The sequence below is a fragment of the Numida meleagris genome, chromosome 6 (assembly GCF_002078875.1).
Source record: "Numida meleagris isolate 19003 breed g44 Domestic line chromosome 6, NumMel1.0, whole genome shotgun sequence".
Taxonomy (NCBI): domain Eukaryota; kingdom Metazoa; phylum Chordata; class Aves; order Galliformes; family Numididae; genus Numida; species Numida meleagris.
In genome coordinates, this window is record NC_034414.1 from 50,627,993 (window position 1) to 50,700,081 (window position 72,089).

Consider the following 72,089-nt stretch of genomic DNA (forward strand, 5'->3'; position numbering starts at 1 on the left):
AACGTATTTTTGTTTGTAAACAATACAGCATTTTATTTCCAAGACATGTGATTGTCTCAGTATATGTTCTGTTTCTGATTGATTGCTTATTCAAATTGACAAGTAATCAAAAGTAAACAACAACAACAAAAATGTAGCAAAAAGGACTACTGTGGTCAGTTTTGCAAGTTAATGTGTGTGTTTACCTGGCAGACTTCAGTGGAGAAGACAGACCACTGCTTGCTATAAACGGTTCAGTTGTACAACTTAACTGCACCAGCACAGAGTTCTGGGTAAATTAATTAAAATCATTTCTGTAAACATGTTGTAGACATACTCTATCTAAAAGGGAATTAAAAAAGATAACAAGAGATTCCAAGCAAAAGTCTGGTCTGAAATAATTATTGAACAAATGGATCTCAGAAATCCAATCTCGCATCAACAGGCAAGTTTTGCTACTGTCTGCCTTGTCTCCTAAGACTCGTGATCAAGGAGACTATCTCACTATGCTCACCAGGGTTTCTAGGCAAAAAAATAGTACTACTTTTCTCATTTGTTTGTGTTTGTTGTTTTCTTTTTCTTTTTGCCATCACTAGTGACTTTTATTGACATCATTATCTTGGTGAGCAAACAAATATTTTCAGTATTGAAATACATAGAAAAAATATGTTGGTGCCTACATTGTCATGACATCGAACACTTTTGTACTGTAAGACAACCATATTTTACTTGAAGCCATTCCAAATCACTACTACACATCCTAAAAAATAGACTTACCCTCGAAACTAGTGGGTGCTAGCCTCAAAACAAGCAAAAGGAAACAAGTTTCCCATAATATGTAATTATGCAGTGGGACATGGTGTACCAGATGCTATGAATAGTAGCAGCTGAGATGAATTCAGAGAAAAAGTAGACAAGTTTATGGAGGATAAATCAAATGGGGCAAAGTCACCTCAATACCACATCATTATGCCTGGATCAGGAAGCCCCCTACCTGCAAATTGTTGACTGTGAGAATATTCCCAGGAAGCATCACTGCCTGCTGCCCTGTGCTCATATGCCTCTATAGACATGGACTTCAACGATTGTCAAAGACAGGATGAAGGGCTTCTGTAACTATTCCCACAGTTAACATTTAATATTGTGCGTTGTTCAGAGGCAGATTTCAGTGTTGCTGGTGTTCAGTATTTCCTTCAGTGAAAGCTCTAATGAATTGTTGACGGAAAGCAACCTTTTGAGATTTATTGTGGACAGTTGCTGCTAAAAAGAAGCCGTAAATTAGACAACAAGCTTTCCAGGACAGGAGTCAACATTTTGTTATGTGTTTGTATGGTTCCCACAAAGAGGTCTTCTGATGAGGACAACAGGTTTCCTGGAACAGCAGGTCCTGAACGTTTCCACTCACAGCCTCACTTGAAAGGGCACCGTGACCTCTTACTTTCTAAAATTTCTGGGATTGTGTCAAAATTCATAGTTTCTCCACCTTTTATATTTCTGTGATTATATCCCCCAGCAGGAATAACAAGCCCATGTTTGGGACTTAGTGTCCATGACTGCTACCATAATATAACAAAAACAAAACATCAAAAAAACCAGTGGTTTTTTTTAGCAAACAGAAATAGGCTTCAGAGAGAGAGACTGAACCATAATTCTTTCTAGCAAAATGTCTGCAATTGTAATTGAAAAGAAGCTGAAACAATAGACCAAGCAAAGAGAAGAGTTAACCAGAGTTTTTCTCATTCTTTAAAAGGAGAAGCAGTGTAGCCATAGATTCCTGCCAGCTTCTGTTGCCATTTAAAACGAACCAAAAACACAAATGCTTGGAAGAGGAAGGTATAATACGATGTAGCCAAGCTGCAACAACAGCACGCTTATCTGTGGTGCAATAATATGAACGAATGGGTATGATAAAATTAGTTTATAAGGGAAAAAATAGCAACTTGCCATTTTTCCCCCTTTAAAAGTGTCCAGTAAACAAAACAGAAAGATATTAAGTTATCCTATCCCTATTTTCTTTTGTACATCTGTTATCTTCCTGCAGCCAATTTTCACTGACAAGTTGATGTTTTGTTGAAGCAAATCCAGTAGCTGTACAGCTGTGCTGCTGTGCAGAACAGCAACCCATTACTCACCACCCTGAGAACCACGCAAAGCTTGGGAAGGATAACTCTCTCCGAATTTCAAGACTCTCCATGCTTTCTTTCCTCTTACAGTATTGCACAGAGAAAGGAGTAAAAAACAGTAGTGATTTTATAGCATATCATCTATTCCTGCTGTAAATTCCAAGTAGCTTATTTCATCAAGGAGTAGTTATTTTTCATTAAGCTTGCATTTCCTGCTAGGAAGCAGACTGCATATGGATGATCTCCATGCCATAGCTGACCTATTCCAAATTGACATTCTAACTTATCTCATTCCCACACACTCACTTTCAGAAAAAGTAAAGGTCAACCATTTTCAAGAGCAAAATGGTGCAATTTTAGACTTTTTTTAAACAGTACATTTAATCCAAGAATAGAAGGTGAACAACTCTTTTAATTTTGCCACTAATCATTGTCTATAAGCCAAGCAAATTTTTTTCTCATCATATGATAGTGTGTTTATCTTCACTATCCAAATCTTGAACTTTAACTTGTACCTATGCAATTAAATCTAAAACAACATCACTTCCTACCAACCCTTCATATGGGAGACAAACATCTTTGTAAATTTCAACTCTGTCATTTATAATTCTGCCCAGTAAATTTTTCTCTTACATGGCCAGCTTTTCTATGCTTATTTCACAACTGCCCTGGTCCAAGCAGCGTTCATTGGTGAAGAATAATGAGTTTAGTTCCAAAGCAGTCCCTGAAACAGTTTCATTGCTTACTATTAGTGCACCTCCATTCTTCTAGAGGCAGAAATGTTAAATGTCCTTCGAAATGCAAATATGAACAATTTATTGCTACTGGTCATGGATTCTAGGACTGTAGTATCAATAGTACTATTCATAATGTCTACTAGAAAAACGACAATTTTTAGTTGTAATAGTTTTTGCTTTCTTACTTCCTAATATTCTACAAGCATTGCTTTGGAAACTTCCCTCACATGAAGATTCAAGGCAATGGTGTGTAAGTGATTCTTGGGTTATCTAATGCTCTTGTATATTGAAGGGGCCCACAGATGCCTCTTTATGGTTATATTTTTGTTTCCTATGAGAGATGTTCCAGTTAGTCTGAAGTAACGCAGCATATTCTTAGCTTTTCAATCTAAAACCTAAGTGTTCAAAAATGTGAGTGTTCCTGTCTTTGGGTGTTGGCAAACTCTCTAGTATAGTTTTATAGCTTGCTCATGTTGAGTGTTCCTTTAGGAGGTGCTGTATAAACCAGCATTACTTTAGGTCTTTAGGGCAGTAAGAAGAACAAGGAACCAATAAAAAAAAAGATGCACAAAACAGGCCCGTGAAATCCCATCAGCAAATGTTTTCCTTACAGAACAAAATATTATGACTTCTAACTATTACAAAGTTATCAGTTCTGAAGAGAAATAAACAGTGAAACAAACAAGAGAAAATGTGCATTAATCAGAGTGAAAAGCATTTCCTCAGTGACATGCCACCCTGATACAACTTTTCTTTTATCTTCTCTCCCCTGAAGTTTTCCTCATTCTTCTTTACATGTTATTCAATGCCATAGTAATGAAAATAATTTCCAGTTTTCTCAGTTTTCTTTCTAGATTTCTCAGTTCACTCCCTTCATCCTCATGGATCATCTCCATGAAGTACTATTTTCACTTCTGCACCACCACTTCCTCTTCTCAACTCCCCCTCACTGCTCCTCTTCACCCTTCTTCCTTTTTACACTAATTTCTACTCCTTCATTATTTTTTCTTTTACTTCACATTTAGCTTCTCTTTTCAGAATACAAAAGACAATATGTCAGACCATTTCTCACCCTAAGAACAGATATCCCACTATGCATCAACTGTTTACACCATGTTTTGCTTTGATGCAGCTACCTTCCCAATTACTCATATCCCTGCTATGCATTTAGGTAAAAGGAGTCTGTCATGCTCAGCTAGTTAACCTCCTACTCAAAATCATTTGCCAAATAATTCCATGCACACTTTTCCACTCTAAACTAGGGATTTGCCAGCAGCTACCTCTCAATTTACCTTTCTCTCTTGCTAAAGATAAAGGCATAGGTTTCCCATATAAGATTCTATCCCACCATGTGTACTTCGACATCTTAACGGAAAGCAAATCTTCTCCTGGGGATGTCTCACCAAGGAATATTAGACATGTATTTTAAAGACAGCTATTATCTGCAAATCAAGCTCTGAACTATCAGAAATACTTAAATTGTTCCTTTTTTTAACACACTAAAAGGCACAGTTGTAGCAGCACAGACAGTTTGATTCAGGTTCTGCTACCACTCATCAGGGAATACAGAAAGGGAATGAGGGAAAGACCAACTATTATAGTTAGTTTCACAAGTGGATGTTAATTTGGAGTGAGTTTGATAAAAACTAAAATATAAATTTAAATAATATTATAAACAATAACCAAGCTGATGTACCTCATTATATTACATTGAAGTCCAAACTGAAGGCAAACCTTCCCAAGGGCCACCTAAAAATTTTAGTCAGAATGCCTTAATAAAATGAAGTAACCAAAGACCAATCAATTTGGAATTTCATACAAACTGCTGACAGATAACACAATGTAGATGTACTTAGGAAAAATAACTATGTATCTGTCTAGGTATCCACAGCATAACACCACATAAATAAATGTACAAGTTTGCTTACTTCAGGTCAAAATGATCTTATGTTATCTTTAAAGAAAGCGGTCATAGTGGGATTGCACCAGCAAAGAAACAGTAATGAAACTGGCATCAGAAAAGCTGGGAAAAGTCCTAGTTTCTCCTCAAAACATTCATTTAGTATCCAATATTCCAGACTCAAGAACTCTGATTAAAGAATGGTAGAATTTAATTAAATCTGCCTCAAGTCTGTATCTCTCTTCAATACAGACATTGAAATCTGCATATACACACTGCAAAACACTAGAGAAAGCAAAAAGCAGAGGAAACAAAACTTCCAGCTTCTCTTACCACTTAGATGACCCCAAGAAGATATTTTAAAGGCCATCCAACCTCTTCACCCCTTAGTTATCCACCTGCAAAATAAGAACATTTCTGTCTCAAAGGGAAGAAGTTGATCAACATTACATTAGTAGGAGCATTTATTAATTTACTTCACTTAGAAAATGGCCACCTATTTCAATACAAAGGAAAATTTCTAGTAATAATGCATCACTACAGTGAAGTACACTAAGTAGAGGAATATTATGAATGTCTGTAGGATCGGGAGTGAGGGATCCATGGATGCTTTACCAAAAAAAAGACTTTGAATCACTGTAAAACGGTTTTCACTTATATCTTCATCTCAATCGATAAAATATATTGCATAAAGAACTAAGATAAAGAGTATTTCCTATTTTGGTACAGGTTTTTAGCATTACTAGGATTGAACTTGTTTACATTAAAATATCTGACAGTGCTAAAAGAAAAGGTAAATACGGCCTCGTCAGACTACAGCTGTCTTCAAGCGATCTGTTGTGTTCTCGATAGACTTTTAACAACGAGAATTGCCTGTAATATAAGATACATGCAACCATATCTCCTTTTAATGCACAAAATCAACTACATGTAATATTACAAGAGTATTTTTACACTATTTAGATTTTAAAGCAATGTTAACAGGAGAGAAGAGATTGTGACTCTCTCCTACATAGTTTACCTTACAAAAGTAGAGTATGTAGTTCCTAGTGTGTGATACTCCATGTTTTTGAAATTACAGTCCTTAGAGATTTCTTTGGGATGGAATGAAAACCACTAACAAATTGCTAGTGGTAAAATATTGCATGAACATTGTTTCTTGCAAAATATTGGAAATAACTATTGTAGCATTACTCAACAGTTAGGCAACCTCTGTTTACTGTAAGTATTAGCTTCTTGAACAACATGTCCTGCATACGTAAATTCATTCCCTTTGGATCCAAATTCCCATATCCTAGTACTTGGATCATAAAAGTAAAACAAAAATATATGAACAGGACTTCTTGCTTGCTAGTCTAATGTCCATAGCTGGAAGAAATTGCTTACTTCATATGAGTAAAAAAGTCATGGCTAAACAGAGCCATGCTAATTTTTCAAATAGTTCCTCGCAAATACATTTCACTTACTACAGAAACATTTGCTTTTTCTTGCTGTGTGTAAAAGTGACAGTCAAATCTTGTAGTGACTCTTCAGAAAAGCAAGTGGAACATTCTCCCCCATACATTCCATTGTTTCATTTAGATCCATGAAACTGTATTTGAGAAGAAGAGGGCTAACATTACTACTCTCTCTCCATGCAAGAAAGTAGTAATATACTGGGAAAATAACTGGAAAAAAAAATTGCATCTCCACGAGCATTGAAAGCTGTGATAGCAGAACATAAACTCACTTATTTTCTCTCCTCCCCTTTGCAAGACTAGATCCAGCAAACTAAACATGGGCTCTTCTGAAAAGACAGAATCAAAAACAAGTTTTGTTCCTTGCTTTAGCACTTCTCTATAGCCATGTTTGGTAGACAGAGACAGTCTTGACTTGTAACCTTTGGTCCAATTTCCTCATTTTCCTCTCAGAGTTTCTTTGGTGGTGATTTTTTTTTTAATTATTGCTGTTTGTTTTTCTGTATAGATAGATTGGAACAAGTCTTCTGGATAGAAATCTTCCCAGCTCAAAGCCAGAGAACTGGTATCACTTCTCCTTTTTTGTTTCAGGTTCACTTACCCTCAACAAGTTTACCTATGACACCAAGTAGAGTGGTGCAGCCAAAACACTGCAGGGAGGGGATGCCATTCAGAGGGACCTGGACAGCCTTAGGAGGTTAGTTATCTCATGTAAACCTCATGAAGTTTAACAAAGTTAGGTACAAATTTCTACACCTAGGTCCTGTTAGAGTGGGTCTGGAAGGGGGCTGCAGTACCTCTTCAATGAAGATAGGCTGAGCGAGTTGAGGTTTTTCAGCCTGGAGAAGGGAAGGCTTAAGGGAGATCTAATATTGGTCTTCTAGGATTTAAAGGGGTTACAGAAAATACAGAGAGGGACACTTCTTCATAGATTGTAAAGATGGGAGAAGTGTAATAGTTTTCAACTAAAAGAAGGTAGATTTAGATTATTTATCAGGAAGAAAGTCTTTATTCAGAGAGTGGTGAGGCACTGGAACTGGTTGCCCAGAGAAGTTGTGGATGCTCCATCTCTGGCTGTGTTCAAGGCCAGGCTGGATGAGGCTTTGGGCAAGCTCATCTTGTGGAAGATATCCCTTAGATGGTTGGACGTGTTGGAACTAAGTGATCTTTAATATTCCTTCCAACACAAACCATTCTATGATTCTGTGATTTCTAATTAAACTTCCTTATTTTATTCCAGATATGCACTTCGACAAACAAACAAGAAGTGGGGATCTTTTATAGAGCTCCCTCCATTCATATTTTTTGTCTTTTAAACCATTGTTACAAGTACTTCATTACGTATCCTCTCTTAGAGGAGAGGATATTTAATTATTTCATTGTGGTTGACAACTAACATACAGAAAATTTAGATACTACATTAATCCCAGGAGCTTAACAAAACTGGAATGCAGGAAAGAGTACAGCCATCTTTACTGTAAACTGAGAGGAAAGAATGTCACAACATATTTAGCACACAGTATGCCAGCAGTAGTAAAGCAGAGATGGGAGTTAGCACCTGTTGGGAAAGGAACAAGCAAGCTAACACTGGGAGTTGGGGGAATTCCCCACTAAACTACACTGTATAGAAAGTAGGTCATGTTTACTCTTTTGAGAATGGAGAAAAACAAAATCCTGAATTACATATGAACCATTACATTTAATTTTCTTCATCTCTAGCAGCTCCCTGGAGTCTCACAGGCTGAAAAATCTGGATTTTACAACTCTGGCAATTATCTTTGTTAATACCATAAACTTCTCTGTATCCTTTTTCATTGTAGTTAAGGGTCCATCTTTCTATTTTACTCCCCTTCATGATTCTTCCTCTACCCCTTGCCCTTGACTTAGTATTTGCCTGTTAAAATTTACTCCAGCTAAAACTTGGCACACAAACATCTTACAAATAGGCTTTAGCTAGAATAGTACTTGAATACTTCTGCAATTTAATTAAACTCTCCTGCCAGGTGTTGCTAGCAGGAAAAATAGTCACCCTGACTTGGTGTTGAGTTTACTCCACAATTAAGCCTTGACTGATGAACTGAAAGACTCCACCTCCATCACTGTCAGTGGAGTTCACTCCCACATTCTATAATCCTCTATGAGCCTTGTGACAAAGTTCCACCAGTCGATGGGGCCCAGTGCAATATACATTTGTAGGGTACCTCACTGGAGCAGAAGTAGCTCCTCAGAAGAGTTCTCCATCCTTTATTGATGGTCATTGTGTCTTCTGTGTAGAGCCACCTTGGCGGTGTCTCTCACAGCTAAGAAAGTTGCACTTGCAGGGATAGTCCAGAGCAACAAAAAGTTAATCGCACCAAAGGGCCTTCAATATAGCCTTTGCCATCCAGGGACAGTGGCTTGCCACAAGGCTCACCTTCTGTTCTAGTTCTCTCAACCTAGAGTCATTCTACTTCAGAAATGTGGTGTTTTTTTTATGTTTCTACTTAGCATGTGGAGGATGACAGCAGAGGTTAATCTTACAAGATTCACAATAACAAAGAGAATACAATTTACAAAGAGACAAAACACAGGCAAGAAACAAAGGAAATCATCTGCATGGAGTGATGCCAGTTACCAGGAATGGTAGTGTATTTCCAGATAAAAACCTTGTGTAGGCAGTAAAACTCTGAAAGCAATAACTGAGCCACCATACGGCATTTATAATGGTGGATGACAGAAATCATTATTATAACATTTATGGAGGGAAACATATCAGGACACTACCATTGGAACAATTCCCTTAATGTTGGAGCTGATCATGAAAATATTCAATAAGCCCAGAAAGAACAGTAGAAACAAGTGTTCTGTTTCACTTTTACCTGAATAACTATTTGTATTTAATAGCAGAAAAAAATGTTCATATTGCAGCACAGCTCACATTATTGACAACTACATGTAATTTTAAAAAGGATTAAAAACAAGCTCATTTTTACATTTTTTGATGCAAGTCACAGCCTTAGAGACACGGCACTCACTGAAAGAGCAACTAAAGTGAGCAGTGAAAAGAACATAGTAATGGATTGTTACAGAACAAGTGCACAAACTCCAAACTAAGCGAAAAATATGGAGAATGCAGATGCCATGTACTGTAGATACGATGTAGATACGATGTATCTACAGTACGTGATAGTAGTTCATGTGCTATAGACAACAATTTGACAGAAAAATTAATGGCCAGCCTATAAGCTGCAGTAGCAGTAACAGAGTAAGCATAAAACAATGTATCTTTATATAACACTGGTATGCCAGGAAAAACACAACCAACCGCTCTTCCTGTTTCTGAGACTGCCTCAAAGACTTCTACTGAAGGGAAAGCAATCTGCAGAATGAATGAGCAGATGCAGGAATCTTTCCGCATATTTATTACAGAAAAAGGTAGACACCCAGCTGCCATATTGACTGCTATATTATTAAAACAGCAATCAATTCAAATCAAGCAAGATGGCAGAGCCAGAAGCATTTCAATGCCAGCCACGTTAATACAGTCGCAAGACCAGGTTCTAATGAGGTACAAAAAAAAACTGTTTGAAGACAAATAGGTCAGAATAAGTTATTTATAAGAAGCCCATAAAACAAGTCAATAACTCTTGGATTTGGTAGCAGATGACAAGGCAAGATCTTATTTCAAAGGGATTATAACCCGATCAAGTTCCACACCTGACAGAAGGAAATGCTTTGCAACTGAGAGCAGGTATTCCAGACATAATTAGGGAATCCTGAATGGAAATGATGCATTATGAGTTCTACAAAAGTTACAGTAATCTCTGCAGTGGAGGGAGAGTTTGGCACTCCATTCAATCCCAACTTCAGCAGGGAGCAGATCAGCACAGATCTACTCACTTTGATTTGCTGCAAGCTCCATGGTCCAACCATACCACTCTCCTCTTTCTGGGAGAAAGACCATCTGAAGGACACTGAGACAAGAAATCTGAATTGGAAATTGAAAGTGTTACACATCTAGAAGATCATGTATAGACTTAGTTTTTTTTTTTTAATTCTATCCCTTAAAATTAATGTTTTCAAATTTTATTATGTATCTACTGTAGTCAGAAAGATGGCACTCGAAGACATGCTCCTTATATAATCACATGTCCCCAAAAGAAGGAACTTTAAATACAGCAACGCATACTATATGTAAGACAGAAAGAAGAAACATAACTACTATTCTAAGGGTACAAGAATATAGGAAAAGACGAGTATATGAACCATTCTCTGCTTTCCCCACATAACCACCTGTGCCATAAGACCATCACATGAGCACAAACTCATAATTCACTTTAGGCTTAACTGCTGCTCAAATATCACTTAAGTAACACTTAATTCACTTATGATACTGGCTCACAAGTGATAAATGTTGTGTATTACAAGTAGGTCAGACAGTCCAGATCGTGAGTTATTAAAAAAAACAGTTCCACCCCAATAGCCTCAAAGGTTTGGCAGATTAGTAATACCTGCATAGGACATAGGATATATTCCTCTCAAGAATTTCTGCAGTTCCTCAACAGAGACTAAACCTCAGATCATCAAACAGGGTGTCTGTACCCTTCAGAGATAGATGGTTTTGCATCCTAGTGCATCTCTGGCTAACATGCCACTGGAAGGTAGGAGCTGTCCTCTCCTCAGGACAGCAAACATCAGCCATGGCAGAACACAGAAAGGTGAGGTGCAATACTTCTGCCCAGGTTCTTTGGTCAAAATGAAATTCCCTTTGCAGTGATATCCTGTATACTTCTGGTGATAGGTTTTCATTAGCTTCATGCGTTTAAAACAACCAACACATATTCATGGTTTAGAACTAGTAATAACAGTTCTGCCTTCTCACAGTCTGCTGAACTGTATAAAGGTCACAGCTCTGCTGATGCCTTTTTTGTTGTTGTTGTTTTGTTTTACACAGCTGACTACAGATAAAGCGACTCTTGACAGCCAAATACTGAGATCAGACTCTAAGGAACTGCAACATCAGATGCTGCCAAACGACATTTGATTCCTCTATTGTGAAATGCCAGGTTGGTTCTGGGGCATAGTGAGAAGCCAAATTGAGTTTAGAAAATTCTATACTGAGCTATTGTTTGGTATGAAATAAAAGATCTCTCCTGCTGCTGCTGCAAATCACAGAGCATCCAAAGACATCTAATACTATCTACACTTTCTAATACTTTTGCAAAATACTGCAAGAGAGCTACATGCATCTAGACCGTGTATGTGAAGGAATGGGGATCTCATTGTCAGGAGCATAAATTAAGAAGCAGAATCTCATAAGAAGATCCATTAGATACTTCTATCAAGAGTTTTCTGCTCTCTTCTCCTCCACACCAGTAGTCCCCGCTAAAGCAAGTGATAAAAATCATGTCTCCAGTATATTTTCTCTTGCACAGCTCTGATATTAGAAAAGCCATCAGACATTGTAAGTGGAAAGTCTTGTTATCATAAAAGAAATATTAGTTCAATGATCATTTTTATTTGCTTGAAAAAGCACATGGCAGAAGATACAATGACTTTTGCCTGTGGCTTCACACACTAAAATCAAAATCAAATTTATCAGCAGCAAAAAGGTATCAGTGAATACAGTTTGGGATTCAATGGAGCTCTAAGCTGCTCAGATTTTTTTCTGTACTTTTGACTTCAGTCTTCTGGCTTTCCCAGATTCAGTTTGATTAGCATCTCTATTGCTGGCTCACAGATAAAGCTGTGTTCCACAAATACAGAATCAAGCTAAATTGGCCACAGTATAATGAATACAGGAGAACACTGTTGTACTGAATAAATTCTTACCTGTATGAAGTGGAACTTCTATCCCTTTCATGAAAGGGGAACACTGTTAGAATCATAAATGGTGTATGACTGGAGGTAGATTGCCAGGAATGGCCAACAGTGTTTTGCTTCTGATATAGATAGATATTTCTGGTGGTGGTATATTGAGTACCCATCCCTTTGCCTCTTGACTCATTCCGATGAGAAATATTCTTTCAATACAAGCAAAATTTCCAAAAAATACAAAATAGCTACTCTATGTCCCGAGAACCCATAAGTCTGTCTGAAGCTGATATTTTCCTACCTTTTGCATTTGGTCCTGAGCAATACACCATTTTCATCAGGTCTGCATGCAATTTAAACAACCAAGTCTTTCCTCCTGACTCCCTGAGGATAATTTAAACATCTAAATGAAACTACTGCTCATTTCAGCTAGTGAAAGTTCTGGCCTAAAGTGCGAGGGATGACACTGCGACCAACTCATTACTGTCACAGGAATAGGGCATCTCCTTTGACCTCATAACTGTGTTTATTAGAAGCAAGTCTTCCTTGATTAGCAACATAAATTTCACATTTCAAGAGAGCTCATGATGCATAACATAAATGCTTTTAATTATCTTAGTTTCTCTCAGCTTTAACTTTGAAAAAGAGCACAGTTGCGTAAAAAGAAAAAATAATTTATTCCCAATCTCTGTCAGTTGACACTTCATCTGCTTACAGATACTACAGGAAGCAATCATGAACTTCATAAAGGGATGCAGAAAAGTATCCAGAATGCACAGTACCAGCATAATCTTACTAGAGGAGCTGTCTACTCTTTTACTTATGCAGTAAAATCACAAAGATAGCAAGCTTCTTGCATTGCAAAAAGCAGAATTAGGAAAATTGAAATGACAAGTGCATTTATTCAGACATATGCTGAATATTTGATCCTTTTTTTTCGTAACATACATTTATAAAGAGCCTCCCTTAATATTTGGGCAGGTGAAGCATTTAATTAGTTCAGAAGAAATTTCTAGTAGCATCCAAAATCATATTCCCAGGAAAGACCCTAAGAACAATGCAATATATGGCAGTAATCCCCCAGAGTAGTTTCACAGCCTCCAGGGATTTGTGGCTGAGTAGTTCCTGAATAAGAAGCAGCATCCCTCTCTTTAATAGACTTGGATGTTTCCTTCTTTTCATACATGGATTTTTTATACCTGAGCATTTTAACAATCACATAATCTCATGGCAAAGATCTTCACAGCATAACAATGCAATGTGAGGCAAAAATACTATCTTTTACCTATTTTGAAATCATCACTTTGCTTGACTACTCTGAATAACTCTTTTTTTTTTTTTTTTTTTTTTTGTATTGCCAGCAAACTAAGATATCCTGAAATTTTCTCATTCTCAATTCTAGATCTCTTATTAATAGTAGTAAATACAGGCCCCAGGACAATTCCCATGGAGACTCTCCTTCCTCAGTCAAAACTGACTATTACAGACTTCTACTTTTTGCCTTTTCACTAACATTTACATATGTGTTGATCCTTGGGAGCAGTGAACTTGTTTCTGATAAATTCTTTGCAATACCAGGCAAAGCATCCTTAGGAACATCAATAATCTCATATAGGAGAAAGGTCACTCACCTAACTGGTGATAAGGGCATCTGGCTACAGAACATTCCTTCTCAGTAAGTGGTCTTCATCCAGGAGAGCCCTGGTCGGAGGCTAGCCCTTAAATGAGCCCAGGGAGGGATTGAGCAAGGGTCCGCCCCTTCTGGTCACGTGGGAAGCACAGGTGAATCTCTTGCACCTGGGCTCCCTAGGCCAGCCACCCCCTTCACCAGGTGCTCAATCACCAGTTCAGGCCATGACATAACAGTTCCCTTACAACATGTGAAGTCTTTTTCTTTTATCTTAGCTTTTTTAAAGGCTTTCAGTAACCTACAAACCAAGTAGGCTATATCAACCACAATTTCATTATGCACAAAGCTTTCTATCTTTTCTAAAGAATCCATGATCATTCTCTATCAGCATACAGTATTCATCCCTGTGTACTCTGAATATTCCAGATTGTTTCTATGGATTTCACACTAAACAGTAGATCATCTCTTGAAACTGTCTAGAATCCTTGGGTGAACACAATATACTGATGTTCATTATTAGCAATTTATTCTGTAAGCACTTCTACTAAAATCAGCTCTGTGGAATTTAAGTGTATCCTAGAAATAACAAACTTTGTATTCCTGAGTCTTTATGTGATCAAAAGGTTATGATCATTTTTAGGTAGCCAATAGCAAGAGCAAAACCTAAGAGAAATAAATGGGATCTGGTAAGCTAGGTTTTTCCTATCCTTAATGATCATTTGGAGTCCAATAGGACACTGACTTCTTCAAGCTTTATTTACTGCACTCAAAAGCTAAGTTAATTTTAACTTAGCATGAAATGTAATTGTATGACTAATCTCTTCAGGAATATATAAACTTGAAACATTAGCCACTGACATCATCCCTCATCCTAAATCCCTCATTCATATCAAGCCGTTTCCTCCCCCAAATTTGAGATTAACTCCAAGTATCGTCCTACTTAACCTGTGGGCCTTGAACTAATTCTTAAAGCTAAAAAGCATTAAAGGCAGCAACAGTATCATCACTAATAACCTTTCTAAATCTCCACCACTACCAAATTAGGTGAACAAACTCTGTAAGAAACCAGAGTGAATGCATTTGTCCTTAATTATAATAACCTTTTTGCTATCCCTGAAACCATTCCAGAAACAGTGACAATTTAGGCTCAACAAGCCTTTTCCTCTTAACTCTACTCCTGTTTTTAACCAGAAACTGAAATGTAACCCAGTAAAGAAAATGAAGTAAAAGTTACTGAGAGTCATTAACAACCAATCTTTCTGATCTCTGTTGGTCCTAAACAATCAAAAAGTGACATTAGCTGATGAAGCCTTTCTTTTAAAGGCTATAATGTCACCCTAAACCTAAAACCTAAGCCTAAAAATGTTTAAATCAAAGTCACCAATTTGTGTAATAAATCTGAACATAAGGGATTTGTTCCTGCTTACGGAATCTTTAATCCTAATTCTCCTAGTCTAGGGGAATGCAAGAATAAAAAGGCTTTCTACCTTCCTTTCTGAAAACCTGATTTTGAAAATCTAGCTGTAAAATTAACATGTGCTGTAGACAGAGGATTAATCTGTTCTGGAATACCTAATATGAAGCATATGCTTCAGCCTACACCATACTACTTCTATCTCGGAAGACCCCACAGAAAACTATTAGATGTGTTTTTTTTCCAGTTCTCCACCCTTATCCCAAACCATCCTTAAATGGAAAAATGCGTCCAGGAATAATGAAAATAAAATATTTGCTTATGACTTCACCAGTCATCTCTCAAACCCTTCTAAATCCAGCAGTAAATCAAACTTGTTACAGCTCTCCTTTCCAGACCTTATCTTTCACCAATCCCTAAAGGAAAATTAAAGATATTCATCCCCAGTTATATCAGTATTCTTATTCCTGCCAGTCACAAGGATTTGACACTAAAAGAATTTCTCAAGCCTTTTTTTTCCAGATTCCAAATCTAACCACAAGGTTACCTATCCCCAACAGCTCCAGCAGAAAACTATTTATACATTCTCTTTTCCATTCCCAGTGGCCAGGCAAGTATCTCACTTTAAGACGATCTCTTCTGAATAGAGTTCAAGAACTGACAAACTGCAGTGGCCACTAAATTTTTTTTCCAAAAGATTAAATATAAGTTAAAGAACATTATTAAGGCACTAGATCAAGAAAATCTGTTTTTATAAGTACGTTGGACTATGTTATGATGAATCTTTTAAACACGGAAACACTGTTTAGCTCTAAACAAACCATAAATAAAGATAAGGTTTACCCTGTGAAACACACTGTCTAAAAGTCAGTCTTGGAGAAAACAGGATGCTGTAGAAGGCTTAAAGTAGGACACTGGCAACATGATGTCACTGCAGGTCTGTATGACCCACTTGATTAAATAAATGTTGGGAATAAAGGATATTTGACAGATATTGCTCAGTATTAATGTACCTTACAAAGACACAGTTTAAATGAGATTCCTTTATATCAAATTCAGAGGTTAGTTTGCACTTAGTAGGCAATCCATAGATGGAAATGAGAGATAGATGTGAGAACCTCCATGTATCAGCTGTGCCTTTACTTAATAAATAGAAAAAAGGTACATACATACGTATAGCAACAAATCTGTGGTTCCAGCACATGAACCAAATCCATCTATGTTGACACATCACTCTGTCTTACACATCCCACCGTGATGACAGAAACAACTGTGAAAGTGGCTGTAAAATACTGGTCAGTCTTTTACTTCAGTTGTATCTCCACTGCTAACATTTGCCAACTCAGAAACATCTATTTTAAGAAGTGTTTTAAACACTAAAAAAATTGCACTACACATTATCAGTTGACAAAACTGAAAGCAGAATGTAGAAATTTCTTCTTGGATGGCTACCATGTTGCCATCTAACAATTACTTCAAGCTACCTCAGATGAAAAGTTTAAAAAGTGGATGAATTTCAGAGAAATATATATTTAACATGTTATCTTTGCAACGGCTTCTATCTCTGCATGGATATTGCATCACTCACACAATCACTTACAGTATTACAAGAACATAAGGACAGATTCAATTGGAAAGATAAAAATTCACCCAAAACTGGCACTGAAATATTAAATAGACCCTGCAAGAATAGCTTCCATGTTCTTGTGAGAAGGGAAAGCAACTTATCACTGAATTTATCCCCTAGGTAAGTGAATACAACTTTACATTTCAAAAGTGAGCTCTGTGACTTTCTTTCACAGGATAAAATATTAAAGCCATCTATATTGTTGCTAAGAGAAATGGTATGTTTGGCAAGGATATGCAAGTGATAGCTAGATATTCTTGAAAATAAAGTAGATTTGGCATCCAGGTTGGTGGGTTTTTTTTTTCATTTTCTACAGAATCTTTAGTAATAATTACCAATAAAACGCAAAGAATTATATAGCACAAACTGAGTATGCACACACCAAAGGGCTTCTCCACCTTTAAAATCTTCCTATCAAGCTCAATCATCAGAGATAGAAATATACATTTAAATCTCAATTTTTAAAACCTTTACATAAATGTAAAATTAATATCTTCTATTTTGTATGAGTTTAAATACAGCTTTCCTCCTGCAATAGGGAACACTGATTCAGAGTCTCAACTCTTCACAGCTCACTGCACCAGTGTGCCTTCTCTGCTAGTCATTCAGCTTGCTAATAACATACACTGGAATAAATGAGCTGGGATTTAGGTCTTATCAGACTCAGCTGGTGGGAGGACATGACTAGAAACCAATTCCACAGGTTACAGAGTCCTATAAAAACCTTATAAAAAATGAAGAGTCTGTTTTTCATGCAGTGTTTAGAAGGGAAGCATGATGTTATTGAACTACTTTGTGTGCTGTTAAACTGTACTATAGAAATATGCAATGAATTAGTAGAAATGAAACTGTTACTTAAAAACTGTGATAACAGCATCGTTCTAAACCATTCCTTACCTAGAAGCACATGGCTATTCCCATCACTTTTCCTTGTTTCCTACGTGGTTTATGACTGTGGGACTAGACTGTGGTTGTGTACTGTACTCCGAAGATCAAGAACAGTCCTTTAACCAGGTTTTTAACATTGACATTTCAGACAGCCCTTTGCATTCTTTAAGCATTACATGCATTTTTTAAAGAATTAATTAATTAATTAATAAGGCAAGGAAAAAAAAGTTTTGATGTTGTTCTGTAAACACTGCTTTCAGAACAAAACAGCTACAATAATTTTTAATAGAAAGAGTTGAGTATTACTTGGGATTTTCATGGTTTCAGGTGCCAAAGTTCCTTAAGAACTTGTGCATTAGTTGTAGACATGACCTCAGCTAACCCAAAGAAAGCCACAGGCACGTCTCCTTTCCCTATTGGCAGCTACTTTAATTGGCAGGTTCACAATGAGCACTTTTGTTTGCATCCTAAACATGCAGAGCACAATTAAAATGTTTGATACTTTCATCCTGAAAGTGCAGCAATTAATATTTTTTTTTTAATAGGCCAAGTCATTACACATTAAATAGCATCAAACACTTAAGGAACTTGTTTTACAAGGACTCAAAAGGTTGCCCACTTAAAATTATATGGATTTAGCTTTATGGTTTAAAAATAGACATTTTGTTTATTTTCCATTCTATTGCTCTACTATTTGGTTCTCTTTTCTTGCAATCATTGTCTCTGAGTATTTTACTACCCCCTACTGTATGGAGAGAAAATTGTGCAATACTTTGCTATGAACTCTATGGTGCTAGCACCCCCTGAGAGCTCCCAGTCAGCTGGAACAACAAGATGGATTCATTGCTACTGGAGTTATGGGATCTGCTTTGAGTTGTCACATGAAGTTCCTAGTGACTTTGATGTGAACAACAGAGAGAACGTTTTCTTGAAAACCCCAAGGTAGTAGATCATACTGGAGTAGCAAAGTTAGTGGGTTTGTAGTGCATATCAATGTGTTTCCAAAGCAACTAAAAGTGCTTTGTGAAGCAATGAGTCAGATCCTGGTTCTGCAGTAACCACACACAGGGATTTCAGGAACTATCTATCTGTCCAAGAGAAGCATAGTGCTATATAGGTCTCTGGCACTAAATGTATTGGGAAGACACTGAATCAGATTGAACACCTCTAATGCCATATGAGCAACATTTGGTGTACTACTGTGTACCAGCACAACCCACATAATATTTACTCACTTGGGCTGCTATGTAATGTGATGAAACTCCCCATTCTGCTGAACCTCACTGCCTCTCTTAGTAAAGAGTGTAACTTTAAATTGCTTACACGCTTGCACAAGATAATGCACATTCCACTTGCAGTTTGTAGGCCAGTAAAAGGGCACAATCAAGCACTGCTCACCCACCATGAGAAGCCAGATCTGGTCATTTCTCTCCCACCTTCTTCACAAAGTGATTCGCCAGTAAATCTTGTTTTTCCATCCTGTAAGAAAAGGGAGTTAAGTTTGTGCCTGGTGACATTTCCTCTCCCACTGCAGTTCACATTAGGTTAACCTGAACTATTTCAGACTGGGCTTTCCCTGATGTCGAGGGTGGTTGGTAGCTAATTTCTCACCAGCCCTACTGAGTAGCAAGGTGGTCTTCTTCCTGGACTCCCCAGCTATTTGTCCTAGCCATGCTGCATGGGAGGTAGTCCTGGCTTCTTGAGCTTTTCCAGATTCACTGAGTTTCTTCCACAAGGTTTTTGTTGTTTCTTTTTTTTTAAATTCATGTCTTCTTGAAAATATCACATACCTATCTTTCTTTCTGATTTGGAATGCAAAACATAGTAATTAGAAATTGCAAGATTTCTATGAAAGAGGAAATGCATTTCCCACACAGCTATTTTCCATTGACTGGAGGGACAGTTTGTACAGCTTTGCTTGAGAATAATATTTTAGGCATATTTTTCCCACATCAAACTACAGCACCTTTGCCAATTCTTTTTTTTAAGTCAGTACAGGTTAGACTGTGACCTATTGTCCAGATATAATGATTATAATTTTATATGTGTCTTGCCCTGCAGTAGAACGTGTTCTAAATGGGAACTCATGGAATCTCAAACCAATTCCTTGGTCCACTGGGGAAATGACCTGCTACAAAGCCTTTTCTAGCATCAGCTAGAATCACTTACAATCACTTGTTCCTTTTGGGATCTGATAAATATTCATAAATGTCTAAAGGGAGGTGGGAAGCAAATGGATGAGGCCAGGCTCTTCTCGGTGGTGTGTGGTGACAGGACAAGGAAAAATGGCCTAAAACTTGAACATGAGATGTTCTGTACTAACATGCAGAAGAACTTAAGGTAAGGGGGACAGAGCACTGGAGCAGGTTGCTCAGAGAGGCTATGCAGCCTCCTTCTATGGAGACATTCAAGTCCTGTCTGAATGCCTACCTGTGCGACCTTTTGCAGGGTACCTTCTTTAGCAGGGGATTGGACTTGATGATCTCTTGAAGTCCCTTCCAACCCCTGTGATTTTATGTGATTCTATGTGATTCTGTGTGATTCTGGGTGAGCACAGACATTAGTCCATACATCATTTCTATTCCTTCAGCACAGCACTTTCATCTCTGAGCAAGACAACACTCTACCACGTATATTCAGAATGAGCCATTTGTAAGGACAAAACAGTGCAAGCACATGATTTCAATCACTGCAACAAAAAAAACTCAGCAGGCAAAGCAGAGTCCAAATTCCATTTTAGTACCCAAAACAGAAACGATAATCCCTGTATCTTGGGTCTTCTGATGATATGTTAGCGCTCGTTACTAGCAAATGATAAAGGTACAAGAGGTAAATGTAAATGTAGATGTCTATGTAAAATATAGTATGAAAAAGATGGATTAGCCAGAATGTTTCATACAGCCAAATCTGTAAATCTAGTTATATCCAGCACAATTTCTCTAAATTTCTATTTAACAATTCTTATAAGAATTTATGTATTTGCCCATATCTTACCGTGATGTCAAATACATTATTTGACAAATTCTTTTTCAGTTTTAATTTTGTTTTCAGACTCTTCAGTTAGCTCTAATAATAAAACCACCTTATTCTGTCTTCATTTAATTCACTTCCTATTTCAGGAAAAAAAAGTCAAGACTAAACATCTACCAAATGCTATTCCTCTCCAACTGAATATGACGGATGGTCTGAGGAGCACATAAAAATTAAACAAAAAGTGCATTGTTCCCTTCCAGATTTCTCAGCTGGTGTAAATCAGCACAGCTTTGCTGATGCCAAGTTACAGAGATGTACATCAATTGAGAATCTAGCTCTTCATCTTTAGGAGAGAGATATTTTCCCTACAGTTTAGGTTCTTTGCCTTTTCAGACTCAAAAAAACTCCAGCCCACTTTTCTGCAATGCTCTCCACATCCCCATAAATAATCTCCACTTTGCTTCAGTTCATTACTTCTCCTAACCTGTGAAGAGATACCGTAAAAAGAGCTTGGGACAGATGTGACTGGTAAATTACTGTGTCCCAGACTCTGCCTGCAATCCAGGTGTCTTAATTATCCAGTGTTTGAATTTCTGTTTAGGGAAATAAGTCCCTAGCAAAGAGGAATATGGATAGGCTTTGCTCGTCCCTGCTTGTCAGTTGATCAGATCCCATAATGCTGAATGTACAATGTAAAGAAACATAGTAATAAAACTAATTAATTTTAATTTAATTTAAAATGCAGTTTTGAGGGGACCACCATTTTCCATTGGGCTTGATCATTCTGGTGCCCATTCATTTCGTGCCTAAATAACCAGAGACCACCTATGGCAGGGACCAGGGACCAGGTACCCTCCTTCTAACCACCTGGGAAACTACAAGTGTGAGAAGGAAGGAGCCTTCACAGTGTTAAACCCTAGAATTCCCAGACTCCTAGATCCTCTTGCTGATACTAGCCAGCTTCACACAAAGGTAGAAATGTACCTGCAGCCCAGACTCAGGAACACATCTGGATCACTAGTCCACTTCTTGACTTCTCCAAAGGAGCTGGGAAGGAGCCAGCTCTTATCATTCATTTCTCAAATGCTCTCTTCAGAAATTTTCCCCTTACTTGCTGTAGCATCACTGGTTGTTTGTCTTCCTTCATCCTGCCCTGCCTCCCTCCCCATGACTCTTTTCTGTCATTCCTCTCTCCTGGTTTCAAACACAGCCCCTCCCAATCCAGACTAATGAAAGCTTTGTTTTCATTATATAAGCCCAGTATATAATCAAATACATTTATAAAATAACAAAACCATGGAACTGACAAGACATGTGTCTACCATCACCCCATATCCAAACACTGAGGTTTGAGCTTGGCTCAGGCATCCCTGAAAATGCCAAACGTGGATTTCCACAAAAACAGAGAAATGGATCCATAGCTGCTGTAAACAGAATAAAGGTGCATTGTTTAAAGTTGCCTACCAAATGCACACAGTAAATCGTAGATGTCTTGAGAAGAAAGCTGCAGACTTCAGTCTGATGAACACTTAAGTACATGTTTAACATTAAGCAAAGGACAGTCTCACCTTCAAGCAGGACATTCACAAGCTTGAAGTATCACCCCAGGTATCTGAAGGACTGAAGTCTCAGTCTTAAAGGCTATTTCTGTTCTGAAAACTGGTTCACATTTAAACCACAGATGTCTCTATAATAATTCAAATTTGGCACGTTCAGACTTCTTTTTTCCTGCCTTAATTTTTTTAAGTGCAACATTAAAAACACATTATGCTCTCCTGCAACTGATTTCAGTTGAACTGTTGAGGTCTAGCAATGCAGATGAAAACAGAGTAGAACCTAAGGCTAGATAACAGGAGAAAAACATATTTAAAATTCAGTATTTCTCGTGGAGTTTCAAAATGGAGGGTCAGTATTACATAGCAAGCACTTAACTCTGCTCAGGACACCTGGCCACACACAAAACTAACGCCAAGCTATCTCTGTCCTAAATGCCTGACAGAGCTGGATGGTAAAATACACTGACAGGCTCCAAGGAAGCCTCCTTCTTAGATGTTTTCACACCACAGTGATGCAGCGTGTAGCTTGGGCATCAGCACAGAAGTCACATTCCCACCTCCAGAGGTGACTGCAGATGCTGAGCACTGACTTCGTACAGCTGCATTGCTCACAGTGAGTGAGTTGCATGGCTGCAAGAGCACGTTTTCATCAGAGCAGAGAACTGAACTGTTGACATATAAAGAGGAGAAAAGGCAAAACAAAACATGATGATGGCGGTAAAATGAATAGAAAAACAGGGAATCAAATGGAGGAGAGGAGAAGTTCAAAACATCAGCTTTCTCTGTCTTCCTCATTAGCACAATTTTTTTTGCTTTATGGGTGTGTTGTTGAGTTTGCTTGTTTTTGAGTTTGTTATCTTGTGGGGTTTTTTTTTTAATATTCTTTCATCTAATTTTATTTCCAGAATAGTTTTCTATATGGAAATAAAACACTTCTGCAATGTTTCTTCCTGAAAATGCTAACTTGGTTTTTATAGAAGGAAGGGGACAGCAAGAAGCATAACTATTATTTCACAATAAGCAAAACTCTCCTGCTGGGTCTCTGCTCATGATAATATATTATGGGAAAAAAAGAACTACAAACATATTACTAGCAGTATAATAAATAGCATGTGCAAAATGTACAGTATAGTAAATACACTACAGGGACCACTTAGTGATTCTCTTCCACTCCACAACCATCATCAACCATCTTCTGTGGTTTGGCACATCAAATATTTGCTATGTGCTTTACCATTTTAACAGCACTGCAAATCCTTGGCTGGACACCAAACAAATGCTGTACATTATTTTGTCAATTGTTGCCTTGTATATTCAACATCTGACCTTACCTCCCCCTACAGTTCAATGTGTAGAAATGCCAATAAAATACACGATGTTTATTTCCAGTGGCTTTTATTATTAAATAGGTCTGTCACACTGACAAACCAAAAGATTTCTCACTTGGAGGAAGTCTCAGAGGAAATCTAAACCATTTGGAGACAAGGACTTTGGAACTATTTTTGAGAATCATTTCTGTTAAAGAGCTGTTTTGCAAGTTGTGTTAGCACATTCATCTCTATTATCTAAAGAATAGTATAGTATTTTCTGCACTTCTGTGGAAGAGCAGAAATACATATTACCCCCATGCACTCCTTAAATATATCACAGAGTAAAAACACACCAACTGTAAATCAGTAAACATGACACTAACACAAATACGTAATCCAGATGGAGCCATCTATGCAGATAAGGGTTGGAGAGAGGAGGAGAACAAAATGGGGATACTTATCCTTGTCAGAGGCTTGACTGGACCTGAAAATTTCAGAAGCTGAATTTCAGAGTAGCTTTCAATACTGAAAGTGGATCAGTCCTGAGAAGATGTGAAGCAGCCCTGGCTCTGATCAGTAACAGATTAGAAAATGTACTGGAGGGAGAATAGAGATCCATCCACCTGTCCAATTTCTTATTAGCAGATGTGATATTTTCTTACCAGCTCTAAAAGACTTGCACGGCATGGATTCAAACTGGAATCCACAGCTAGAAGATTCCTCAATGGTACAAACAAATCAGCCCATAAATGTTTTTAAGTAAATTTCCTAAGATAAATAATAAGGTGAATAAATGAATTCACAGAAACTCAAGGGGTTGATATAAAGAGATATGTTTGAAATGAAAAAATACAGCCCATGTTTTATTCTGAAAAACAATATCAGGAAATCAAAACACACACAGCATACATAATCATTATACAAGAACACTTATTATTGCTATTATATGCCAGTCATAATGTAACTAAAAAAAAACTTGTCAGGTCTCATAGATTTGAGTTCCTATGGAAACCACTTTTATTAAGTACTGTTTTTTTTAAAAAAAAACTGTTGTTTAGAATATTGCAGTTCCTTCTAGGTCACTGTTTTTGCTGAGATACATTAGCTAGTAATAACAGCTCTCAGTTCAGCACAGACGTTTGGGTTTTTTGCTGTCTTTCATGAAAGAGAGCATTTCTAAGCATTACATCAGCAAAGCTTTTACCTCATCATTCTGAAAATATATCAGTGAAGAGTACATACTCTGTGGCATCTAGCTGTCTCTATCTACATTCAATTCCAGTCTTTCAGCAAAAAGTGCAGTTACAGCTAGTGCATTTCTGGAGCATTTAAATTATCACCGTCCTATGTGATATAACCTCTTTTCTAAAGGTCAGCTGAAATTTCAAGTCTCTCCTTCCTTTCCTTTCAGACTGTATTTAGAGCTGCACAGCTAACTGTACATTTGTCGGAATAACTCCTTGTAGAAATGTGGTCAATTCTATTTACAGAAGTGGTACCCAAGCACTGACCCCAAGTTCTGCTTTCAGTTGTTTAACTCAAGGAAAGCAGCCATTCTATTACTCTTCTGTTAGCAGACTGATTACAAATGGACTCTTGCCGATGCTAAACTGATCCAGTTTGAGGATAGATGTCAAGTCCAGGCAGTTTTTTGAGGCGACTGTTTTCTCCTGTGCCAGCAGCTAGCTTTCATCTCCAAAAAATATGTGAATGTCTAGAGTGCAGTTTTGCAATGATAAGTTATAAATTCAGAAGCAAATATTACCTGTTACTGCAATGTGAGACTCAAACAGCAAAAAAGTTCAAAAAATAACTTTTAAGAAGTAAAACCTGAAAATCATCCCAAATCACGTTAGCACTGAACATTAATGATTATCCATAACTGATGAACATTGTTTGCTGTTTCACTGACAATGAAATATATCTTAAGCATGTTACAGAAATTTCCACATTCTTTTGAAAAAGACTTCTCATTTTAGTGCTTCAATATGTCAATAACTATTCAGCATTACTGTCAACAGGAAAGTAATCCTCAACCACTTACTAGCTGCTCTACAGTTCTTTCACAGGCAAATTTACAAAAAGGCTTTTGGCTCCCTAAGAGTCTGCAATCTTAGTTAGGAAGCAGCAAATATAACCAACAACAGGAAAGTGCAAAAAGGAAGACAGAAAACTTTGAAGACCCTAGATTTTGAGGTCCAGAAAGACATCTGACTTTACAATACAGGCCACAGAGTTCCATCCAGGTACTTTTGCACTGAGCCATATCATTTCTGTTTAAATAAAATATATCTTCCATAAAGGCATTTAGTCTTATTTAGAAAAGTCAAGAGAGAGAGAATTCACTTCTCTCCTGGGTAGTTTGTTCCAGTGGTTTAAGCCAACATTTCCAGAGCCTACAGAATGAAGAGATGCTTTCTGCACTTATATAATTCAAACCCTCATCTATGCAGACATAATTCCATTAAAGTCAACAGACCTAAGTCATCAGTGAATTAAGTCAAAAATTTTGAGTTCCATTGACTGACTTTACAGAATATCACCGAACATTTTTTCAAGCCAAGAACCCCCAAGATATTTACTTGTTTGACAGGGAAGAGATGCATACCAGTTTCTCATTCGACATTGATTCCAGAAGACTGAAAAAGTTTGGGTTTGCAGTGAGCATGATAAGTGCTGCTCTTCAAAAATGACCCAAAAATACATAGCTATACCTTACTGGCCAAAAAAATTAAATCTCACAGTGGGTCCAGTTCAGCTTGGAAATATAATCAAACACTTGTTAAAGAACTAGATGATCTAGCTGTGGAGGTTAGCATGGAACAGAGAACACACTGCATGGTTGTTTCTCAGTGCAAGATCGTCCTTTTCTCCTGCTTTGCAAATCTCTTTCCATCTACTCACTTATCTAGGTGAGCTAATTTGGATTTATCTTTCTTCAGTATATTCCTACCAGCACTGTCTTCATTCATTACATTTTGAATATGGATGTCACAGTCTTTTCAGATGCTTCCAATAAAACCATTGCAGTAAAAGGACATATGAGGTGGGTTCTTCATAATTACAGTCAGCAGTAAGCAGTAGGCAACAACTCAGAGCTAGTGCTATTGCAAGCACCTCCTACAACAAAAAGTGCTATGGTGGCATCCATCTCCTGCTTGTCTTACACAGCTGGCTTTCTGAACATAAATGGAAATTACACTGCTTCCTTGTAGTGTAAGCTCAGAGAAACTACCACTCCTATTAGCAAAAAGTTTTAGTTCAGCTGAGAAGGGGAAGAGTTAAAGATTTGTTGGTACTTTCAGGATGTAAGAACAGGAGCTCAGAAAACCAAAGCCTCAGGAGCAAGAACAGGTAGAAAGAAGAAGAGAACTATGAGGGAAATTCATCTAAAAACTCATGTAACTGATTACATCATCTTTGTCTCAGTCAGATCACCCTGTAAAGCACCCTACTTCAGGCTACAAATTTTTTCCAGCCCTTTGCAGTCTTTCTAAAGCATGGTACAACACTGCTAGAAGGTATACAATGGCTGTGTTCACAGAGAAAATTAATAGGATGACCAAAATTGCAAACACAGGCTCTACCCTGTCTGCTATGGAAGTAGGGATTATTAAGCATTTCTTCTTCTACCGCATAAAATGATTCTGCTGGGAATAGGCACAGGGAGAGCAACATTTAACAGCTTAACTGACCTGAGACTCTACAGAGTTCTTCTCACTGAGAATTCACAAAATCTCTTGCACAAACTCAATTACACTTCCCCATGCTTCTCAGGGGTAAACCTTAAAAACTTTTGTATTAGGACTGGTCTTTGCCTAAACACCAGCATTAAGATGAATATGAGAAACATCTCAACATTGAATGAAAAAGCAGTGCTTGAAACTCTAGAAATTTCCTTGCCATTTTGCCTTTAGACACAAGATGGCAGCAAGAAATTCATTTCAAGCATTTGTTTCCTTTAACTCAAGTGTTAGTAAATGTTAACGATGTGGTCTTGGTTATTGTGACTGTTTGATGGAAGTCTCCACAGACACTCATACCCTCACACTGTTCTCCATTAACCTGTGACCCTGAACTCTGCTGTTAACTTTGGTCATAATGACCAAGCACTTATTACATGGGGTGTACAGTCACACACAAAATACACTTATGTGAAATGCAGAGGTCGAAGGAATCCCAAGCACAGTCTCTATTCTAGTGGCCATAAGTCAGGACAGAAATCTTTCATCAAGTCTTACTTTATTATATAGCCCTTTTTTCTTCCTTAGTGTGATTTTGGACAAGGGGAAATAGCTTTAAACTAAAAGAGGGTAGATTTAGGTTAGATGTTAGGAAGAAATTTTTTACTCATAGTGTGGAGAGGTGCTGGAATAGATTGCCCAGAGAGGTAGTGGATGTGCCATCTCCGGAGATGTTCAAGGCCAGGCTGAATGGGGACCTGTGCAGCCTGATCTAGTGGGTGGCAACCCTGCCTATGGCAGTGGGGTTGGAACTAGATGATCTTCAGGGTACCCTCCAACCTAAGCTATTCTGTGATTTTTTTTTTCCTTCTTATATTTTTAGCCTTTAGGATCCACAGACATTAACAGCCCCAGAAAAATTATTTCTTGTCTTCATTTCCCCCACCCATAATGTCCTAGTAGTTGTCTGGTCCAAAGTACCAAGCTTAGAGCTGCTCAAGGAATACTTCTTCAATTCTTTGCCAGAAGGAGTTTCTTTCCTTTAAATTCAAGTCAAAATTGGTTTTCAAAATTACAATGAAACATTACCTAATTTTACTCTATTGGTAAGTGAGCACTTGAAAAATTCAGACCGTTAGTCTACTTCTCTATAGTTCATTGGTATTTGTGGTATATTCACAATTTCTGCTGGTAAAAGAATCTGTTCCAGGGTCCTTTAATACCAAAGGATACTGGTCTGAAATTAAAGAACCAAGCTTGCCACAAGACAGACTGTGCATAGTCACAAAATAAATACAGGAAGGGAAAATACACTTCCTGAGTCCCTTGGACAGTATTCACCCACACTCCCAACCTCTGAGTAGAGGCATGACCAACCAGACTGGAGTTCTTTGTGTATGAAAGTGATGTGTGACTACAGGCAGCGTCAAGAGTTAACTGCGTTCAGAAAGCAGACCAAACCAGCTGGAGGACCTAGAGCAAAACATCCAAGATGGTAAGCTTCTGGAGCAACACACTTCATGTTCAAAGTAAGACAATGCTAGTGATCTCGCCTCACCTAATGTTGAAGTAACAGAAATACAGCACATCGAGCAAAAAAATCGAAGGAACTGTAATAAAAGTATCAGTATATACATCTGTTTCTAGCCATCTGCTTCCTACATGGATTAAACTTCCTCATAAAGATCCAAGATATTAATTCTACAGCCCTTAAAGCGATGGTAAAGTTATTATGTATTTCCACTGTCTTCTAAAATCATTCCCTTCAAACTGCTGGTTGATTTTTTTAAGTGTCTTGTTAAAACTAGACTGTTCAAGTCAGTCCAAAAGTACTCATTTAATGCTTTAAGATCTCAAAGTAAATATTCTGCTTCATAGTAACCAAACATCTCAGTTGACATTACAAGGACACACAGCTATTATAACATCTTGGTTGGGGCACATGCGATATACAAGCATACCAAAAATTTGGCTTCATATCTAAAGATTGATAGTGCTTTTCCCCTCAGAAATATACATCTGTCTTCCAGAAAACACATCACACAAGATTCATGAATATTATCCTTGTTAAAAACTTTCATTTTCTCTGTTCAAGAGGAAGAATTTCCAGCAAGTAATTAATCTGCAATACAATTCAAGGACAGAATTATTTACTTACAATCTTGGAATGCTGGAGATTGAAAACACATTTTCATCAGGATACTAACGGTGAGGTCTGAAGTCTTCAGGTGAAATTCTTAATATAGCCACCAAAACCAGTTTTATGTTTTTACCCTTATTAAGGTTAAAATTGTCACTGGGCTTTATTATGTCTGTTTCACTCTAAAGAAACCTACGATGACCTCAAGGTTTAACTTTTTTTTGAAAGCAGTCCTAATATTCCCAGTAATACTAAGAGAAGGTGAAGTATGAAATTGTTTGGATGCAGATCTATTCTTTTTTCTTCATGAATATTATTTCCAGTATAGCATTTTAGCAATCATGCACTTACTCTCTTCTATTCACTAAATTCGGGAGAATTTCCTATTGGGCCTATGTCTGAATAGCTGAAGACAAAGTTGCATTTTTATCTTTTACAGATAGCAATTCCTATTTTTAGATCATTTATTTTTATCTGCTATATACAGCATTCACTTAGAAAAGCTAACACCACAGGAGCAAAAATCCCTCATGGCAATCTCATTACTGCAAACAAAATCCCAGGGCCAGGAATTCACACCCCTTTTGTCTTCCTGGCAGGACATGCAGATGTTGTCATGACCTTAAACCTTCATACCTTCTTCTGGTAAACTACAGGAAAAGAAGATGTCATTTCTATTTGTTATCATGTGAGACAAATCCTAGCAGTTACAATAAATTGCTGCCTAGTTCTGGGGACAGCAAAATGTTTGACCGTGTTAAGCTACAGACCATAAGAGGAGAAGACTGGACCTGCTACAGGGATACTTCACCAGGAATAACTCTCAGACAGTTAACTTCCCACTAATGCAGCACAAAACAATGGGACTGAGGACAAGAGCCAGTGTCAAGAGTTTCAGCCAGCATTGCACCTACTCAGAGAACGGAAAGCTTTGTCAGACTTTTCCACATGCCCAAACAGCTCGCATTTGGTACAAAGCCCTCCTGCACTGAGGTGAGTAGATTTGAATTGGAATGGGGTTAAGCCATAAATCAGACAACTTATACACTCAGCCAAAAAAATGTAAACTTGATATTCTCTTTCCCTTCACACATATTTTTAAACCAGTTCACCTCGACTGGTTGAGTCACCGTCCCTGGAGGTGTTCAAGAAACATTTAGATATAGCGTTGAGAGACATGGTTTTGTGGGGTTATTGGTGGTAGGTGGATGGTTGGACTGGATGATCTTGTAGGTCTTTTCCAACCTAGCTAATTCTATGATTCTATGATTCTATGACTATGCTCAGGTATTGTTTATACATGCTTTCCTTGAACTTTCAGCCAATCATATGGTACAAATACACATAATTGAGCTTCTAAATTGATACATAACTGTTCACAGTAAGCATATTTTAAAATCGTATGATGAAACACAGTACCAGGTGCTCAAAAGTTTATCCAATTTGGTAGCAGAAACTGTGTATACTGTGTACCAGAAATTTACTAATTAGTTAAACATCACCACTCTAGTTTCAAATGTCTCTTACCAAGTCAATATTCCCAGCGAAATTAACAAAATCAATCAAATTTAGACTAATTTTCTAATTATAAAAGTTAGTTAATTCAGAATAATGAATAATTCAAAGTGACTGCTTTGTTCTTATAACATACTGAAGAGGGAATCCACATTTATCAAATAAATTATTCATTGCAAAGTTCATTCTGTTCTGCCAGTACATACCACGCAAACAATTCCTCTAAATTCTTCACAAGAATTATGTCTTGAGAAGAAACCTCATCTGATCTTAACTTCCAGTTTCAGCAAAATCACTTAGTCAAACACAAGACCTCAATATAGGACATCAGAACAATGACACATCTAAAAGAAAATTAATGCAAACTGAAGAAACGACTTAACCCAACAATACATCTGAAGTTAAAAACAAATAAGGCAGCTTAAAAAAAAAATGATATGACACTATAGAAATAATAGGTTGTTCTGCACATAAAGGGGTATTATAAATTGTTGAAGAAAGATGTATTTATTGCAGAGCATAAATATTATAGGCAGAACATTTTTGAAAACTGATTTGAGATTTTGCAAGAATTTTTAAGAGTCTCTAGTTTTGACTGTAGCCTGAGACTGATTTACATTAAAAACTATAATGAAAAGAATCTTAAAATATTAACTTTTTCAATTATTTTGTTCTATTTAAGTACATCTATTAGATTCATCAGCACAGATTACCTGTAACAGAGATGATATAACACTATTTTTCTGGAAAACAGCAATTTCAACCAACTCTATTCAATAAATAATGAATATGGAAACGAATTAGTTTTCAAACCATAAGAATTCAGTAAAAAAAATGTGATATTTTAAACAGGAGTGGGTTCTTATTTGATGCCTACAACTCACAACTCTTGTGAGGTGTAAATGTTTTTCATTCTATTTTGTCTAGACCTTTCTGTAGTCAAGGAATTTAAAGACTCTTCAAAACCAAATAAAAACTGATCTACAAGCACAAAAGTAAAGCAAAAAGACCAACCAGATACTGATTTCAGAAAATGCAAGAATTTCCTACCAGAATTCTTGACAATGAGATAATAGTTGAAGAAACTATAATCATTATGGAATAATTCACACATCAATTTATGTTTTCCTTCAACCTCCATCACTTTGAGTTCTGTGATTATTAAAGAACATAAAATTTCATTTAAAATAAAAGAATAATTAAATATCTAGCATTTGCAGTTGGAAAACAATCTTAGCAATGTTAAGAAAGTATTTTAAAGAATTTGAAACTAGAAAACAAGTTAAACAAAAAAAAACCAAAATTATTAAGAAAAACATTTGTATCGAGACTAACTTTATTGATGATTTTTAATGTCTACTAAACAAGTTTCTTTCAATTGACTGGACAACTATCATATCATATCATAATTATAAAATAATTATAAAATATTTTATAAAATAAAATTATAACATTTGTTGAAAGCCACTGTTTAATAAAAAGTAGAACAAATATTAGTCAGTTGCTTTGTTTTCAAAACAGTGTGAAAGTTCTTCTAATTAACTCTTCTTATCAGAAGACATGATATAGAACAAAAATACCCAATAGATAGCATTGTCTATTGTCTAAGCACATTTGCAATAAGTTATTAATGCAACAATAATGTAAGTATTTTTAATGTCTCAGAAAAGCTTCATTAAAATACATCTGTACATGATTGTATTTATATTAGGCTCTTGTATTTATATCCAGGCTCTTCTTGGTGGTGTGTAGTGATAGGACAAGGAGGAATGGTCTAAAACTTGAACACAGGAAGTTCCATACTAACATGCAGAAGAACTTATTTAGAGTAGGGGTACAAAGCACTGGAACAGGTTGCCAAGAGAGGTTGTAGAGTCTCCTTCTTTGGAGATATTCAAGACCCATCCGGATGCTTACCTGTGCAGCCTGCTGTAGGGAGCCTGCTTTAGCAGGGGGTTTGAACTCAATGATGTCTTGAGGTCCCTTCCAACCCCTGCAATTCTGTGATTCTGTGATTAACAGTCCTGTCCTGTTATTCAAACATCTATGTAAGAATGCTTTATTCTACAACAGTCACACAAGAATTATTATCCTTACATACAAAACTGTAAAATATTCTAGCGCTACTGAAATCAACTGTTCATCTGGTAGCTTAAATGAAACCAGAATGAGACTTACAGAAATTAGTAACAGATCGCTCTGTATTAAACACATCTTAATACCATTCATTTCATTTTTTGTGTAATTTTCTAAAATCTGAAAGATTGCTAAGAAAAAGATACAATATCAGATCAATTTTATCTGCAATGACTTAATAGAGTAAATAAATAGAAAATGAATGAATGAATGAATGAATGAAAGAATGAATGAATGAATGAATAAATGCTGACATATTTCAAGTCAGTTTATAATAGAAAAATAAATTTGGAGGCTCTTCTGATAAACATGTAAGTTAAAAATTTTTACTCTACAGGCACCATTTAAAAAATAAGTAGTTTAAGTGCTAGGCTTGAAGGAACAGAAAGCAAACAGTGAAAAATATCAGATGAAGGAAACACAACTGAAAAAATACTGTAAACCAGCCAAAATTATATACTCCTAATTGATTGAGCATAGGAGAGATACTGTGACAGACAGGCATGTAGTTCTAGAAGCAAGAGATTTTATTTTGTACAAAGTGTTCCTTCAGCTTTTCACTGAGTAGAGAACAAACATCAGCCAGGAGCCTGAAATGGCTCCTTCACCAGATAAGGAAACATGTTATAGCTGAACTGGACTAACTACCAATTGAAGAACTTGACCCAGGAAGCTGAATATGCTTGGAAACCAGATGAGTAAGATGAAAAGAACAATTAAAAATTATTTTAGAATACCTATGCTCAAGGTGAGGGGAAGAAAGAAAGAAAGAAAGAATAGAATAAATCAATAATAAACAAGGATAAAGTTGGTGAAAGAAGCACAAAAATTACTGATGTTACTGATATTCTCTCAAAAACAATTTGTTCACAAGGGAAATTGGTGGAAACTATTGTTAAAAGATCAGTACATAATGAAAATAGTGACTCCCAATGGCTCATTTTTAAACTGGAATAATATGTGTGAGAAGGTCTCAACAAAGTCGAAGACACTAAGACAGGAACACTCCTGAGCTCCTGGGCAGAGGATGTAAGTGGAATAGACTGCCAGCAATTTGCAAGAGAAAATTCAAAATAAGGGTGATACATCTCGGGGGCGGACAAACTAATTCAGATTTGATTTCATAAACTGCAAAGTTGTGTGTTAGAAGAAAGACAAATATACAACATCAAAAGGCAAAAACTGGAAAAAAAAAAGAAATGGGTATGCTGGATCCCAGACCAAATATGAGTCAACTGCCAACAAAAGTTTCAAAACAGAAGAATATAATTCTGTGTTTTTTAAAAAGAAAGCTTTACATAAAACACGGAAGGAAATTATTCCACTCTCCTAATGACTGGTAAAGCTTTAGCTACATCTATTTTTGTCTCAGTTTTAAGAAAGATGTGGTAAACTGGAAATAGTTCTGAGGAGTACAAAGAACAATTGGAAATTTATAAAATATTATCTATTAGGAAAAACTGAAAATTGAAGACAGGATGATAAACATTAGCTAATGTTTACTTTACAAATTTTGAAATCATCACTTATGCTGTTTCCATCAGAGATGGCAAGAAGTAATCATCTTCATGTGTGACACAAGACTTGGATAAGTTTTTAGGAAATATCTTCTGAGCACTTACAACAAAGCTTATATAGGGAGACAGGCAGCTCAGACAACATACTTAAGGTGTGCGCAAAAAGGATGGTAGAGGATGTAACCACATCATTACTGCTATGAAGCAAAACTTCTTCAGTCAAAAATGAGGTAACTTGAATGCAGTGGGGATAGGAAGAGGGAGATGCTGATTCTCCAGTAAATAGCACATTAAATCTGTAACCCTGCAGCTGCAGGAGAAATATCTATTTACCTCCATCTTGGTGTTCTGGCCAAGCAGATTCATTTGGATGTGTAAATAGTCTGGCTATAATGAGGTGTTTTTCTGAGTAGCTGATTTTAAAGTTTCTTCATGTGAGGAAATTTTCTTGGTTTGCAGATAAAAATGAAATATATTTTCAAAAGACTCTCTAAATCCATGGGGGCAGAATAATATTTTGACAGAGGCAGTGTCAATGTTTCTCTATTTCATTCTCAGCCAAAGTCACTCACCAAGATGAGTGGGACGTGGTGGGGGAAGGCTGGACCTTTGGATTTATACACGGTTTGACTACGTTTCTTCATAGTTTGAGAAGGTTACTTGGGAACTGTTTGGTTAGTTAGTTTTCTCAGTGCTCTTATAAATGGGGAAAGTTTTTTGTTTTTTGTTTTTTTCTTCAAGAGATAGTGCTTGACAACCAGTTTGTGCTCACCTCTCTTTAATCTCCTATACTCTGGGCCACAGCCACTGCTCAAGTGTATTATAATAAGTAGACTGCCGTGCAGGATGCTCTCTGGGTTGCAACAGATGACTGCTCCAGTCCTGGATCTAGACAAAAGTGGTGAAGGTGTCATCCAATCTACCATTCCAGTCTAAGTAATATGATCATGAGATGACTCACTCTCAGAAGAGCTATTAATAAGGTTGATTTTCATGTTCTCACTCCATTCTTAAGACTGCAGAAAATGGTAGTGGTCATCTGCTCCTCAGTCTGAAACATGAGGTGCCCCAGAGTGGCAGGTGGTAGTTTACCTTCTGACGCATTACCAGTGAGGTCAGTGAGGCCAAACTGCTGTACTTTAAATACCTTATTCAAAAACCTAGCTGACACAAAACTCTCCTTGTCTCTATTTGTCCCAATACATTACAGGGGATGAGAGGGTGTCAGATGTCTCACCAGATGCTGCCAGATGTCAGGTACCTTGCCAGAGTTTGTCCTCCAGCTGTTGGGTTGCCACAGCTCTTTCTTTAACCTGTTCTCAACACAATGCAACTCCATCCCACCCCTCCCTCAGAGCAGCTTCTCCAGTCCCAGCGAAAGCTGAAGCTGGAAGTAACAGACAGTAAAACTTAGGGCATCAGAGTGCAACACAAGCACAGTAGCAACGGGCAAAACAGACCGACAATTTCTGAAAGTATTTCACCTAAGAGCAGGAAATGACTACAAAAAGAGCACTGAAACTCTGCATCAGCAAAAGGCTCAGAGATAAAATAAACACTGTAAACATAATACAGCCTTTCATAGTAAGAGAAAGACTGAGGGAGGAGGAACAGTACAGCCTTTGCTGTTTTGACTGGCATCACTGCTTGTCGCACTCTGACAGGTTGCCAGGTTAAGGTTTTGTTTTGAATCAGTCATTTCCCTTTGAACAGAGGCAACTGTTATCATTGTTACCCTGTTACACTGAATATAAAACAAAATTTCCACCAGCAGCTTTCTTACCATATGTTTATTCTAGGAGGCAGCAGGCATCTAGAATTTGGTAACAGTCATAGTGAGGAAACATTTGCAGGACTTGTCTCATCAAAATAATTACTTTGATCACAGTAATATCATACAAAAGATGATACTGAATTCACAACTGTTGCCCATGAAATCTAGCATAAGAAATCTAATATATTGTTTTGTGTGGTTTTGGTTTTGTTTCTTTAAATTGATAGCTTATTATTACAAGAAATATCCCCTATAAAGCATACACCTGAGGGATTAGTCCTAAAACTTTGTTAAGCATGTTTTATCTGCAGAAGTATGTAGTAGATATTCTTGAAACGTCTTCTACTTTGTCTCCACAATAAAGCTATCCACTTCCTGGTGAAAGTAGTTTTACATAGAAAAAAAAAATGACATCAGGGGCTTAAAACAGGGTCTCTGAAAGGTTTCCTATCAGCACAGACTTAGTTATGAAGACATTTTTGAATGTTTCTAATCTATGATTTCCTAATTATTTATGGAAAACATTTTATAATCAGGCAATATATTTCCTATTTACTTACAATGCATTTGGTTCTTCCTAATTCTTTATGCCTGAACAAGTAGATATCAATGAAATCTCTTTTTAGAAGAATAAATTTACAGTCAAATTAGATTATCACTGCAGTCCTTATTAGTTTTATAAAGTACTCCAGTCAGAAGGGAGTTCTCCCTCTTGAATTCCAGGAGTGGACGGCCAAGTACCACTGAGCACTCATTCCTAATAAAAGTGACTTAAATACTTAGTAAAATAACTAGAAATTATTAGTGATGGCTGGCAATATAGTCCTCCAGTAGTCTTCTGGACTTAAAAAGACTGATACAATGTTACAAGCTTCAGGTGATAGCTTGCAGATAACAGCTTGTATTTTTGAAACAAACTAGAGGAGATAGATTCTTACACCCTTTGAAGGGAAATTGTTGCTAAATCTCATAGGTTCCTTAGAAATCCCAGAAATTATTAAAAACTAAGAGAGAAGGAAACATGGATCATTTTGACCTTATAAGTAAACTACTCTCAGTAACACAGCTGTCTGATGTTGCATGAATTTTATGAAAGAGAATGAGCCATCTTTAATCCTAGAATTTAGCTAACCTTCACAGTCATCTCATTTTATGCAAAATAATCTTCTTATATAAAAGTACTACAGTTTGTTTACTATTCTGCAGGTAGTTAGATAATCACCTTCATCTTGGTTAGTTGCATTTAATTATTTGACCACTATGAGGAACAGTTTACATGTGTAAGATTTATATCATGCTAAGAAAATTTTTACAAGATTAAGACACCAGAATGTGAAGAATTCAGAGAGAAGGTAAAGAGGGCAAAGATAGGAGAACTGAGTTTTTCATGACATATTAATGTACAGTATCATTTCAAAAATAAATATACAAAAAGGTTCAATTCATTGTTATGGCAATGCATCTGCCCCAGTAGAATTCACCTGTTCTCGTTTTAACAAGTGGACTTTTCTCCTTGTCAAGTGATTTCTCTGGGCGTGGAAGTTGCTGCCTTCAGTGTTTCAGCTGTTATTAAGAAAAATGATTTTGAAAACAGATTAAAAAAATGAAAAGAATGTATCAGAAAGGTGACAGTCTCCAGTTTTCATGGAACACAGGACATGTTTTGTCACTATTCACCTCTCATCCCTTCCACATATTTGTTTTCAAGCTCCCAAGGTACATTAAGCAAAGCACCAGGGAAACACATAAGAATTTTTAATATTTAACATTTTAAATTAATAGATGTTAAGATATGAACAGAAAAACACACAAGTGTAATATACAAAAGTTATCTTCGAAGTTTTTGAGTTGTTTTCTTTCATTGACTTGTGCTGATGACTAACAAGCTTTTCATTACATCACATGATGTGTAATTAAAATGTCTGACGTTTACAGATTCTGAACAAATGATGTGGTAGAGCGTTATTGGAAAATATGTATAAAGACCTTTGGATTGAAGTATTTGCATCTTCTCACTTAATAATATCCAGTTAAAAAAAAAAAATTGACAGCTTCCTTGTTAAAAACATGATGTAGGACATCCTGCCTCAAGAACTTCTCAAATGTAAAATAGATAATATGTAAAGAAGACACACTTTGCTCTCTCAACAAAATGTTTCCATCTTTTGGTTGAAACAAGGAAGCCGTACCATTTTAGCTAAATGTCCCAATAATCTAGGGAAGGAACTGGAAAAAAACTCTGCCAAATGAAACTGCAGTTCTTTTGGCCAATGCCATGTCAGCAAAGTCATTTTCGTCAACTAAGTGGGCTATTGGAACAATAACAAAAAATATGTAGTATTGTTAAAGGTGCCCACGAATATGTAAGACAAAAATTGCCAAAGGCAGAAACTCTTTCCAAGCAGACAAAAGAATAAGCATGAATTATACACCTGTACTTGCCAAAATGCCACACGTTAATGTCCAAGGGCCAGTGGGTGGGAAGAAAAAAAAATTACAAAAACAGAGGAAAATGCCCAGTTCCCACTCTTTTGTTTTGTTTTTCAGAAAAGTTCAAGAGGAATTTCATGTTCTCCAGTGTTCTAGAGATCCAAAGTTTGAAACATACAAGAAATGAAAATCTGTGTAAATGTCATTAGTGATAACAGTTTTCAGCTCATGTTTGCACTGGAACTTTGAGCATAAAAAAATCTAATCACTGTGTTAAATGGTATTAGTTGTGCTTGCATATGGTTGTGCAAGTTTTTGTATGATCAAACTAATCATTAAAGAAAGGGATCAAAGTGATTGTGAAGTTCCAGAATCTTCCACAGCAGAATTACCCTAAGAATTGATGAGCTACTGGATGCAGTGCTGACACTAGCTGAGAAGCAATATCTGGTGAAGCCAGCAACTCTTCTTGCAGCAACTTATTTATTTGGAGGGCTGAGATCCAAATACTCCAGATAGCTGGGATCGTAGAAGTATCTGGAGACTCCTCTGGATTTAGGAGATGAAAATAAATGCGACTTCAATCTTTTTATTTCAGATCAGCTCCTCCTTTGACAAGGAATCTATACCTTCCAAAACCCCTTAAATGAAATGGAATGTTGTTAAATAAGTCAGAATATAGAAATAACTTAATGTAGTGATACAATAAGACATGGCAGACTATCAGCCACGATTGGAATGTAGATATTGAAATACTATTCTAACTGCTAGAAATAAAATTAAGGCTACTGCCACAGTAGCAAGTAGCCACTTCTGCAAGTAAAAATTTGCAATAATATGGATACAACAAATATTTGAAGGTCAAAATTAATTTGAAGTGTTGTAAACTGATTTAGGGCCAGAAGTTCGATAGTGTCTCATGTGGATCAAATTTGAACCTGGATGAAGACCTCATTAATATGTTGTTGGAAAGAAAATGGCCATCAGAAAGTGTATCATTATGTAGACGTATTAATTTCCCAGACAAGGACTGGAAAAAACATGCTACCAAATATGGTAGGACCCATTTATTGCTGAAAGTGATAGTCAACATATTTGTTCACCAAGTGTACTGTGACTAATAAATCCCATTATTAAAAAAAGGTTCTGGTCAGCTGGAAATGACAGAACAAGCAGAAGACCTGGACATAGAACTTAATCACAAGATTACGATGAGTCACCAGTACAATGATAAAATGTAATGTGATACTAAACCCAGCAAAAGCAAAATACTTCCAGTAGAAATAGGGACATATTAAAATAATTATGCAAGGTAACAATAAGTTGCAGCCAGCACTCTGTCTTAAACTGTGTGCAAAGACAAACTCAGAACAAAACACATATAAAGAAGGACTAGTTACTATTCTGGGGAACTGAGAGTCTACTCTGGGAGGAGAGACAAGACTTAGAGCAAAACCAAAATGTGGTTGCTGTCTATGAATTTTGCTAACTCAAGTTAAGAACTGAAAGGACCGTGCAAGGAGGCAAAAAGTCACCTGAATTAATTTAGGGAAGAAAAAAGTACCAATTTCCTTACAATCAGTTGAGTAAAGTTTTGGAACAGCTTACTGAAAGAAGGAATGTTGCACTCTAATAATATTCATGAGATCTACACTGTAGCAAATGTGGCAAAAATATGTAGCACCAAGTATTATTGAATAGAACTGGTTTTTCAAAACGCAAATTACATTTTTTCAATTCATCTTTCCTCCTCTCATCCTCAGTTTTAAGTATCAACATATGGTAAAACAAAAGGGTCATGTTTAGAAAGCAGAAATAAAAACAAGTGTTTTATTTCATATATACAGTTTAAGCTGTGTTTAAGAAGTAATAGAAAACTACAAAATGTGTTTTTTTCTCCTCTGTCTCAAAACCAAGTCCAGTGCTCTATATAACTCTATGCATGGATAAAGTTTTCTTGTGGATTGCAAGTAGGACATTTAGAGGGCACATATAACTTTTCCTAAAAAATCAGGCTTTGGGCAGCGAGGCTGCTTCTTTAATGCAATAAGTATAAAGATGTTCAGAAGGTAAGACACAAAAAAGAAAAAAAAAAAGGACTCAGCTGTTTTTTTCTCCATCTTAATAGATCATACTGCCATGGACAGCGTTACTTTTGGTCTATCTGCCTGCACTGGGATTCTCAGAAATCATTTTCTACTTTTTCCCTCTGACACCTCAGACAATGTGGAGGACTGTATAAAACCAAACCTACCAAAATCAAAGTACCTAACCTATCTGACTAGACACTGAGTTTGCTTTCATGATTACAGAAAGTCTGCTGTGATTCAAGTGCTAATATTTTGAGTGATGTGCTTGTATTGCAACAAGTGATTAGAAGCATTTTTAAGCTGGAATCATGGGTAGATTGCCTGCAGTACAACCGTCCATCTGGAAATTTCAGATTTTGTTTATCTGTTTTCACAGGAATTTTGACACATCAAATACTTGGGGTTGCAGAAAATGGCAATATGCATTTCGGCTACTCACTGTCTAGGTAAACACTTGTCAAATGAGGAATAGTGAAATCAAAACAAGCTTGTGTGTGTGTCACTCCATAAGTTATAGATTTTCTGGCTGCCAGACCAGATTATAGTTACAATTCCAGTACTCATCAATAAAAAAGGCAGCACTCAGAAGACTGCTAGTCCTATAGCATAAGGAGTTGCATTTTGGATTGCATTACAAATATGTAACAATAATAATCTTTCTACCACATCCAAAAATAGAAGGAGCAACTGCTGAAGCTTCTTCATGAGTACTCATCAAATAAAGTCTGGCAGTAGACTAGCCTCACCATGGAATGTATCAAGGAAGAGTTGGAGCAAATACATATTTTGTTATGAAAGGTTAGTAGAATTGAACTTGTCCTAGCTGGAGGAGGGTGGTAAGAGGAAAGCCTTTCAGCATCTGTACACAGTAAGTTTGGGTTAGGAATCAGGACTCAAGTAGAGAAAAGGGGGAGTTCTCATGAAATATCCACCTAAACAGTTGGAAATCCCTTGTGACCCAGCTGTTCCCAGCATCTTAAATTTACACAAGACATACTAGAGAAGCAAAGAGGAATATAAAATCAACCAAAAGCCAGAACAGTAGGAAAAGATTTGGATCACAACCTTCCTGAACCTGGAAAGGCTTTGTACACTCGACTTCCAAGCTTCAACCTATCCACAACTTTAGATGTGCTTGTAAATATAAATAAGATCTCCACAAGTAAAATATATATATATATATAACCATTAACTCTTGAAGTGTTATCCCAGCAGCTGGGTAAAACATTTGCACTGAAGTTCACATCCATTGAAATGGGCTCTGCATTTCAGGCTACACTGGTTTATGAACCTGAGCCCATTCAAACTAACTCTCTGATGTGGCTGTTCACAAACAAAACAAAACAAAACAAAACAAAACAAAACACCACATTCTGAAATCTCTGTCCTCAGTCAAGCTCTCTTACTCCATATATGCTTCATATTCCTCTTTTTCTGCCTTCGCTAAACCTCTCAAGCACTTCACACAGTAAGTTTGCAGAGGACACCAAACTGGGCGGGATTATCAATCTGCTTGAAGGTAGAAAGGTTCTGCAGAGGGATCTCAGGCTGGATTGATGAGTCACGTCCCACTATGTGGCATTCAACGAGGCTAAATGCCAGTTGCTACACTGGCGTCATAAAAATCCCATGCAGCAACACAGGCTTGAGGAAGAGTGACTGAAATATTGCCCATCAGAAAAGGACTCATGGGTGCTGATCAACAGCAGGCTGAGGATGAGCCAGCAGTATGCCCAGGTGGCCAAGAAGGCCAGTGTCTCCTGACCTGCATCAGAGATAGTGGGGCCAGCAGGACTGGAGAAGTGACTGTCCCTCTGTACTTGGTACCACTGAGGGTGCATCTCAAGTACTGCATTCAGATTTGAGCCCCTCAATAGTTGTTGGAACATGTTTGTTTGGAGAAGAGCAACAGAGCTGGTGAAGGGACCAGAAAACAAGACTTATGAGGAGCAGCTGAGGAAACGGGGGATGTTTAGTCTGGAGAAAAGGAGGCAGAGGCTGAGGGGAGGCTTCATTTCAACATCTTCAACTACCTGAATGGAGGTTGTAGTGAGGAGAGCGCTGGACTCTTTTCTCAGCTGAAAAGTGATGGGACAAGCAGAAACAGCCTCAGGTTTTGCCAGGGGAGGTTTAGATTGGATATCAGGAAGAATTTATTCATGGAAAGGCTGGTTAGGCATTGGAACAGGCTTCATAGGGAAGTGGTGGATTTGCCAACCCTGGAGATATTTAGGAGACATATGGATGTAGTGCTCTGGGACATGGTTTAGTGGTGGACTTGGAAGTGTTAGGTGATAGTTGGACTTAACGATCTTAAGGATCTTTTCCAATCTCAATTAATCTATGATTATGCAATTCTAATGTAAATGGAGACATGGAGTGTAGAGGAGACAGAGGAAAAGGTAACACCAGTGCAGATCTGATTCTTCCCTTCCTTAAAGTCAAGTCTAAAGTTTTGTGTACTCTATGGAAACTAAAGATTTTCAATTAAAACTAGTCCAATCAGAGGCCTGTACTAACCATGGATAAGCAAGGAAGAGTCTTCACGTGTATTTATCCATATTAACTTTTTCAGATGCATAAAATGCATACATCGCATATATCTGGAAACTTTGCTAAACAAATCACACCATGATAAGCAGTTATCAGGAAATGACAAGCACAATTAGAGGAATTAGCTGCAAATCAACTCTAAAAGAAAACACTCCAGTTTTTTTTCTGGAGAATGCAGCTGGGGTGATGGCAGAGAAGAAGGTGAGAGAATTGAGAATGTTTAAATGTTTTTGAATATTTTTTCAACTTTTTTTCCTGTAGAAAAGAATGATTTTCTTTTAAAATGTATCTAAACTTAACAACCCAGTGTTAAAGAGAAGATTAAAGAATTGTACGAAATTAAGTATTTTGATGGATAACATGCCTTATAAGAACTAGTATTTTATTTCCATTACACTTGGGATTTTCATTACAGTAAGATAAACCACTTTGATTTAACTTGAAATATTGCTTTAAACTGTTAGTCCAGCAAGTAAAGTGAAAAATTACTTATTCAGGCCTAGTAGCAAATTTTTAACTGGAAAAAAAGAAATCCTTGAACTTTCTACAGAGTACAAATAAAGTCTTATTTGTTCATTTAAATTCACATAAAAATTCCATACATGAACAAGTTTGAGTTGATGTGTGGAAGAAAATAACAGACACTGCTTTCTGACCTTCTCCTTACCAATATCTATATTTTCTTCCTTCAAAGATATATTCTGCTTCACATGTCACATATCATGGTGCACGTGATTATCAGGCTGCCTATAAATCCTACAAACCTATGTATCACCTTAGAACCTTACCTGAAACCTACCTTATTCTATCACAATCACATCACACAGGAATGAAACTTTTAGTCAAGTAATCAATTTGATGTTATGTTTTATTACTGAAAGATATGACAAACTATGCTGTGCATTCTACCACATGTAAATGTGTCAAAAAGACATCAAACTTTGTCTTCAAGCACACCAGGCATCCCGAATTAGTGCTCAATGCTTATCAACTGTATAATGAGGCTGAAATATTAAAGCTGTAGACCACAAAACAGAAAGATGACTTTTGCTTTCTCCTTCAAGATATTTAACAGCTGTGTTTACTCGGGGATTTTTTTAACACATAGTAAAAAAGGCATACTGATTTTATATAACAGGAGTAAGAACACTTTTATATTCTTCTGAAGCCATTTGCTTTTTCTTAGCTACTGTCAGGAAAATGCTTAGAACTGCTGAAAGACCTTATTTCTTACAGTAATTGGAAAACCAAGTTTCCAGGTAAAACCTATAAAAACATTTATAAGCACAATGGCACCCAGATATCACAGCATCTGAAATGCCTCTTGCAGCACAGGAGTCCATCATTTTTCACAGGCCAGTCATCTTACTGCACATGAAGAGCTGCCCTTTCAAGGTGCTCTGGCTGCTCCAGGCAGCCAGGGTCTTGACATAACAAATCCTCTGAGAAATTCCCCAGTGCAGGGAAATACTGTCAAATTGCAGAGATCCTTTTGTGGCTAATGATCCATCTGACTTCATGGCTAAGGGATAGAATACCTCATGTGCTGCAAGAGTCTACTGGTGCTCAGCCAAGTAGAAATTAGGCATTTTTCATCTTGTTTTACATTACACTAACACTCATCAATACAAATTTTCATCCTCTCCTTAGTTTTGGGTTGTGCCTTTTTTTATTTGTTCACAGTAGACCTATAGCAACCAGAATTTATTAAAACATAATAATAATCTCTTCACTGTCCAATGACTGGCATTAAAAGGAACTTTAAAGTTCTGGAAACTTTTAAGGTCTTCATAAAGCAGATGAGCTTCTCAACATTCTACAGGCATTTTTGTAAAATTACCTAGACGAGAGCAATCTGAGCCAAAACCAAGATTTATTAAAAACAGAGAAAATAGAATCCAAAGAAACCATTTCCTGAATAGCTGTGAGCTTAACACTTCAGTAGAACAGGCTTTCTATGATAGAACATGGCAGTGGGGGGTTCAGGCACATGATTTCAGATAGTTTCCAAAACAACAATATCTAAAACATATCACATCATTCACGTGTTTCAGTGCTACCAGCATACACATTTAATTATATGTATCGCTAGTAAAATACCACAATACCAAAATTCTTACTTTTTATTTCAGGTACTTTTTATGTTAGATACACAAAGGGAAACACAATGTCAGGTTTCAGAACAGCCTATCCCTCAGGATAGCCTCATCTGGCAACTTCCATTCGATAAAGATAGGCAGATTATGTTATGGTCTGTCTGGAGTGAATGTACATTTTAAACTTAAGAAGTCACTAATATTAAAATAAATAGTGAATTTACTTCGCCGCAGAAACCAAAGCAACTGACATAAAGTTTGGAAAAATGTTACAAGCTTTCATCAGCATGAGAGCTTCTGTTTCTTTCCAGTTCTATCATCTGTTTAAGTAAAAAGGCATAATCTTGCTACACATACCTTTTCCCTACATTTGTTCAGAGAAATTCATTTACTTAAATACCTCAGAAACTTCATAAGCCCAAAATTAACTTCCCTCTATAAATACTCATAAGCCTTTCCTACTGCTGAAAAAGGAAAGTGCAGAGATTAAATAGTCACTAATATTTCTAACCAAGCCAAAGACTCTGCAAAGGAAATGTTCAAATAAAGATCCCGACATCAGTATAACACAGCAAGGTCTTCAAGACTAAGCTTTGTAGGATCACTGTTGCTGAGCTAAGCCAGTTCTGTGCCATCTCTCTGATTTTTCCTTAACTAAATGATGTCTTCCCCCAGAAGAAAAGAGGGAAATATCCCTTACTGGTAGATGCACTGGAGAATGGATGGATTTTTAGGAAAGACACAGCATGTTCAGTCTCCAAAAGGAAGTTAGAGAATAAGCTGCTTCTGGCCCCAGCATTTCTCAAGACTATGAGAAAGGGGAAGGAAACTTATACAATAGTATACATTTTCATGGTAAATGATGAGATAGTCATGCATCTTAAAATACTAATCTCAAGTATTCCTCAGATAATCATTGCCTCCATATGTTTAAATACATATGCTTATTGAATTCTAGATCTCTTGCTGTACATGCTTTCATCAAAATGAATCAACCATAAATATTTTCACTGGAGTTAAGCACAAGCTGCAAAGTTTCTAGTTCAGTCTTATTCTTTGTCATCTTTCTTATTCTTAGCTCTGAAGTCAAGGCCTTATATTTTAATAAATGAAGAAGATACAAGATACACTAGTTCCACATACAATAATTTTTTTTTTAAGTATAGGTACACTTGGATGAGTCTCTGTTTACAGTTAGGATTTCTACTTATTACAGAGATCAAATATATACTGAACTCCTCTTTATCCATTGCAGAAGTCAGCTTCAGAATTTTGTTATAAGCTGCAAAACACAGCACCAAGTGGAACCAGAGATTCCAAAACCCTGTCAGAGAATCCCTTGGGCATTTCAGGAGAGATTAAATCTACAGATTATTCAGGACAAAATAACTTGGCTTGCTTTTTGGCGTCAGAAAAAAAAATACCACCATTTCTAAGACCTCAGTTTCAGCTTGCCTCTGATCTCTCAAACATCTCAAATTCACACTGCTGGAATTCCTCACTGCTTAATTCCTTCCAGTTTTTGTTGAAGAGCCTTCTTTACAGAAATATCACAAAATTATCTGATGGCAAAAATGGATATTTTCTAAACCCACAGCTGAACTATCTAATCCCTACATTTAAGCTTCAATCTTCATTTCAGTCACAGATGAAGGCTCCAAGCCTGATTTAGGGAAATTAGGAGATTCAAATCCTTTGCTTAAAATAAGGAGTAGGCAGAATAGCAGCAACGTTGTATTCTAACATTCTGAAAATCACTCTCAGGCTCTGTACAAAGATCCCTACACATACTTAGACAAGAACGATGGGGGAACAAAAGAAACTGAGCATGAACACTGCCTTGTCCAGGAAGTGTGATACAGACTGGCAAAATAAGCCCAGGCAGCATCTTAAGAACTGGAGGATATTGACATTGGAAGGCAATAATTTGCAAGGGTTGCAAATCCATACCCTCTACTTCACAACCTCTTTCATTCACCCAAAAGATTCAGGATCAAAGGTGTCATTTTAGGCTAACCATCTAAAACATACCAAAAAAGTTGACTATCCGGTAGTGCTAGTACAGAGCATCTTTTCAAACAGAACTTCCCATAAAACAAAACATCTGTTATCACTGTGGAAGAAAAATGTATAAGTTGATATATATAACACCATTGCGCTGTAATTTTAAAACAATATAAATTCATATTTCAAACAAGTTAGGTAGTCTTTGTTGCCTGTTCCTGCCATGCTCTCCTATCTTCAATAGCATTCCTTTTTTTCTACAAAAGCCATCAATTTTCCAAATCTAACATTCTTCATACCTACATGAATGCTCAAGGAATCACAAGTGACCATAGAAACAGGCAATCACAAGAAGTATAGTTTAATTGAGATTGGAAAAGATCCTTAAGATCGTTAAGTCCAACTATCACCTAACACTTCCAAGTCCACCACTAAACCATGTCCCAGAGCACTACATCCATATGTCTCCTAAATATCTCCAGGGTTGGCAAATCCACCACTTCCCTATGAAGCCTGTTCCAATGCCTAACCAGCCTTTCCATGAATAAATTCTTCCTGATATCCAATCTAAACCTCCCCTGGCAAAACCTGAGGCTGTTTCTGCTTGTCCCATCACTTTTCAGCTGAGAAAAGAGTCCAGCGCTCTCCTCACTACAACCTCCATTCAGGTAGTTGAAGATGTTGAAATGAAGCCTCCCCTCAGCCTCTGCCTCCTTTTCTCCAGACTAAACATCCCCCGTTTCCTCAGCTGCTCCTCATAAGTCTTGTTTTCTAGTCCCTTCACCAGCTCTGTTGCTCTTCTCCAAACAAACATGTTCCAACAACTTAAAATCTTTCTTATATTGAGGGGCCAAAATCTGAATGCAGTACTTGAGGCATTTTTTCAGCCACTCTTCTTCAAGCTTGCTTTGCTGCCTGGGTTTATTATGACACCAGTGCAGCACCTGGCATTTAGCCTTGTTGCATACCATACAATGGGATGCAACTCATCAATCTAGACGAACAATTCCCTTTGCAGAATCCCTCGAGCAGATCGGTGGTCCTGCCCAACTTTGTGTAATCTGGAAATGTACGGAGGGTGCATTCAATCTCCTCATCAAGATCAACAATAAAGCAAAGCAGGCACAGATACTGAGCCCTGCAGAATATCCCCTGTGATTAGCTGCCTATTGGATTTAATTCCATTCACGAGCCATTGGGCCCAGTCATCCAGCTTGTTTCTTCACCCAGCAAACAGTACATCCGCTCAAGCAATGAGCATACAGTTTCTCTAGGAGAATGCTGTGGAAAACAGTATCTTTTAGAGCATAGCTGACTCTGTTGGCAACAATTCAGATTATTTATCCTCTATACCTCCCTCAGTAACCGGTATCTTTCGGAAATAAGCTGTAAATGATATTTGCCGTGATGCAGTGGCAGAAGGAGTAATACATACTTGTATTTAAAAGAAAGTTTCAGCCTAACATATTGGCACTGACTGGTCCTTCAGTGGGCAAAATCTTAAAAACTGTAAATCTTACTTTTGCCTTCAATCTTCATAATATAACAGTTGTACATACAGATTCATTTCTAATTTTTGTTTGTCATAAATGTGAAAAAAAGAAAACGAGAATTTTTTCTTTATGGAAAGTATCACCTTTCCTTCAAAAAAGCCTACTATTCAAGCTTTTTGAAATTTGGTAAGAGAAAATCAAATATTTTAGGCCAAAGCCACAAAAACATTTTGGGGATTTCCCACAAAAACCCTGTGAGTTTCTAAGAAATGTAGATACTATCTGGAACAAGTACATGCAAAAAAATCTTTTCCCATTCAAACAGAGATTCAAGCTAAAAGGTTATTTTGGGTAACCTCCTCCTACTTATTCCGTCAATTATGCTACTGAATCTAACTTCATAAGAAGGAAGTCTCTCATCAACTACTACACTAAAATAAATAAATATATAAATACCTCCCACAATTGCATAGGAAAAAATGTCTTTTTTATTAGTATCTGTTGTAGTGGGAAACTTTGGGGAAAAAATTAACACAGCACCATTGGTAAGTGATGTTGCAAACACAACAAACTGCTGATTACAGGTTCAAGTAATGCTTAAATGTTCAGCTCCATCACAGATGAAGCCAAAACCAGGTAGAGATACTGAAGAGAAGACAGCAACAAAATTTCAACTAAGTATCAAAACATCTTACTCCGATCAAAAGTATCTATTAACCTGAAAGCATTTGGCCTCAATTCAAAGAACTTGATAAAAATTTTGTGTTGATCTGCTTAGTAGTATTTAAAGAAATCAGAATGTATCTGAAGTATATTTGATCAAAATAAAGAACACTTTCCACTTAATTGTTCTGCATAGCACCAATAGGTTTTACATTCACATGGAGGTATAAGATTCATATTCAGAGAAATATGAAGAAGAAAAAGGAGACAGATGGAGAAAAAAAACAGAGAGGAAAAAAAACAGACTTCACATACCCCTATAAATAAAGGTATACAGTGACGATTATAAGTGAATTCAAAGTTCAGGAACAGACCTGTTAGAACCTATTTTCTCACTTCCCAAGAGCATAGGTATAGGCAAAAACAGAGCATGTGAATTAGCTCACTTAAGTCAAAGATCCTTGATATTTTTCCAATGAATATTTCAGCCTCATTTTGAAAAACACACCCAAGACAGATTTTCTTCTAGTGTCTGTCTGAATGGTACTTTTGCTTCTGCATAAGAATGCCGCACTGTTTTCAGATTCATTCCAATACTTTTCCCACTGTTTCACTTTGAACTGCATAAAATGAGAATTCTGAAGGCGCACCCTTTTAAAAAATTGAGTCATATCAGGTCACAACAATTTGGCTTAGATGGCTACATAAAACAGTGCAGTTGGCACAGATCTATCATAAACAGCTTGGTAGTGATTTTGAATGAAAATGAGTATGCTTGGAAGCCTGCTGAAAGACAAACATGGAGATGCAGATTTTCAGTTCTCAGTCCTATTCTTCATGCTGGCAAAGCACCTGCATGTTGTTATAGGCAAATGCCAAACTCTTTGTTTTGAGACAAGAGTTTACTCACTCCCTCATTTATAGCCACTTCCATGCATTCTCATGCAGGCTTTCTTCTCTGTTTATTCTCAGTTTAGTGGTGTGACAGCCTCTGGTATTCGATCGCAACAGTAAGTCCTATTTTCCAAGTGCCCTGTTTCCCAAGAACCTCACTGTCAGATCCATGTAACTTCTTCAGAAATTATTTTTAAGGATAAGCTGGCAAACCTGGGATTCATAAGCTTCTATGAGTACCCAGATTATACCCCATTCCCTCCAAGCAACCCTAAGAGGCTTCCAGCTCTCTCCTTGTCACAGCAGGATCCTGAAGAAGACATAATTGAAAGTTTCAGTGTGGCTCTCTGGAAGCAATACATGCAAGAGGGATGAAGCACTGTTTTTCTCCAGTTTTACCCTAGGACAAATTCACTTACTTGAATGGAATAGAATTAATATAATGCAGTGATAAATCAGATCTATTGATTCACTGACAGTGCCCCTGTAGGACCTTCTTGAGCACCAGCCTACTGAACATTGCTTGCAGCAATGTCTTCCCTAACACTGTGCCATGCCATTTCCACAGACAAATTGTTTCCTGACACAGCACAGACTGATCTCCATGTTTCCGTCTTAGTTAATGCATTATAACCACATTGTTTTGCACTGGTTGCCTTCTAATTTGTGTGCGAAGGTTTTCTGAGTCACACAGCCTTCAGCTGTGGCAAATCCATGTGGAGTTTTGACTCCCGAAGCACCCAAAGATCACAGGGGTTACAGATGCAAAACATATTTCCCATATTACCCAAACTACTTTTATGATTTGATTATTTGAGAAACAAGGGGAGAAAAGATGTATGTCAGACCATTGGAGCCAAGAATGCCTTTTAAGGAGGCAATGACAGTCAAACTTTTGGCCTTGAAGTCCAAGGTAGAAAAGGATGCCCTGAAGAAATATTTACATATCTCTTGGCCTTTTTTGAACTCTTCAAAATTTTTCCACCTTTTGTTTTCAGTTAGATATTAATCCCTAGAGGCAGCTTCAGACAGTGAAAAATTACGTCTTTTCATAATTGCTTGATAATTAGCAGCTCTCAGTGGCAACAAGCCAAATAATAAGTATTTCATCCACATATATCTAGTCATTGTTTTGATGACACTTTTCCAGCTCAAGGTTGCTCATTTCTGGCCAATGTCAAAAATGCCATAGCATCAGGATAATATGAAATCCAACCCCTTTTTGGAAATCAGATAGGAGAAAAAGTGCCTTAAGAAAAGAAAGTGCAAGAAGCACCACTGTTCCAGTCTTCTTTCAGCAATTCCAGGAGATCTTTGCTGCTGGAAACACTCTGATATACTCCAGGAGTTCCAAAACATTCATTGATTATCATAGAATCATAAAACCATAGAATCCTTAGAGTTGGAAGGGACCTTTAAATGTCATCTAGTCCAAATTCCCTGCAATGAACCCAGACATCCACCTCAGTCAGGTTGCTCAGAGCCTTGTCCATCCTGAGCTTGAATATCTCCAGGGACAGGGCCTCCACATCTCTGGGCAACTTGTTCCAGTGCCTCACTACTCTCACTGTAAAAGACCTTTTCTTTATACTCAACCTAAATCTACCCTCTTTAAGTTTGAAGCCATTTCCCCTAGTCCTGTCACCACAGACCCTGCTAAAGAGTCCTTTCTTGTAGCTCCCTTTTAGATACCGAAAGGCCACTATCACATCACCTTGGAGCCTTCTCTTCTCCAGGCTGAACAACCTCAGCTCTCTCAGCCTGACAACCTGTGGTGTCCCAGGCAAAGCAACAATGAATAACATAAAAATTTGTATTAAAAAGGTATAATCCACGTTGGCCCTGAAAAGCCCTGTCAGCGTCTAGGTGGGAGAAGAAAGGTAACCTGAGAAGGACAATGAAATACTGAAGGGCACTGCTGTAAAGCACCCCATCAGACAAAGAATTGGGGCTATCATCTCACCTCCGTCTCCTATCCACTCAGGGAAAAGATATGGGCACTGTTAAGGACAGAGCCCATCTGACATTTTAGGCGTCTGCTTCAGGTTAAGTAGAGATGATACCTGTAGTTCATTGAATACATTGATTGTGTATCCACAGATCATAAAAGGATGCTCAGTGACTACCATAACTACAGACTTTTACATTTCAGGTGCATTTACATGTAGTTAGAAAAATTCCACCCTTTGACTCTAATCACATAGTACTACTGCTCTTGTAGGCTCCAATAATGACAACTCCTTCACAATGATATCCAATATGAGAAAACAACATGGCTGGTTGTCAGCAATCTTCAGGAAACAGTCAGGGATGTCAGAGATAAAGAACTATTGGTCAAAACCCTTAAGATGCTCTGTTCCAAGAGGCAAGAAAATACAGACAGCTCTACTACTAAAAAGCAGTTCCAACATATTTACAACTGTTATCATCCAGATGTCTGTCTCACCGTTTCTAACAGGAGTGCATCTCCCTTTCCTCTCTCTCTTGCTGAGGAAAAGACATTTGATCCAATTGTGAACTGGCTCCTAAATTACCTGGGCTCAGTCCAGATATCCCTCCTCAGGATTAGGAAACTCCATCAAGAGGATGAGGAATGCAGTTAAGGAATGGAGGGAGATACCTATACTTTAAGCACTTCCAGACTCCATGGAGCCACTCTCCCACAGCCCTCTACAAAGCTGAACAGGGTGTTTTAAAGGCTCCTTTCATCTTCTAGTGTACACTTTCATTCATTTCAAAAACAAAACAAACTCCACAAAGCAGGAAAGACAGAAAGCTTGGGGAGAAAGAAAGCACAAATTAACTAGAGATCCCATGTGTTCACTTTAGACTTCAGTGCAGTCATGGTCCCTATGTGAATAAAGCAAACAAACACAATGACAAATTAACCAAGCTTGAAAGGATAACAAGAATTGAAATTATTGTAATTATACAGTGTTCACAGAAATGCCAAACTGAAGTACTCTGAATTGTAAATGAGACCTGAGGGTCAAGTTCTGTCCCAGGGAACACACCAAAAACCTCACCCAAGTGAAGCAGCAGCAACCAGTAATCCAGAGCAGGACTCTGTGCATACTGTCCCTGTCCCTTCCCTGGGGAATTCCTCTCTCCCTTTGGATTCAGCTTCTCTGACTTCAGGATTATAATCACTGTCTTCTTGTATGCTCAGCCAGTTAACTTTCTCGCTCCTCTTCTATATGCCTTCTGGAAGGAAATACTGAACTTCAGCAGTGAGAACACAGCATCCTGGACTGCCTGACCTGCACTTGTTGAACACCCTGGCTTCTTTACACAAAGACAGGTGCCTACAATACCAAGGAATACTCTGCTTTTAATAACCACAGTCTTTCTGAAACAGCTCAAAATGGATGTACCACACGTTTCAGTCTACAGTTTAGACCCACAGTTTAAGCTCTGTTCTGTTCTAACAGCAGATACAGTAAGGAGGAAAAAAAGCAAATAGAATATCCTAAATCTAAGTAACACTATATTTGCTAAACCTGAAGTCACAAAACAGTTTAGGCATAATTCCCTTCAGTTTTCACCATCTACAATACCTCAGGGAGACTCTGAATGCCCCCCAGTTCAGGCAGGCACTCCACATATTCTCCTGATTGCCCTTAACCTGCTGCTACACTTTGCCCACTGGGCCATTCTGACTTTGACCATCTTCATAACCAAAATGGATAGAGTTTGTTCCAGCTATCTACCTCTTTCATCTCATGTAAACCTGGTACAAATTACAAATACTTCTCACAAGCTGTATGTTGGTAGAGAACTTAGCTGATGATCTTCCAGCATGGCTTCTATGTATCCCGTTAGGTGATAACATTCTTTTTCTTTAATATCTTTCACATAACTTGCCTTCACTGATTAAATCGATGCTGATGATATCCCACAGATTTGCAGAGGGACTTCACCTACTTACACACAACCCTGGAAGCCTTTTAAATGGGACTTCATGGAGTATACTTTGGTAGGCCATTGAAAACAAGTTTATTTTACTTGCAAGATCACATAGTCAGCTCAGCAGTGCTGAAATGTGGCAATGAATTCCTCTCATCACGTAGAGATGACAATCAGCAATATTACCAATAGATAGGAAAAACTAACCAAGTTGCCCTAGTCAGTGGATCTTACTTGCGTTTAAAACTGACACATACATAGCAATTTGCCTGTGTTCTGCAGCAGCTGCAAACTATTAACTATGACAATGAAGTTGATTTTTAAACCAACAAATATGACTGCTATTATGAAAGTTCTACCACTGTCACATGGTGTGCAGTCTTTAAATTCATCCCTTGCTGTGTGGCTGAACTTTTATTGAATTTTTTTTAAATTAAAAGAAGGTCATGTGAGGACAGAAAACCTCTTTGTCAATCAGACTGTGTAGTGCACAAAATTCTTTCAGAACTCTCATAACAGCCAAGGCCAGCATACTGTACTTAACGCGCAGTGTTGCAGAGATACTACAGCTGTGTTTGACAGACGAAAAGATAATTCCTCTCATTCGCCATTGCTTCCTTTCACCTCAAAGATGCCATCATCTATGTTGGGTTCCCAGAAAATCTAGCACCAAATGATCCAACTGAGGGAGTTTTCAATACAAGAAGCCTTCAAAATAATATCCTTAGCCCAAAACGTGGCTGTAATTCACTGATAGAAACAAAACACAGGAAAGCCAGCTGCCAATCCACAAGTTACATTCAGAAGGAAAAGAAGGACTTTAGCTTCTTCTGAGGGCTGGGGATGTATATGAGAAATTCTTACATATATTTATATTATATCTGGGATATAATATAAAATGCCTCTTATTATGCAGTATTAAATCCTGGGCAAATTATTCTGTAAAAATCAAGATCTAGCCTTTAAATATTATACATTTTTCCTCCGTGGTCCCAATTACATATGACAAAATATATTTGAATGCTAGAAGCCCTTATAACTACTCAGCTGAAGACCTGATTCCTCCTGGTTTCTATTTCCATTTATCTTCTTTCTCACCTCATCATATGAGCTACCCTTCTCCTTCAAGAGAAAGGCACAGAAACCCACAAGAGGGCACGATCAGGCAGAGAAGGGGGGTGAGCCTTACTATTTTACATAACAAAATCATATGCGTCAAAACACATACACACACATACACACACACACAACTTCCCAAATGTCTGAGGTTAGTTATCCTTCATGTCCTGACAAGTTACACCCACCTTTCCCAGAGGAACAAACTCACTCAATAACAAGTACCAGACTTCTGTTAGAACAGCAAATAAAGTAGGACCACCTACTGCCCAATTCTGCAAACATTTACTGGTAGACAATCCTGCATGCCTACCACCAAGCACAACCTCTGAGTTTCAGCTGGTCTGACTATGTTACTAAGTGCTGTATCTCCAGCAAATGTTCACAGAGTTATGCACTATTGCTAGGTCAAAATCAGGCCAATTCTGCAACCCCTGTTTACAGTAGGCCTCAGGCACTAACTGATGATGGAATAACTCAAAAGAATGAAATGCTCTTTTGGATTTCAGGATAAGGCCCCCCAGACAACATGTGGGAGCATTTATAGCTCTGTGAGACCTACGTTAAAAAATAACTTAAAACCAGACAGTGTTTCCCTATGAGTAGCCAGTTTTCCCATGTTCCAGTTTGCTCTTTCAAAGAGGCTGGTAGGCTGAGATATCAGTCATTATGTGAAAATGACAACATTCAATTAAAACAATAGCAATTTTCAAGTGATGCTTTCTTTTCAATAGATGTATGACATTCCTAGACATTCTATTAATTAGCAGGCCTTAGGCAACACATTTGGTAAAACAGAACAATCTGGCCTTTGATTTTTATCCAGGCCTTACCCAAGATCACACAGAGGTAGCCAGGCTGCCGATAGATCCCCCACATGGAGCACACACCCCTAGCAAGCAGCTGTGTTAAGAACTACATGAACCCCACTTTTAAGAATTTTCAGTATGCAGGGAAACAGAAAATGATTGTGTTGGACTGGGCAAGCAGAATCTGTTAAATGGACTTTACTAACCAGTCCCTAATCTGTTTCTGTGTCCTTTTTCCAGTTACCTATCTCAGCTCCACTATAAAAAACATCCTGGCTGAAAAACATGTCCTGAATGTTTCCTGTATTTCAGGAATTCAAACAAGCCCATTATTTTCAAAGTAAGGAGGCTATTAATATCCCGATGAGCATCTGAAATTAACAGCATCACAGGTTCTACACCTACATGATGGTTATCCAGGAAACTGGCATACTTGTTACATCTTTTCTGGGCAGCTACAGTTACAATCCATCAGAACATTGGATGAAAAACATCGTCTCAGTAAGTTGTAAGGTTCCAGCTGAAACACTCAAGCTTTTGATACTCCCACCTGCATTAATAATTTCTGGTTGCATTGGATAAAGATCTATGAGTTCCTTCACGTTTAGGAATTGATCAAGGTAACCAAAACTTTGGAATCTTTCTTACTTGTATTATTCATTTCATCTGTGGACGATAATGGTTCTGTTACATTAAGGATAATTAGGGCTTTCAAAGATATTTCCACATTTTTCAGTGACGTAGCTGTAACTAAAACAGCATCCAAAGGGGAAAGAGAAGGAGTATTCGATCTTGAAAGCAGTCAGACTGTCTGGAAAAGATATATTTTGAAGGTTTTATTGGTGGCCTTCTGAGAAAGGCAGCTATGACCTAAGCTTGAAGGCTAGCAAGGACTATGTGGGTTTGAGTGGGAGGGGGTTAAATCTAATTTGTAAATGGTGAGTTATTAGCCCTGACATTTGAGAATAGACACTGCATTGTGTTGATGATGAGAGCAATCCTAGTTTTCTTGTTAACGGCAGTGATTCATTCTTTCCCACTCCACTATTGTTCACATTTACCTGGCAAAGAGAATTACTTCATATGTGTTTCCAATTGCCGATTTCTAGAGAAACAGTTCAAATGAGAACAGGAGAAGAAATGCACCAGACAGGCAGAGTTCTGAGAATAGTTCTTGTGGATCTCAGAATGGGTGTGTTATTATTACCAACTGGCTTTTTCTCCCTCCTCTAGTCTCCTTTGCATGTGAGAAAGACATGGCTCTCTTCTCTCTTTACTCAGAGCTTTCAATCGCCTTTTCTTTCAAGTCACTCTTAAGCTTTTCAAAAATGTTTGAAACATCTTAAGGTGGGTAAAGAATTTGGAAGCTTTAGCTGAGCTCCTTCAAATCTAGTTGTTGCCATACATCTGGTATCACAGAGCAATCAGCCTTGGATTCTCCACTGCTGGCTTACCCAACTGCACAAAAGCAGCTATGCCCCAAGTGGCATCCTGTATCCACACAGAAGGGGTCTCAGTCAATTGTCTTGACAGAAGTCCATATATCCAGGTTTTTAAAATTTGCCTCAAAGCCATGGCATATCAGGACAATGACCAGGAGTAAATCAAGACTCAAGTCTCCACACAGAACGGTCTCTCCAACAGTGTGTTTTATAACATGTCTGACTACTGCTCTCTGTCACTTTGCAAAGTGCTAAACCCGGCACTTCTCAGGCTACCTCCCCTCCATCCCAGCAGACTGTCCCACTGGCAGACAGGCCTGATCCCCTGCAAATGTGAAGTGACAGAGCTGCATTGACGTCAGTGATGATACTTCTCTTTATTACAAATACTAGTCTGGCCCTCCTTTTATGAATGCCCTTGAGGGGACTACATGAAAAACAAAGCTTGGAAAAGTACAGAGTTATGACTTGGTGAGCAGCCCATGGCACAGATGAGGGGACAGTAGCCACAGAGAGCTTGAATCCAGATGCGAAATTCTCCAATTCTCTATCTCATATGTGAAACAAGTTAACTATTGGTTCGACCTTGCCCATAACACAGAGATTTCTGAGGGCAGCTCCACCCAAAGATCTTTGGGAGCTATTTACTTTGAGGCATGCAAACAGCTGTATATCTGCCAAAAGAATGAAGCAAATTCCACCCTTTGTGCAGCCATCCAGGGCCACTGCAGCAGGCAGGGCAGGCAAGCTGTCTGACACGCTGGGGCTAGCTGTGCACAAGTACATCATGTGTCCAGTGAGCATGGAGACCACAGCTGCAATTTCACCAGTGGAGCAGAAGATGTCACGTCCAGAGACAGCAGAGGGCACAGAACTGACCTCAAATAAACATTTAAGTGGAATGTGGTATCCTCAATTCCTTCCTGGGTTTCAAGCAACTAAGGACTTTCCTGTGCAACCTACTGTAGGGAACCTGCTTTAGCAGGAGAGTTGGACTTGATGATCTCCAGAGGTCCCTTCCAAACCCTACACTTCTGTGATTCTGTGGAGAGATGCATGAAATTCATATCGAGCCCTCAAGCTATTAAATGCCTACTGCACAGAGCTACATTCCTCTCTGAGCTTCCACAGTCAGCCATAAAGGTAGCTGGGCTTTGGTCATGCAGAATTCCCACAGATTTCAATGGGAATTTCAGTGTTCCAATCTGGACTCCAAGAATGCCTCTTTGGACCCAAAACTCTGACTGCTGGAGCCACATTCAATATCAGTGTCTGGCAACACCCATTTGTGAAACAGTGACTCATTCACAGGCACAACTTTAGAGGGACAGACAGGATGACTTTAATCATACATTTCCATTTCATTAACAAAACTCAGTAAAACCAGATGAGCATCCTGGATGATAATAGTTGGTATTAATGTAATGACTGTAGTGATCCACTGCCATAGTTAAGAATAGTTTTATATCGTACAGAATGCACTGGTTTAATTTGTTTCAAGAGCAGAGCAGTTAATGGACTCCTGCAACTAAGGACAAAATAATTGTTTAAATGGCCACCATTTTCATTAAGATTTTTTTTAAAAAAATAAGAGACATGAAAATGAATTATAGAAAGTAATTTGAAAGAGACAGATCTTCAAAAGTACCTAGGTGACCTAGGAGTCTAGGATGCCAGATAAATAAGTTGACATTAGCACTTTAAATTCATTGTAAGCAAGGGAGCAAGTGGCTTGTGTAATGGTCTGCACAGGGAGTGACAAGTAATTCAGACAGATATTTCTTCAAGGTGCTTGTCTGTTACGGCTGCACAGTTCTTCCTAGTGGCCATCTGGGTTTCCATTCAAACACAGTTTTAAGTCTTTCCCTCTAATATCACTGTATATCAAGCCTCAGAGTTGACAGGAAGCATCTGAAAACACATTGTTTGTTAAAGCTGGAGTTTGGCACCAGATTTTTACTGAGGGCTTTCTTAAATAGAATGGGCAGTGTTTTGGGTGCTGTTTTTCCTGATCAGCATATTTGGCTAAGCAGTCTAATGTATTCAGGGTACACTTCCATGGCAGCTTGCAAGCAGATTCTGTCCGCGTGTGCTACAAGATGCCCAGATAGAAGCTGCCTCTAATCTTAAAGTCATGTAACTGCAACTCTGTAACACTGATCCCAAGCTAATATATTCTGCTTCCCAACAGGACGTGTTAGTTCAGTCTCAGCCACATGCTAATCACGGCTACGCAGCTTCACATTCAGAGCCAGCTTTCAACCAGCCAGCTTGGAGCGTGGACAGAGGGAGTTCACATCTGCCTGCCAAACCCTGAGTAGACATATCTTCAGTGACTCAAGCAGCTAGAAGTAGAAATGAGGGATGAATCTTGCGTAATATTCTCACAGTCCAGTAAAAGGCTAGCCTTGCTCACTACTTAGAGGAGCGAGTCAGAATATGGTAGCCTGCTTTGCTTTCTTGATATGATTACTCCTTACTTTGTGCACCAAAGCTCTTCCTCAATGACACTTCTCCAGCTTCATGCCATGTCCTGCTCCACTAAGAAGGCTAAGTGCCTTTCTGCTCAGAGACATGAATTCCTTCAGGATTTGCCTCCACAAGAAAAATGAAAGGAATATATGCCAAACAAAATTCCTCTTAATAATTTAATATCCCAGACACTGTAGGATAACAAGTGCTTCTCTAGATCCCCAAGGAAAACCAGGACCTCACAAAATACTCCTAAGCTGATGATTTAAATTCTGTACTGCAGCCTGAAAGCCCCTTGGTTAGAGTCATGGTAATCAGCCGAGGCATGATATTTCCTACAGTTGTCTCAATCCTAGAGAAAAATATCAAATACTTTGATAGAAATACATTTTCTATAATGGCCATAAAACCTATTGCTCTATCATTCTAAAGCAAAAAGAACAAATGAGAATTAAAAACAGTTTTATTCATTAAACTTGTCCACTTCCTCCAGCTCTAGCCTCTTGTGCAGTTCCACCATGTCTCTTGTTACTTTTCTGAACCTTGATCTACTTTCTCACCCATAAATCTTATAGCAAAACACCTAGTAGGAAGTTTGTCTGCCATCTCTATCCAGTGGCTAGCTAGTTTAGTGCACTATATTAAGCGGAAACTATCAACTCAAAATTCTGCAGCACTTTAGATCTCAGCTTGCACTAGGAGTTAACTGTAAGATGGAAAATTCATACAAGCCAAGAGCTCTCCCTACCCTTTCAAACAAGTTTTCTATTATCTTCTGCTGTTTTTTTTCTCCACTGTCCACACAAATCCAGGAAATAAAGTTCCCTCTGTCATAATATAACTTCACTGAGGTTATAATTCACCTATTTTGAATCCTAGCAGTCCATTAATTTACCAAAGAAGCTTAGAAAGCAACCATTGGTTTTCCAGTAATACATTCGTCCATATCTCTTAGTGTCCAAATTAGTATCTGAGTTTTTTATTATCATATGTTAAAATCATAGAGATAATTTATCTAGACTTACAAACACTTCAGGCAACACCAAACTGGAAACATATTCTTTTTGCATTTTCCATCTTGACTGCAACTTCAACATGCATTCCCACTTTTGCATAACTTTGCCCACTAAGTCACCTAAATTTGATTTTTCAATTTCCAGTTTACTTTAGATAGAGCATGCATCAGCTCATCCAATTCAGCAGACTCTTTGGGACCTTGTGAACACAACTCAGGATAAAATAGCAATTAATACAACACACAGTTGCCTTGGACGATGTCTAGAAATATCATTCAGCTTAGAAATAAAAGTTCACACAGTCTATCCACAAGTCTCAACCTACAGACTCCATCACATATCTTTATCTGACCTCCTGGAGGCCAGTCACAAGATTTATCCTAACCATAAGGAACAGAAGCAGCAAACCGAGCTTCACTGAAACTGCCATCTTACTGGTCTAGTATTCAGGCCTGGGAACAGTTAGCCAGAGTACTTCTGTTCACCTCAGCTTCTGGGATAGTTCTTCCCTGTTTAACCTTGAATCTTTCACATACACATGGAGATAAACACTCAAAGTTCTACATGCTAAGACTTATGCAAACACGTTTTGTGCCAAAGGGCATAGGCCAATAACCTGCAAAGATCCACACCCACACAGAATTGCACAATGGACCACACGTATTTTGGAGTGTGGCATTTGCCTATCACTAAAAATTATCAAGCACCAGTCATTCCCAGAATCAGTTTGCTGGTCTCAACAGATCAGTTACACTGCATTTATTCTTGCCTTAAGCAATACCTTCTACGCCAGTCATTCATACCAACTTGGGAGCTCACCCAGATCCTTCCCTCACTGTTTTCCAGGTTGTCAAGCTCAATAACATTTAATTCACCAAGTGGAATACCTCTGGCTTGTCTCTGCAATCCTAATTTCAACTTCATCCTGAAGAGCTGCCAGAGGCATAGAGATCCTACTCCACAAGGATCCCCAATTCCATAGTCCACTGCAGCCCAACACTACATGACAGCAAATCTTTCAAAAGAAAAAAAGAGATTCCATAAAACACCATCAGACATCTAATACTTCAAAATGGAAATTCATACATAAGTTGTAAACTCTTCAAACCTGTGCACTCAGCTAATGCACAGACCTTCTCTGATCCTCAAAGGCTGAACACCAAGCACTTCACTGGTGCCTTGTGTGTAAGCTCTGATCCACAAGCTGGTGAGTGGATGGAGCCCAGGAAGACCTGTATTTCTGGCAAGAGCAAAGAACTTTCTTCCTAATTCTACCATGTGCACAGTAAGCAATACACCATTTAAATGACACCCTTAGTCCTTTCAGAACGAGTACAAAAAAAACCAAGAGCTGAAGAAGCAGTCCTTGAACTCATCCATAATGCTAAATTAAAAGGTATTTTGTAGATTTTCAACTGCCATTGGAAAGGCCCAACTAACAATCCAAATAATCTCAAAATAATAACAGCCCTTAATCTAACATATACCAGCAAATTCCTGTTTCGCCCTTTTCTAACAAAAATAACAACACTTTAGTTGCCAGTGCATTAATAAGATCCTATTTCTGCTCCAAAGACTGAATAGAACCTTTGTTCTTCACAGCGAAGGATTAAGAAGGTTGCTATTTTGGTAACAAGATGTGGTAGAGGTACTTACTTTGCAGCTGAGATCCAGGCTGGATGACTGAGAAAGGAATAAACTCTGTTACCTCAGATGAACTTTATTCTCATAATCAGTATATCAGACTCTTCTAGTGTGATGCATATAATTAACAATAAAAGAGAGACTATTCATGAATAATTAGAATTTGATACTGTTTAAGCTCATTTACAAAATGTACCCCATGTTGTATAGAAAAACATTTATGTAACTTTATAAGTTGGCACCATATACATGTTACATCAGAAAAATTACTTACTTTCTAGGTAGATTATTGGTCAGTTGCTTCTTTTTTTTCCACTTTATTTCTGGGTATTTCACCTCTTTTAACAGTTCATCATGGAGAAAATCTGTCATAAAGTGCCACAAGAAAAAAAGAACTGTCAGAAAAACAGCACATGGACAGAGACAAATGAGAGAACACTCTGAAAAGAAAATCAAATCATAGGACACAGATCCAAGTGCTGAGGCACTAAGATGATTGAGAAAACTGTTTGTGAGGCTGGAAAAGGAAGCAGTGACCTGTGAAAATGGAAGCAACTTCATGAAAACATTAGTCATGTCAAAAATATGTTGTTTATAGTTATCATAACATTTTTATTAAACAAACTTGTTTAGTATATAAACTTGTTGCAAGTAAAACATTTCCAAAGGACTAGGGTAGGTAAGGCAGTGTGGTTAGAAACTGGCAACACTTTTAATTACACAGAGATTAACTTTTTGCACTTAGAAATGGAAATGCTTCGGGCTTGCATCAGAGGAGGTCCAAACTTCTAAATGAAAAGTATTATTGTAATAAAGTCAAGGAGCATCTTCAAGTACAGCAAACAGAAACAGAAATGAAGGTAAACAGAGCCTTGATAACTCATTCGTATCCTGTCTATTGCTGCTGACATTACAAAGGACTTTGGAAACATGACAAAAATGAAACAATTTACTCTCATTTCCAGTCCAGCAGGGCAGTTGTATGTATAAACACTATTTTTTAAAGACCACCATGAATCCCAGAAATGGGCAGAATGTCAGCAGGAAATTTATTCCATTGGTCATTACTGATATCCCATGGGAATGCTGTTTTACATCCAATGAAACTCTCTTATTTCTCCTTCTCTAAGAGACAGTAGGAATAGGACAACAAAAATCCATAGAGGTTCAGATATCTCTGGCAATACTGGTGACAGATATCCCAGGGAAACAAATCTTACAGATGAGTTTTGTCTGCATGACTGATCACACGCATATTACCTCTTCAATAATTTTTGACACAATCACCAATTCTAACCATATCTGATAAAAATAGACACCTCAAGCATAATTATATTCCTAGCAGGAGGCAGGAAAATAGTTGGATGGGTAAATAGAATGACCTTAATACTGCTTCCAGTAATGAAAGGCTTCAGTGTGAACATACCCTACTAGGCCTTCAGGGAATTCACTAGTACTGAACAGTTAGGAATTTCCTAGCCACTGGAAAATCTCCAATTGGAGCTTGAGACTTGCTAGAAAAGCAGACAGCCCAATATCATAGGAAATGAGACTTTATTCAAAATGGGACTTCATTCATTCCGAACTCAGGGAATCACAGTTTTCCAAATAAAGAGTGGGAAAAAAATTGTGCTTACAAGTTTATATTTGCAGGTAACACTTTAATAAAACTTAAAAGGATCTGGGCTTGATGCAGATGTGACAGACTGATACTGATCAGTGACACTACTGTGACAGACTGATACACAGCAAAGCTGTGTAATGTGAAGGAAGTGAGAATTACAGACAGTCCCCTCTCTTGAATTTACAGAACATGTTGATTCGCTTTCAGATCCTTCATTAAGTTAACTAAACAAAATGTCTACTTACAGCATTAAAAGGGATAAAGTTCTTCAAGGATTGCCATCTGAGTATCAGTGCAAAGTAGTGAAAAGTGACAAGAGGATCTACTTACTGAAGCTTTCCATGTTTATTCTCCCAGTATGGAAAATAATTGCAGATTATAAAATAACTCCTTTGTGGAATACTTGAAGAATTTGCAGCACAGTTTTATTTTCATATCATCATAGAAATGTTTTGAATCTCAACTGATAACTCTCTTTGCAGGGCCTTAAAGGCCCCGACCGTGTAGCTTGACCCAAACTGGTGCAACTCTGACAAATCTCCAAGACAGATACACTTACAGAAAAGAAAGGATCTTATCCATGCAACACTGGTTACTCAAATCTTATAACAACATATTAGCACGTACCAGACTCTGCAGATTTTGTATACAGGCCCCTAACATTTAGATAACATTTTAGCCACCTAAAAGAAATTCTTTGATTTGGCCCCCAGGAGGAAAAGGCATTGTGGTTGAACAAGAAATTCTGGATGTGGCAGTTTAATTAAAAAAAAAAAGAAAATCTTGAAAATTAAATATTAACATTTTAGTTTTGGGAATTCAGATGAAAATTAGCATCTTCCATGCTTTATCTTTCTCTTTGATAGCTGACCAGTCCTAGCCCATGCACGATTGACCCATGACTATAGACAACAAATGGACTGGCAGGACAACTCCTGGAGAAGAGAATCATTCAGCTGGATGAAGGCTATAATATCTGTCTTTTATTTCTAAAAATAACATCTGAGTTCAGATGGATGGATGGATGGATGCAGGCATACATGCATGTGTATATACATTTTTTTCCCACATTTACGATACGCAAGTCTTTTTACAATCACCTGAAATGCTCTCTCACTGTGCATATTATAGCTACAGAATCAGGCATTTCCGTGGCCTTCTATGTTTTAATTATATGTTATATCACACTTGAAGACTTAGAAGTGTTAAAAAGACCCTCTGTGCTGAAATGAAACAGTTTATCAATAGTTCTTTCTACTGAATATTTAGGAAGATGCTTCAAGTCTCACTTTCACCAATATGTAGGAAGAACAATGTCAAATTAAATCAAAATCTAGAGAATGTGCCTGTTGTGTCACTCAAAGTATTTGAGATAGGACCAGTGTTACAGAAACCAGCTAGAGCTTATACTACTTTAAGAGCAAGAAAATGGACGTTGGACATACAACAACTAAAGGCTTTATGACCTTTCAGAGATGCTGCAGAGGGGATGCAGTTGTGTTCAGAAGGTCACAGAGTTGACAGATGGACAGATCAAGGCACTGGGTGCTCCCCTCTCTATCTACCAAGTGCACTTGGAGTAGGGTGAGAGATTGGCAGGAGGCATTCTAAATCCTTCCCTTGAACAGTCACAGTATAACCAGCAGGTGTTGAGAGTGCCAGACTTGTTGAAAATTAAGACATGGTTGTCTCAACTTAGGCAACAAGACTGAGAAAGAATTTTTGAAAACCAGAACCTACAGGAAAATGAGAGTTAGAGCAAAGCCATCCTAGCTCTCAGGCCTCACACAGAGGATGTACTCTTGACTGTAGGACTCCTTTTTCCTTCACTTCCCCTAGCCTTCACAGGGAGATGGGGCCAGAGGGAGGCATTTTCAGCCTTCAGAGGACCTTTATACTGTATAAAAAATACGGTTTCTTTAATGTTTCCTTTTTCAAAAGTAGTAATATAAACTAACTGAGTGTGCTCTTAGGAGAGCTGTTGGCAAGGGTATGGGATAATCCTCTGCCAAACCTCATCTTTGGCATGAAGAAATAAACAGACTGTGGTTCTGCATAAAGACAAAACTTTTGGAAAGCCTTTAGAATATTTCTCATAATGAAACAGTGGGGGGGTAGTTTTCTTGAAAATCAGAATACTCTCCAAACGACAAACTCAATCTTTAAATGTTTTGGCCTCTTCAATTAAGAACTGAGTTCCTTCATTAAAAATAAATAAATAAATAAAATTGAAATAATCCAATGAAATATGACGGATATGCTCTGATTTTAAACAATCCTCAGTAAGGCAATTTTCATATCATTTCCTGTGTCTGTAGCAAATAAATCTGTTGTGCCAGATAGGAATTAAATAATTCTCATCACCCTATATTAATGAAAAGAACACTGGCATTGAAAGGTCACATGTTCGGCCTAAGCCCATGAAGGAACCACTGCCCAGAACAACACCACCTGATTAACTTGCTCTAGACTCTGGCTCTGTGCTTCTTGATCATGTTCCCACCCATGATATCTGAACAAGAATACCATCAAAGATATGGGGAAGAAAAGGCGCAGCCTTGGATTTTATTTCAAGGTGCTCTCAACCAGTCTCCAGTAGTAAACTGAAAGGCAATGAAGATTATACAGAGAATTTAGAAGAAAAGCAATCACAGTGTTTGAGAAATATTTCAGCAAAAAGGGTCCTGACACTGAAATTTCTCATTAACATCACACTTTAGAGAAAAATGGAGAAGTCAGCTAAGAGCCAAGAAGCCTAATACCCTTATATTATTTTGGCTCATTATGTGAAACATAACTGGTGTGTTAAAGAGTAGATAAACCTCCCATATTTAACAAATGAAGTTTATCACACACAGATCTGAAACACACTTAGATGAAGTTTATGTATCCAAAAGACTACTATGCTTTGCCAATACACACAGGATCATTTTGGACTGCCCAATGTATCATGAGCGTTGTTAAAAGAAACTAAATACTTTAAGAACATTTTAATAGTGTTCCTTTTTGATTTTGGGTGGAAGATGAGACTGTCTTTTCCTTTTCAGGATTATTTTTTTCTAAGTACATTTCTAAATCCTACTTAGTTTCGTTTAATTCCAGCCTTGTAAACCCCTTATGTGTTTCTGTCTCTCTCAAGTCTATTTAAGCACTTTTATATCTCTCCTTCCAGCAAGGATGTTGCTCTATTGTTTCTTCCTGTTCTTGCAGAAACCAAGTCTCTTTGCCCACAGTTTGGTGAATTTCTCCTATCTACACCCAAGTCCACTGCTGCAGTCAACATAAAGACTTCAGAATTAATAACTTATAAAAACTCACAAAGTTCTCTGCTGATTCCAGCAAATATCTCTGTACTAGATGCATTCATGCCAAACTTGCAGCTTTTCCATATAATAATGATAATAACAAAAAATGTTTAAATATAAACAACCAAAAATCTGACATTACCATGGGACAGTTCAAGCTGGAACCAGGAACCTGCCTCAGTCTGAACCTTGACATTAATCAGTCAATTTAAGAAAAAGGACATACCTCATCCACACAGCCCTCCAGTACAGCTACATAGTTGACATGTTTTCAAGCACCTCCCTGAAAGAAGCAGTGGTTAAGCCCAAAGCTTCAAGAATTTCACTAAAGAATGCACCAGTATCTGGTTATGCAAAGGCCTTTCGTTAAAGAATACATAAACTTCAAATACCACTGGGGCTTGTGGGTTGAATTTTTTGGGGTTTTGAGTTTAGGAATTTAAGTCACATCTTACTGTGAGAAAAGAGAAAGCAAAAACAACTGAGAAATTGTAGTAGCCCACTAAAAACTCAGAGCCATATGCTGTCATGCCACAATAATAAATAAGAGGCTTGTGTAGGACAGAAAGGCGGGCTGTGACCTCCTTTCCCCTAATTATCACAAAGCCATTTTGCTGCACTTTTATACTTTCCCATCTTTACACTTAGTATTCTGTCCCAGTATAGTTCTCCCTCATTATCTAGGCTCCAGGTTGAAAACTGAACATTCCAAGTTCTCACGTATGTGTTCCAAGTGTTTCTCATCAGAGTTAGGTATTTAAGTGCACGAGGATGAGAGGCTTTTCTTCAAAAAAAAGTCTTTATTTTCCTCACAAGTCAATGCATTGTCTGACTGCATGATGCTACTCTACAGAATAGGGCAAGATAGGGTCCTTTAGTCTTAAGCTGCACATGGTAACATTTTAGGCCGTAAATGATTCAGACATACTGCAGGAAAAGCATTTCCTGCAAGTAGCACTATAAAAAGGTGGTTCTATAAAAAGCATTAACAGAACAGCAAAGTGAAAATGGTTGACCTACTGGGAGGAGTAACATGAAGATGGCATGAAGCCAGGAGCACAAGACAGCTGTGTAGCACATTAGGAAGCAGGACACTGAGCACCAGGCTGGGTTTATACAATAAAGCCAGAGCAGGGTTTCAGTTGCAAAGAACTTCTGCTGCATAGGTGAGAAAGCTAAATGCATCGTTGTCACCTGAGTAAACACTAGCATATGGAAAGGAATTTCAAGGCCTGATCTAACACCCAGTAAAGTTAATGAAGAGGCTATACTGACCAAGCTTCACCTTACAGCATGAAGACTGGACTGTACTGTGAAATCTGACCCCAGCACAGTTAAGCAAGTAAATTCATTTCTTACAAATAGAAGCAATATAGTTGGTCAATGGAAATGCAAATATGCTGGGGAATTGTCTTTCTCAAATGCCTTCAACATCATGAACAAACACTGAAATACACAGGCAAACACATACACTCATAACATAAACATCTTTAAGGTAATGTGCGTGCAGGTTTAGCTCTGAAGGGTGTAGCTCATGTTTTCTACACTGACCTGATTCTCATCCATCTACAATTAATATAGCCCACCACAGCAATTCAGTAGTTGCTAAATGCACAGATAAACTTCGGCTTTTACTAAATTGCTTCAGAAGGTAAATTCAAAATTTTTCAGAAGGAAGTGAGGTTACTTTTATGTAAACTTATTTTCTTACCAGGCAATTGAAAACAAATTTTAAATAACTTTGTCTTCTTTTTTTGTTTTTAAAGAAAAAAAAAAAAAAGGAGCTTTTTTTTTTTTGTTTCGGATGAGCTATATTGTTTATTATTTTCCTAAAATGTCCAAACAATGAAAATCATTTAACCCATTGAGGAGTGACACAGAAATGACATGATGTGCATCATACATCAAATAAATGGTTACTGCTGCTGCTCTTTAGACATCTGGGGCTTAATTTGCAATTATTTGAGCAAAGCTATACAATAGAAATGGGAACACATCTCCTATGTTGATTCAGAATTAATTTTCAAAGGGTGGTATGCACCATAAATCCTATTGCATGATTACTATAAACATGCAGACAAAAGAATGAGGAACAGAGTTGTCTGCTAATGGATGTTCAGTTATGAATCTCAATTGTTATAACATGTGATTAATTTACATGTTCAAATTAAGTCTCCATTTAGGCATGTTTAATTATGAGGTATTTAAAAGCCTGGATGGGTATGTTTGATCATAAGGAGCATTTAGTAAAAAGCTTGGCACTTGCTGTTTGTTTGTCCTGGTTTAAAATGTTCTCATTACATCATGGAATGAAAAAGTTAGAGAAAGGAATGTGTCTGTTCCAAGCTAACAATGCACACAAGTCAAGAACTCTCCTCTTTCTCGTATTTCCCATAAAGACGTGCATCAGTGGTATCTTTTTGGCAAGTAACTGACAGAGGGAATCCATGAAAACAATTGTGTCTTTGAAAAGTCCAGTAGCACACATACTGTGGATGCCATCATTTAATCTCACTTTAGAGCTCCTGAATTTCTAAAATCTTCAGACACCCCGACATTTTAGTGGGACTTCCATTTCATGCCACTGTGCCATGGATGAACAGCTCCAGGGACTATACTACAATTTTATTTGTAAAATGTAGGTGTCCAACTGCAAAGGAGGGTTTAGGACTGTGAAAATAACTAGTTTATCAGTTCATCTGCCAAGCATTTGAATGCCAACATTTGAAAAAGGATGTTGGTTCAAACTGAACCAAATTCACGATTTTTCCAGGCTTCCACACCAAAACTAATACCATCTTCACCCAGACTATATTTCCTTCAATGTGAAATGTTCCATATGTTTCAAGAGCAAACATTTTTGGAAAACATAAATATTTGGCAAATTCAAACATAAAAGAGAAGAAAACTCAGGGGAACTTGCACAAAATTGTTGCAAGAGGATTGTTCTCTGTGACATAACATACAACTCATTCCTGTGTTTTACTGAGGAATTTTATTCCATGCCATGTAAAATATAACAGGGTTTGCTCCAGCTTCCCAAGTGAGTACCATTAACATAAGATTCGAGAGTCATTCTTTCTCCAGTCTTAACTATTACTGACATACTTTGTGTGAAGTGGCGTATTGGACCCGTACCATTTTGGAGTGATCTAAAGAATAATTGCTAGGACATTCACCTAAGGACCCACATTCAGACTCCTGTCCTGATCAGACAGAGCACTGGCTTGAATTCTGACCCAACTTTGCTTAAGTGACTACTTACTGGGGGGTTTTGAGGAGTTCAAACTGATTCACTTTGCATGTTTAAGGGCTTAAGGGGCCACCATCAAGCCTAGAAACATCTTTAAAGCGTGGTACACTCACATAGCAGAGAAGGTATGAAACTGTTCCTTAGAAGTGAAAAACTGTGAAGAGAAACAACTCAGAGCACACTGTGGTAGTATTCACTGCAGCTAATTGCACATGTACTGTTCTGAGAGACAGGATAGCAGGATCCAGATCTTTGGAGCAGAAGACATAATTAAACCTTAGGCTCCACCGCTGCAAATTAACAACTTAATCATCAAGAGGGGAGGTAGAAGAGAAACACACCCCTGCTGAGTTTTGCCTCCTTCCTGTCACCAGCAGTATTCTTCTTAGATGAAATTTTCTGAAAATAAGGATCGAGTTGTGCCAAATAATTTGCTTAATGCCAGAAATAACTTTTTTTGACACTACATATTTTTCTCTCACTGTCCTGGGCACCACAAGATGTACTTCTTTGAGACAGAAAACTTCTTCAAACAGCAATAACCTACCATATAGAAATGCAAAAAGTCTAGTAACCATAATACCAAAGCCTTTCAGATATGAGTTATTAGATACTATCACAAATATACTCACAGCAGTATACACACTTGAAAATCATAGAATCACAGAATCATAGAATCATAGAATGGCTTGGGTTGGAAGGGACCTCAAGGATCATCAAGCTCCAAGCCCCCTGCCACAGGCTCAGCGAGCTCAGGATACCATTTTCTTTCCAAGCTGCAAGAGCACACTTCTGGCTCATGTTAAATTTTTCATCCAGCACCATCCCCAGGTCCTTCTCTGCAGGGCTACTCTCAAGGATTGCTCCTTCCAGTCTGTATATATGCCTGGGATTCCTCCGAAACCTTACACTTTGCTGTGTTGAACCTCATTGCTGATGGTTCAAATGCTTGTATATGTGAAGCTTCAGTAGACCTCAGCTCAAGAGACTGGCTGTCTGACTAACAGAAGAGTCCTGGAGAAAATCTCACAGGCCATTCCCCTTCACTTCCACATTATATGCCCTTTTCTGCACATTGCCACTTAGATGCACAAAATTACTGCAGGATTAGCCAAAATATAGTTTCA